Source organism: Protopterus annectens, chromosome 7.part0, assembly GCF_019279795.1.
Source record: "Protopterus annectens isolate FY-2018-M chromosome 7.part0, PAN1.0, whole genome shotgun sequence".
Lineage (NCBI taxonomy): Eukaryota > Metazoa > Chordata > Ceratodontiformes > Protopteridae > Protopterus > Protopterus annectens.
The window spans coordinates 1,457,878,647-1,457,950,735 of record NC_056739.1 but is presented as its reverse complement, the minus strand read 5'-3'; positions in this window follow the sequence as shown (position 1 = coordinate 1,457,950,735).

Below are 72,089 nucleotides of genomic sequence, written 5' to 3'. Positions count from 1 at the left end.
TCCAGGGTAAGAGTGTTTAGGTATGTACTTATGTAGTCTGCTTCCATTAAATATTTTAGAATTGCTGAGTGACATTTTCAGGATATTTCAGAGTGACAAAATAATTCTTCCCTCATGAAAATTTTCTGTAATCTCACCTATACTTAAAAAGGAAAGGATAATAAGTTAGCTTCCACATATACACCTACTTCATAATTAAATGTAGACCATAAAATATTTACTTCAATTTTTGCTACAATATTAAGAGATATAGTAGATAAATGAATTAATAAAGATCAAACAGGATTTATAGTCAATAGATTAACATATGATTATATAAAAAGGGTAGTAACTATGATAATATCAAAAGGGTAGTAACTATCTTAGCTTTACCAAAGGAATAACAACAAAGTGGTCCTAATTAGCTTAGATATCGAGAGAGATTTGATTCTGAAGATTGGAGCTACTTGTTTAAAACTTTAAAAGCTTTTGAATTTCCAGAACAACTTATTGGAATATTAAAAAAGCAGTGATTCTCCAAAGCATATGTTAAAATTGAATCATATATTTCTCAAGGATTCACTTTAAACAAAGGCACAAAGCAAGGGTGTCCCTTTTCCAGTCTACTATTTTTATTAGTTATTGAACCCATAGATAACATTATAAGAAACAATGGAAAAAATTATGGATTCTCAATTAACAAGGATTATCAATCTAAAATACAACTTTTTGCAGATAATATTTTACTAACTATAGGAGATTTAAGTTATTCATTTTAAGAAATAGATATGGAAATTGAAAATGTTCAAGAATTATCGCTGCTGACATTTAATAATAATAATAATAAAACTGATACTTTAGTATGAATCAGTTACTAGCTAGTAAGTTTATAGGTAAATATAAATATAATTGGGAATGAAAAGAACTAAAACAGGAATAAAAATCTATCAAGATGTGAGTAACTTTATTAATAATTTTAAAAACATAATTCTTATTTAAAAAATGGAATGATTTTTTATTTTATTTTTAAGAACAGTTTAGCGCTTAATAAAATAATTATATTACCCAAACAATGAATAATTAAAATGTTGAATGCTCTAAAGAGCGAAAATGCCAGACCTCAAAGTGTTTTTTGCAAGATCACAGTACAGTGAAGATCAGAATATTTGCTCTTTCCTCACTGTAGTGCGATCTCGGAGTTGGTATATATATATATATATATATATATATATATATATATATATATATATATATATATATATATATTTAGCAGGGGGTGAGGGGGCACAGCCCCCCACAATAAGTAGTTTGAGGTCTGGCATTTTTGCTCTTTAGAGTGTTTGACATTTTAATTATTCATTGTTCTAATATAGACCCAATTATATACATATTGCAATCAATAGCTTTCATATGTGAGAAAAAGCTTTAAAAGAAAATGGAAAAATGTTATCTTCATTCCTATGGAAGCCTAAAAAGCCAAGAATTTGCTTATAGAAATAATATAAGATTATGGCAGTATGGTCGTATTAGCTTCTCAGAGGTAGAATATTATTCTATTGCTGCAAATCTTAACTGTGCTATTCTCTGGATAGACTCAACTTACACTAGTCAATGGAAAATCATTCAGGAGCAGATTATAGTAAGTTATTATAAGTTTATCAAATATGATAAATTAAAAACATGTCACAATTCTCTTACCTGGTTAATAAACTTTACCTTAGAAGGAAATTTGTTTCAATCTTTAGACTCTGCATATATGAAATAAATTCTTAAAACAGTTAAGAAATATGTTTTAAAAACTCCATTAATATCCAAATAGATTTTTTTCTGCTTTCCCATTGCACATACTTCTGGATTTAGGGAAACTCAAAACAATGTTCAAATGAATTTACTAAAAAGGAATGGATTGTTATTATAGCCTGATTGCTTTGAAATAGGAAAAGTTAAGTCACCATAATATTTAATGAAAGGTTATAAGTTGGATTAATCTGTTAACCAGTTAACATTATCCAACAGTAAGAAATTAAATTCATTTGTACATAACCTGAGTGAAGATAAAGAGAACACTATTCTCCCATTATATAAATATATGAATGGTATAATCAAAGGTAAATTGACCTACAAAGGAAGCTTGTCCAAGTTATATAGGTTAATTATAAATAATAATCAAATTTTGATGTAAAATCTAAAACTTTTTAGATATTAGGTGGATTGAGTGACTCGACAGATGGTAAGAATAATACATTTTTACTTAAATCAGTTAGTCAAACTTCTTCAAGTTTATACTGGCAAGTTTTTATGTAGAAATATATACGTAGAATGTTTTTTACTCCCTATAAAATCTCTAAGTTAGGTAAAATGATTTCTTCCATATGTTTGATATGTAGTAAAGATGTAAAAGCGGATTGATACACACATTTATAGACTGTAAAAAATTAAATGTATATTGGAAAGAGATAAGTATGTGTTTTAAGGAGTTGTGGTCTGCAAATTGTGTTTTAACTAGATTAATAATGCTAATGAATTTTCCACTTCTTTTAACTGTAAAAGCCAAACAACAAAAGTGTTTTGGAGTCTCCTGACAGTAGCTAGAAAAGTCATTACAAAAAAAATTGGAAATTGAGTTCACTTTCTACATTCAAATAAATTTAAAATTTAGCAATACTATATAAAACTGAAAAAGAAGTGATCAGAATAAGATTATAAATCATACTAAGACCTTCAATGGATGGGATAGCTTTGAAATGTTACTATTGAAATACCAGGATTCTTAAAGTTTTAATTGTATAACATTACCTTGATGACTCAATGTATTTCTAACACATAATATGTGATGTTGAATTTCTTCCTTTCTGTCTATATCTAATCAATATGTTAAATTAATAAAAAAATTCTTAAAAAAGAAAATACATGATATTGTACAGAATAAATGCACTGCAGTAGAACTGTCACTGCAGTTGTAAGATACATCTGTATGTCGGTATGTCAAGGCCTTATATAATGTTATTTAACCAAGGGATATGTGTGCCTGTAATTGCTGTACTATGGTGACAACATACAGAATGTCATCTCATTCCCTTGAGTCAGAGGATAGTGCTCACTAAATATGTTATGTAAGGAAAATGTAATCACATGCCTACATTACTCTGAATAAAAGCATTGATATGTGAGAAATTACCATATCTTTTTATAAGAGGAATTAACATCTATACATGTATACAACAGATGTGTTTTACAACAGTATAAGGGATATGTACAGTCACAGTAAGCCTGACACAATGTAGTCTGAACAATAATATCTGTATTTGAGCTAACAGCCTAAGATCACAAGCTACAGACTAGTGCCTGAATAGAAAGTGCCACATGATATGATGTGGTAAAACTGGGACAGTGTATAGTTGAATGGATGAAATCACCACTATTTATTAGCTGGATGCTTCTGCTAAAAAGTGGTCAATGCGCACAATAACACTGTACAGTTACACATCATATTTGTATTTGAAGAGTAGTCTACTCAGTATGAGGGTGAAATACACACTCACAGCTGGCCTCAAACATCATACATATGTAGTTACACAATATACAAAGCACAGTATCAAAATCACACACCACAAGAGAATTTGCAGTACAACTGTTAGATAATGCAGTTAAGGTCGCATTATTTCATCATTGTGTGGCAAAAACATTATTTTCCCTGGGGATGCTAGGATTTGCTCGTGTAACAGTGTGGTACTGTAAATCCATCTCATAAGTGGAAGTGCACATAAAGGTGGTTTTGAGGTGGCCAGCAGTGTGTGACTGTAATCACAGTCACACAATTTTAGCAAGAATGGATTCAAACTACCTTCTTATCTAGTTACAGAATCTATACAGCATATTCTCAGCAGCCAGCACCACAGGAGATTTTGAGTTCAAGTGAGGCATATAGTGTCTATAAAGGGATGATATCAGCAGTGTATTTCCAAGGATATTCCTGTGACAAAATGATGTGTACAGCAATCTGTGGTTGTAGAACTTGTCACTGCAAATGTATGTAAACCAATCATGAACTCAACAGACACACACACACACACACACACACACACACACACACACACACACACACACACTTACTTGTAGAAGTTAATCACTACTGTAATCAAACCTCTGACTTATCTGTTTATACTTTCCAGAGGATAGTGTAAGAATCACAAATGCCACAGGAGAAGTCTGACATTTAAAGTGAGAAAGTGCACTTCAGAAAGAATAAACTCATCAGAGTGTTACACCAGGGGTGTAGCCAGAGAATTTAATTTTGTGCTAGTATGCACTTATTGCTGTCCCTCAACTCACCTGGCAAATAAAAACTTGACCCATTACCCCAGGCACTTAACAACTCTTATTGGAGGCATTAATTTAGACAGCTGTGTACATAGTGTGGCTAAAAAAAGCCATGGTTCCTCTAAGTAATGTTTAGAAAATTGTACTCAGTAGAGTACAAAGAGTATGCCTAGCTAGACAGCTGTGTTGCACAAAATATGTGGTTGCGAAAGGTGGGAATAAGGGGATTGTGGAGTCATCTACCTGTTTAAAATATTTCCCTAGAGTAGAATTTGATAAAGCACAGCTGTGTTGAAGGCATGCTCACCTGACTCTATACCCCCTCCCTTCCTCTCTCTCACACACACACACACACACACACACACACACACACACACACACACACACACACACAAAATTACCCCATATTAAACATTGAACATCCTACCTATCTATTTATGCAGTCTAGAAAGAACTGTATTAATTGCAAGAGCCACATGAGAATCCTGATGCTTAAGAGAAAAGAGTGCAATTTTGTCAAGGATGACCTCATCAGTGTGTTGCACAGAGGATGTTTTTGTAAAAAGTGGAATAAGGGAGGTGTGTGAAAAGTTAAATGAATTCTCCTCACAGGAAGTAAATATAGCATCAAGTGTTATTGTCACAAGTTTCCCATGTTGAGCACTGAAACTCCTATTTATCTAGGTTACACAATTTAAAGAGTACAGTATTAGTCACAAGTACCACGGGGAAAGTCTGATTCTTAAATGAAGAGTGTGCACTTTTGACAGGATGACCTCATCAATGTGTTGCAGAGAGGATGTTTCTGTTAAAAGTGGAATAAGGGAGTGATGTGCAAAGTTAAATGTATTCGTCTCAGTGCAAGTGAATAAAACAAGAAGTGTAACACATGTACACGTTTCCCATGTTGAGCACTGAACATTCTACCTATCTAGTTATACAATCTAAAAAGCACAGTATTAGTTACAGGTGCCACAGGAGAAGTATGACTTTTAAGGGGAGAGAGAGTAATTTTGTCCAGATGACCTCATGAATGTGTTGCAGAGGAGATGTTTCTGTAAAAAATGGGATAAGGCAGCTGTGTGCAAAATTAAATACATTCACCTCAGAGGAAGTGGATACAGCATCAAGCTTTACATACACACACACACACACACACACACACACACACACACACACACACACACACACACACACACACACACACACACATATTTCCCATATTGAGCATTGAACATCTTACCTATCTAGTTACACAGTCTAGAGAGCACACTATTATTCACAAGTACCATAGAGGAAGTCTGACTTTAAGTATGTGAAAATCACATTTGTACATATTGAAAATCTACTGTTTGGAACAGATGGTACTGTGTATCACACTTTGTGGAAAAAATGCAAATGTGTGCAGAGGACAATGTAACATCACTGTGATTCTACCATGTAATTACATACTTCTCTACTAACATTTAGATAATGTCCTTCATGTACATTACTGCAAGAGGCATTTACCTGTTTCACAGTATGGAATGCCAAAGAAACTTGCAGTTGTAAACCAGTGGATTATCAATCAAACTTTCTTGCATCTTCATGCTGCAGGATGATTGCACACATAAAAAGTCCAAGGTACCCAAAGAAGGGAAATCCAGCCACAAAACAAATAAAAACAGCTTTATTCCAATGAACTGTCTGTTGGAATAAAACTGTTTTTATTCATTTTGTGGCTGGATTTCCCATCTTTGGGTACCTTGGACTTTTTACTGGTGATTTTGTGGTACCTTGGTGTGCTTTTTTACAATGATTGCACACTTATCTTGTCTCAAACTTGCACAATCTGCATTGAAAAGAAAAACATGCAAGTCATACATAGGACAATGCACTGCAGAATAATAGTGATAGAGTATATGTGAATAGGTTAACCAAAAGTGTAACACAGTTGCAAGTGTAACCACAGGAGAACAGACGTACATTTACCAACCAAATTAACTGAGTCAATATCATTCTGAAATCAAGATAACCTATTGATAAAAAGAATGCAGACATACAAATGCTGTGTAACCAAAAACAATGATTATTTGATTTTTTTTGTTTGTTTTATTTTAATCTTTGAGTGCAGCTCTGCCAAGCTAAATTGTGCTACTAATGGAATGGTAGTAGCACATGCATAATCATATCTAGAAGTGTTGAACTTAGAATAGGAATTAACAGTACTCTATGTTGCTCTGTGCCAACTTTCATGCTAAGATCTGTAAAAGACAGTCTTCACAGTAGGGGCAGGCACATTACTATAGCAGCAGGATAATGATATTTTAAGGAAAGGTATAGCCAACATTTGCAGCCACAGGAGTCAAGCAAAATATTCTGAAACATTTTTTCATCCATCTGGATTGGAACCTTTGGAACATTTGGGAAAAAAACATTTACACCTGAGTACTAATTAAGTGCTCCACATAGGAAGTCAGCAAATGCAAGTGTATGCATTTGTTCTCATTACCCTATTGACCACTGTAATTTGTACAGTCAACACTTCAGCTTTCTGAAAAGTATATGAAACTGAATAAACATAGCTAAGCACAGCAACACAAAGCACACCAGAGCAATGTGGGCGAAGGCAATAAAATCACAATATATTGCCATAAGTTGCCTACTTCCATTTAGCCTTATTTGTATTTGTTGCCCAGCACCAGGCATTGTACAAATGCAGAGGTGAAAGAATAATGATACAGAAGGGAGAATATACATCAACGGGGTGGGATGGAGGCAGGGACAAAGTAGCTTATGACAGAAGAAGGATAACCGTGGCTCATAACAATATGCAACCAACAGGAACATATAAAATAGTATACCAAGAGCCCTTGAAAGTAGTCAAAAAATCTATCTATACATGTGAGCATTATCTCATCACACCACAAAGGAATTGTTACTTCACAACATTTAAAAAACACAGCTGAAACACAGTGACAACTTACTGAAGCCGAAGGGAAGAACAGAGAGAGATAGAGACAGCTGCAGACAGGAATATCAAAAGTGTGTTTTGTGGGACATGTAGGAACATCTATAGGGTGTGTCAGTCTTAATTATTAAATCATCAGTCATCTGACATGCTTTACAAAATAAACTGCTTGGGGTAGGAGAGTACTACAAACATGAAGACATAAGCAGGATAATGTTGGCTTAATAACTTTCCCTGTTGGTGCTGCAATGCTTTTGCAAATGTTTTCTTGCCTCACTATTCAAGTGGTATGTTAATGAAATATTGTCTATGGAGAAAAATACAGATATTGGCAATTAAATACATGAAAGCAATATGACTGTCATAACATATTAAATTTACCTAGAGCTATAATTGAAACTCATGACACTCTGCAAATAAATAAATAAATAAAACAATCTACAAACAGGATAATTATCTCAGCATACTACATGGTAACTTCGAATGTACTGGATCCAGTAGCCTAAGAACTGTTATATTAATTGTTTGATAGTACTGTGTTTAATCTGCCTTTACTGTGTATTTCCAAAGCAAAGCAGATTTAAGCAAATTTGTGCAAATGTAACTGGAACACTGCATATTAAACTGAAATCATCAGCTTTTGCAATAAGAAGTTAATAAGCATTCACCATCACTCAGCACTGTAGCTCATTACCAACCTCTGCAGAACTGCTGAGGACATACGTGAAGGCTTTTCCATGGACTATTTCTAGCCATGTGTGTTGTGTGTAAATCTAGTTTTTGACAAGATTAAACATGTGAAAAAGGGGTTAGCAAGCAGAGGATAGGACACGGGGGTAAAAGTAAAGGAATTTGAAGGAGGGAGGTGGGAGACCACCATAGCTATCCACTTCTTCACAACATAAATGTACAATTGTACACACACTTTTATGACTTAGGAGTGCCACCAAAACAGTGATGGGAGACAACAGAATAATGTTGAATGTCCGATTGGAGAAATCAAGTGAAGAGCTATGTATGGGGAGTACTTTTGGGGGGGTGACAAGTTCCCAGTTTTTTTTTTATTTATGGGAGAGAGAGAAATGTTGTGGAAGGTGCTTAGGAAGGATAAGTTCAGGAAGGTGGATAGGTCAGAAAACATGCACAGACATACAGGATATACAAGACATATGGGGATGGTGATGAGACAAAAGGTTGGGGAACAGCATGACTGGGGATAGGTAAGGGACATTGGAGGTGTGCACATGTTTGGCTTGCAAACAGTGAGAATATATTCCTCACCTTGGCTTGCCCTGCTTTCTGTGTGGGAAAATGTAGCAGAACATTGAAAGAGAGAATTACTGAGTATCTTTCTGACATAAGAAGGGGAATTCAAACCAATTCTCTCACTAAGCATTTTTTACAGAATGTAAATGTAACTTCAACTTTAGGGTGATTTAGAAGCTTTTACCTAGGACTAGAAGAGGAGATAATAAACTTGCAATTGCTGAATACAATTGGATTATAAGGTTCAATGCAGATAGAGCACTTGGTCTAAATGCTGCTGTAAGCATTAAACCAATTTTGAAAAAGTAAACAGATGAGACTTTAATAATATTTTGTTCTGGTCCCCTTCAATAAAACACATCACACCAGATGACGTTTGATGACCTTTATTAAACTTCCATAAACATAACTTTATTAACCAATATTATTAATTACAACTAAAACATAGTATAGCTGATTTTAATCACAGCATAAACATCTATGTAATGTTAATTAGGACAGTGTTACCTCACTCATCCTGACCCAGTAAGCAGCACCCATACCTCCACTCGCTTACTTTACTTATAAAGCAGCGTCCCACCACTCACTTCATTTACCATTTATTGAATTGCACATCCAACCAAATAAGCAGTGTCCTTACCTCTGCTTGCTTATTTAACTTATGAAGCAGCATCCCATCACTTACTTCATTTACCACTTATTGAATTAAACATCCAACCAATAAGCAGCGTCCTTCCCCCCGATAGCTTATTTTATTTATCAGGCAGCCTCTAACTGCTGACTTTCCTTTACCAACTCATTGAAATGAACATCCAACACCAGAGGGGGAACAGAAGAGGGCAAGCCTGTCCCTCTTCTCTGCCCCACACAAGCTGATAAAATAACCACAATCCCCACTATTCCACCAAAAAGAGGGAGGGTGGGCAGGTAGCAAGTTCACGCCAAAATGTGATTCCCTACCAGTTACACTTAAATAAACCCCTTAAGCCCCTCACTATCCTTACCTCATTTCCTCCCAATCATCCATCATTTCCATTTGACCATTTCATCACCCCTACCCTCTTAACTTCCACTAATTTATTTATCTAACCCTGTCTGAAGATGTTCCTGGACAAATTGGTTTGTTACCAAACCTCATTTAATAATGAATTTATAACCTGTACATATTATAGCAAAATATTTCTTTTAATGAATAATATTACCACTCTTAGAAGTACGTTTTAATAAATATAATTATTTTAGTTGTATTTTGTTGTATAGTATGTGTTATTTTAAGGGTGTTCTTAAATATAATTAGCAATGAAGTCTTTTTAATTCATTGAGCTATTTTTGAGAAGATGATTGGTTTACTCTGTCATGTGTTCTGTACAAAATTAATTAATTCAACTGTTTTTTTTTACTTTACACTGAAAAGGGATTCTCCCAAAAGCTTTGTGGATTTTAATTGTTTGAATTAAATTTTATACTTCTCTGGCATCATTAGTCTGGCATTTTTTTCAGTAAGTACTTGGTGTTGTGGTTTGCCATTGACTATGTTAGTGCAGCCTCTGGTCCAGTTTTTAAATATAGTCCTCCCCCTTAGAACTGTCATCATTGTCTCCTGTATCAGCTGCCTGGGCCAGTGCTGGTTGTGATATCATTTTAGCAATCCAACACAGAGCCTTGTCAACCCTGCCAATATGTGCACTGAGGCCCCTCTCCATGCTATCCTCCATAAGCCCTGTCAGCTCCTGCCAGGTGACAAAGTCACTACCTCAATTGGTACTTCTCTTAAAGAGTACCACTGCATTAGCAGTAGAGGCAGTGCTACCTGACACAGGTGCAGAAGGTAGGGCAGGGATTGTAGAGTTAACACTGACAGATTGTGAACCTGAAGTGCTAGGTACCTCTGCTGCCATCTGTTGAGGTATGATGTTCCAAGTTGCAGTGGTTGGTCTATCTCTCCCTGCTGTTGGTCATTTTGTTTTCTGCAGCAAGGTGTACAAACAGAAGAAAATTAATGTATTATAACCCCCCCAAAATAGAGAAATGGGGTGGGGGATATTTAAATCTATAGCATATCTCATTAATTTATTTATTCAATAAAATTGTGGGGCAATTCATTAATAATTATGATAATTTAGTATTGCACACCTTTGCCACTTCCATGTATGGTGTTAAAGTATGAATTTGTCATAAAATAGAGAAATCTCACCACTAGGATATAAAAAAGAACAGCCTTTATTTCCATTTGTTTGACTGGATATATGCACTCAAATTTAATAATTGCAATTACCATACTGGAATTGTTCCTGACATAAAACTGCTGTTAATAATTTAGAAATACTTTTCTGTAATAAAAACTAATTGCTGCTTCTAGGTATTGTACTCACACACAGCTAAGCCTAATGCAAGCAGCAAGAGTTATTGGGGAAGGAATGGATGTTTGATATCAAGGTTGAGTTATACCTGCTCAAGATGATAGTGACTGAAGGACTGAATATAATTTTCTGACTTGAATTTGGACCTGAGTCATATTTACCTCATGCCTCTCTGAGATGAGTTAATTTCACCTGATGCATCTCATGGTTTGCAGCTATTTCCTCTGCAACTATGCAGTAGAAAAAGAATATATCGATATATAAAGCATAATGAGTAACTGAATTGTCTAACTATATAATTAATGCCATATCATAAACAGATTATGGGTTGGTATACTTACACAACTTAGGTGTTTTCATAGTCCTGTACTCAGCCTTCCTTCCACATAGGAGGTCCTGCTTGCACTTCTTAAGGTCACTATAGTAGTGACAGTATTGTTTCCAGTACATGGAATACCATTTGCACTGGAGACAGCCTTGGCTAAGCTATTCCAAGCCTCGGCCATACACTGAGACCTGGTATAATCATCCTGCAACAGCCTGCTGCTATACCACTTCAAGAAGAGTACCAAACATATCCTGGACTTCTCCACACCCACCTATGTGCTCTAAATATTGCATCATTCTCTCCATCCCAAGCCATATCTGCAAAAGCCTAGCCAACAAGATATGCCTGAAATGGTGCCTGATTCAGATCTTATATGTAACTGGTTGTGAGCCAGACACACAGTCTTGCCAACTGCATTTGTGAAATTGAAAGCAGATGAATTCCTTGGCAGACACATTGGCCTCACTTACATCATATAGCAATAAATGTGTGAAACATGCCATTGAGTTTTCCATGTGTGATGCTCAACCTACTGACACAGATTCCAATGATCAACAATGGCATGCTTAATGGTATATATTTTAATCCTTGCAGTTTGGAAGGAGAAAGAGGATGAAGTGTGACATACTGTGATTTTGTAGCTTACACAATGTTAAAATATTGTTGTACCAGCTGGGATCAAACCCATGGGATAAAACATGCAAAAATTGAAATGTAGCTTATTAATTGACATTTCCATAGAAGAGCTACATTTTAAGCATGGACGTTAGACCTATGCCAACTTCAAAATGAATGGAGACACTTCAGAGAGGTCTGCATGTAAAAGTCGGAATTTATGTTTGCAAATATATTTTAGGTGTATGTAATTGAATGAGTCAAGTAATACAGGTTTGGATTTGTTACATATATACTTAACAAGACATAACTATCCAAAACACAGTTAGCATATATGACTCATGATGATTATAACAAAAAGTATTGTGCCCATCATACATATGCAAGTGAAATTTATATGAAATATAATCATTGTCATGTTTAAGAAATTGTACGCACATTTGCTTGATGTTACATGTGAAGCATTAATGGTATATGCTAAATAGAAAACTTTAATTATATATAAACATTACTGATACATTGGATGCAATAAACATGTTTAATATTATCATTTTATTTTATTTTTACAGTTCTAATCAAAATGTAGTAAGAAATGAGATACTGACATCCTTTGTAAAAGTATCTTTTAGCTGGATTTGAAACTTCAATAACCTATGTTTTTATCTAAGCTATCCATGCTTGCACTTTGTGACACAGAGATAGGTACATGACAGGTGGAATTTTTCCACTCAGTACTATGAAGAGTGCTGAGTAAAGTGCACCAGTGCCATGTGTGTTTGCATTGTATAATGCATCCTAAACTAAATTTTCACTTTTTCCTTAGGTAGTGAACGATGTTGGCATGCTGCTAAGCCAAGAGCAAATTCAGATTAAAAAAATATATGGTGTGAATAATTGAAATGTGATCTCTAAACAGGATTCAAACAAAGCATCATATGTTTAATTTATCTCAATTTACTTCATTTTCACTTTGTGCAACAGATTTGGACATCTATCAAGTTTCTCTGCAGGCATTGCTATCTATGGTGCTGAGGGCTATGCACCAATGCCAGGCATATTTGCACTCCATAAGGCACTGTAAACTATATTTTTTCATTTTTTCCCCTTAGGCAGTTAACTGTCTTTGCATGCTGATGACCAGAGTGCAAATGGAAAAGGCATTAGACAAAATATATATGATAGAGAAAAAGCTGACAATAAGTTATATGTAATCAATGGGCATATGTTACAATTACCAGAGCAAGAAGTGCATTCAAATGGCACACTCACCCTTCTCACACCTCATTGCAACACCAGAAATGTATGCTGTGGAACACATTAGCAGACTTCTAGTTAATGGCAGATACTGTGAAAGTAGACAGACAACAGCTCACATGTTATCAATACTAACACTATTTGATTTTTAAACAGCACAATGGCATCACAAGCTGTGATCAAAGATGTATTCAGACCACCCTCTGTAAAATTATCATGTAAGTGGATTCAAACAATGTATCAGCTGACCTTTTTCTTTAAGATCAGTGCTCTTAAACCTTGTTCCAAAGAGAAAGTTACCTGACACATGGATTTTCTTCACTGAGTACAATCCAGAGTGCTGACAGCCATGCAAAGCCTTGGGACTAGTTTGAACAGCATAAGGCAGCCAAAACTAAAATGCTCATTTTTCCCCTTAAGCCATGAAAATTCATTTTGTGCTGTCAAGTGGCATGCAAATGCAGAAGGCAAAATTTATCAAAAGCACTTACAAGAATTGATTTGGATAACAATTTGAAAGAACATGGAATGAATCATAGTATATATCTAGCAATGAGCAGGCTTACTACTGCATTACACTGATACATTCAGCCTTCTCACATCTCCTTATGACATCACTACTATCATGTATGTCTCACAACAACAGTATTTCAGGTAGTGTCATGGTAATGGAAAATGGGACAGTTAACAAAATAAATGATTTTAATTTTCACACAACACCTACAATTAATATTGACAATTTAAAATGACATATATGTCTTTCACTTTTAGTCAGTACTGACCTTACATGCGTTTCCCACCTTAACATATTCATATAATAAAATGTGTGTCAAGTTTTATTATGACCTTCCTCAATAAAATTATCTCTGAAAGTTTTCGAGCACTGCACCTGTACTGTTTCTCTAAGCTCAATATATTACACATTATGCCACAGAGATAGGTGTGTGAAAACTTGAATTTCTTCAATCAGTAATATCCAGTGTGATGAGGAAGGCACACCAATGCCAATTTTAATTGCACTCTTGGAGGCAATCCAAATTAAATTTGTCAGTTTTTACCTTAGACAGTGAACTGCCATTCAGTGCTACTGATCTCTGCCAGTCAACAGATGCAATGCCAAAAAGCATGCAAATGATCAAGGAAAAAACACAGTGTGAAACAAGCACTGGAATTGTTCATTTTTTAATTTTAATCAACTTTGTCATCTGGAAACAGGAACATGTATGGATTTGTACAAGGGTTTTAAGAGTAATAATTTAAGATTATGTCCCTATTTGACACAGACAAAAGACATACATATTAGCAAGGAGAAAAAAGTGTTTAGATGCACTCAAAATGTCATGTCAGATTGAAAGTGCTACATAACCAAGCTATACAAGTTGTCCTTTCTCATTTGCCAGCAAATAACTAGATGATTGGGATATTGAAACAGTTAGGCTACCCATGTACTCATACAATCTTAAACAAAGACAGTGCAACTACAGCAGGTGTGCTCCTCTGTTTCTTTATGGTGCCTTATTCCCTTTTCTATGCTTTCCTTGCAGCAATGCTATCTCATTTTTATTGCATATTTTATCACTATCAATGCTTAATGTACTCCTTTGAATATGCACAAACATTCTTAGTAAGAGGCAGTAACTGTGGTTAATAAGACAGTATTTGCATGTTAGGAATGTTGCTTTCCTAACTCAGTCAATGTACTTTCAGACTTTTTTGTTAAGTTTCTTCTCCCTAGCACACAAAGAACAGAAACTGTGAAACACTGACTGTTACTGCAGTCAGACTAACCATAGACACCTGCAAGCCATTAGCAGGCAACACTTCTCAATGCTTGGCCTTGTATTGCTAGGGCATGTGTATGAAATTATGTAACTCCTTACATCATGTTTACCTTCCCTGAATTTAGTGCAGATTGTGGTATTCAGTTTTGCTAATTATTTAACACATCATTTGCATACTTACAGTGCTCACAGGGTTGAGTCTGCACTACATAAAGGTAATTGTGCAGATAATGCACTTGCATCATAGAGGAGAAACTGTTTGGATCCAGAGAGCTTGATACTGCAAAATAAACATTTTTTGTCAAATTACATATTTTTTCACTGCTTTTTTGTCACAGTATGTTGCTATTTCTAACATAATGGGCCGGATTCACGTAGCCTCCGTGTAAGAGTTACAAGTCTTACACGGAGGCCGCAGTTAAATGGTGTGACGTCAGCATGCCATGCATATTCATGAGGGCATGCTGACTCACACCCAAGGCTAACACGGTCCGTGTAAGAAAGTAGGGGGAGTGTCCACAGGGCGAGTCCTGCAAACGGACATGCCCCCGGAAGAGTAACAGTCCCGAAAGTAAACCCCCACGAGAGAGTCTGCATAAATGTCAACAAACACAACACAACACATACCCCCACAAACTATAAACATAAAATGTAAAAATGAACAAGTTATATATATTTTTATAAGTTTTAAAGATGTTTGCCCGTAATTGCGCTCATTTGCTTGGGCGTGCCCGTCGCTTAGCCACAGTTAGCAGTCAGTGGAAAAGCATATAAGATCTAAAAATGCAAAGTAAGCCAAGAAGCAGTAGCGTAGCGGTAGAGACGTCGGTTGAAGAGGAGGCAGTCATGGTTTGAGCCCCAACAACATCAATTTTTATCTGTAGTGAAAAAAGCACAAAACAATTCCCTGACATATATGTACATATATATATATAATTATATTTTATGTAAAATGTAATGAAATGGGCCATGTATTTTGAAGAAATGTGAGATAATAAAAAAAAAAATGTCAGAAGTGCCTATAGCCGAGCTACGCTCTAACAAGCTGAGTATATCTGCCCGTAGGTGAGCAGTGGTTTAACAGGTGTAAAATGAGTGCCCGGGGTTGAGCAGCATTGTAACACGCTGAAACTGTGTGCCCGAAGCTGAACTGAGCGTAATATGCACGCTGACAGCCAAATGACGTGTAAACCAGCGTAACCCATTTGCGTGGAGCTGCGCATCGCGCCAACAAGCTAACCAGTGGGCAACGTTGAGCAAGCTGTATCAAAACTGCCTTTACACAGACACACCTCCTAGCTTGTGTAGATAGTCATAAAATAAAAAAAAGCAATGGCCAGGCTCGAACTCAGGATACCATGCACCATAGTCAAAGTACTAAACCACTAAGCCATGACAGTTGCTCTTAGAAATGCAGTATTAGCATATATATAGGAATGAATGGAAAGAGAAGCATGACAAAGCAGGTTTTGTGAAGCTGATACATTTCCAAAATGGCCAATCACAGATAAGTGCGGGAAAAATGGCATATATAAGCCCCATAGGCGGGAATACACAGCATAACTGATTGTGGAACGATTTGCAGTCAGGATGGCAGGTGTAGGAGAGGGTAGTTGCTTCCGAGCACAGAGGTGGGGCATTGAGGAGTCCAAATATATGGTTTGGCTCCTCGTCCATGATCATGAGGCCCAACTCATGGAGGGCCAGGTCCTGTGGGGAGCATACAAGGCTGAGGCGTGGGACCGGTTGGCACATGATCTCACCAGTGCCACAGGAATACCAAGGACTGGTGAACAGGTCCGTCACCACCATGCGGACCTGAAGAGACAGAAGCAGGACCAACTGAACCGTTGGATCCAGGAGGCTTGGCAAATGCCCAACGACCCACTACTGAGTAAGTTACATGTAATTATTTATGTAAGAAATTAACCTAGCTGATATTATGGAGGTGTGTATTCCAATATTACTTCATTAATATTACAGCTGCAGGTGTCCGTTCTGAGAATCATCGAGCCTATGCCAATAGGCTTGTGCGGTTGCGCCACCAGGCAGGTTAGTAATTCTCTCCCTGTAACTGTTAAAAAATATAAGTATGACAGCTTGCAAAAGAGTGCAGTGTAGTCACTTATTAATAAAAAGTTCATGTAACAGTGTAAGAGAGATTCTGCTAGTACTGTGTGATTACATAAGTGTGATGCAGCCTGTAATCCAAAAATAAAAATGAAACAAGTCTGAAATAAAGATGTTCTACCTGTAATGTAATAGTACATAACCTGCAGCAGGCTGTAAATTACAGCTACACAAGCTGAGTACAACACATGTGTGAAATATATCCCCGTTTAAAATCTGAAACATGACACAAGTGAGACTGTTGGAAAGGATTGTTGTAACCAAGTAAAACATGTCAATAAAGCCTAGAATTAAGTACCATCCTGAATTGTAAAAATAAAACAAGTGAGAGTGTGAGAAAGAGGTATGAATCCACCAAGAAAGTTGCAATAACTCCTGAATAAAGTATACTGCAGTCAGTACAGAATGAAATGAATGTGACAGGCACAACCAAAGAGTGAAATGTGTGCAATAAACTACTGAAGCTGGAATGTATGTCCCACAATTTGGATATGTTGCTGTACCTTTGCAATATGCAGATAGTATGGTTGTATGAAATACAAAACATCCACAGTTGTCTAGAGCCATATAAATCAAATGTAGCAGGATGCTGTAGCTGAACAGAGCCAGATATGAACGTGTATGAATAAAAATGCAATGTATATTAATGTAGCAGTAACATTCCCATCACCAACATGCCTAAGTTTACACATAGGAAACTGTAGTCAGACCTGTAGGGTGTATATATCTGCAGCTAGTAGAAATGTACAGCATATGTATAGGTATTTGAAGTTGTTAATGAAATATTTCTTCACCCTACCCTATAACCACAAATAATCCATTCCACATGAAATGGGTATGTGTATTCACAATTAATTCCCCTGGACATTTGTCCTGTTGTTTCATACATATTTGCATGTACGTTGATGCATGTGCCCTGTTCATACATCCAAACCTGATGGCCTGTTGCCATCAATCAACCCTGTATGCTGTTGGATTGTGTACTGTTGTTCAAATTATGCATGTGTTATGCTTGCTGTTCAATGTCTTGAATTTATGGGTGTTTGGTTAATGGGAATACTAATGCATGCTGTTACAACTAATTGTGAATGGTATTGTTTGTTACTAACCCACACTGTCATAAAATATTGCAAAACATAGGACGACAGGGAAGGCGGGTTCCAGCGGACCCACCTCTCCCACCTCAGCTGGCGAGTGCACCTGGCACTAGTGCCCAGGCCAGACCCTCCTCCGGTGGCCCTGTGCCACCTTTGGGTGGAAGCGCTGCAGGGGATGGGGCTCATCCCCCCTCTGCAAGCATGGCCGGAGGAGACCATCCACTCACCCTCCGTAGTGTCCGGACTGTGGTGCATAAGGAGATCAGGCATTCTGTGCTTGAGCCCCTTCGCCAGCTTGAGGCACGAGTGGCGCAACTCACGGGAATGCCTGCTGCCCATCCTATAGAGCCCCCAGCACAGCCCCGTCCTGGGCAGTGAAGGCACAGTGGCAACTGTCCATGGGTGGGGATCTCAGTTCCACTGTTGCCATCTGTGGGCTCATGGGATCGAGATATCCAAACATCCATCCCCGTCAATTGTGTTTCCCCCCCACATGTGTCATACACCACCCCTGTATGCATCTTGTTTGTCTTGTCTGTTAACCTCCCCTACCTACCTCCCCAACTATACCTACTTCCCGTACCTGACATTCCACTCTCACCTGAAAAAAAAAAAGGGCACTCTGTTCCCGCAAAAAAATTATGCCCCATACATAGCTGCCCATTTCGCAGACATGTCTGCTGGACATGTGAACTGGCAATTACAATTGGCTGTACAACAAATATTGTTGTCCTCACCCCTCTCTCAGGGGTGGAAGGTTTCAAATTTCACACCAAATTACACATGTATGCACAGCTGTTGCTGATAAAGAAATGTGCAGCTATGGGCCTTTCCTACACCCTTACTGCAAATCCTGAGCTTGTTTCCCTACTGTCCTACCCTCTTTGTGACCCCTTTTTCACCACTTTCCTGTCTCCCTATTTTCATTTCTTTCAAAGAAATTAGCGCGGGTGTGCGCAACAATAAGCACTTTTAAGCAGTTGTAAGTGGGTATGCGCTTGTGTGCGTGTAGCTACTCGTGTGTGCGTGAAGCTAAACGCCAGTGCGCATGCGTGAGCTCCACGCAAACCAGCGCTACCCCGCTTACAATTGCTTAAAAGTGCCTTAGTCACTCTGAATGACAAGGCCTGTAGTCTGCTCAGAAGCAAAATAAAATCCCACTGTCAGTTCCAAACCCAGGACCTTGCAAACAATAGTCTGCATGACTTACCACTAACCCATGACTGCTATACAAGAGCATTGTGCTGAAAGAAATATATCATGAAATAGTAGGAATGAATGTAAAGGGAATATAGGAAGTCTAGTACACAAAGCATGTCATGTATATTTACTGTCAAATCTAGTGGATTTGTAAAATATTAGTGTGTGAAGAGAAACAGCCATGCTAGTTGGTAGCTAGTAGGTAATAATGTCACAGTAGCACCTTGCAAGCCACACACATACTCAGAGCAGGATAAACACTGTCATATTTGAATAGTTAAGAGTCCAGACATAGCAACTGTGACTGAGTTACAGGGATGTCCTTGATTTGAAAACAAATGTTAACTGTGCCCCACTGACTCCCGGTGAAATGTACTAACAGTAGGCAGAAAGGTGTTACAACACATGCAATGGTAACTATGAATTACTGAAAGTATGCACCACTTGCACGTCACAAATGGTGTAGTAATACATATGCTCAAAATAACCCACAGTCACAACTGCAGAATATCAGAATATTTCATGGGTGTATCCCACTGATATGTACCATTCCATGAGGCTGATAAAAGATGCACCTGAGAGTATCTGAGGCCTGCTCAGCAGCATAATCAAATACCCTTCTAGGTGTCAAGGCCCACACCATGGCCAGACCACACTGCATGCAGTACCACCCTACCACAACAAACACATAGGGAATTGCTGCTCAAACAGATATAGCAAGCATTACAAGGTGTGAATGTAAATGGAAAATAGGAAAGCCATAGCAACACATTACAGTAAAGACACCTAGCAGGCATACAAGGAGTGAATGTAAAGGGCAAATATTGAAGCCATAGCAACAAATTGCAAGAGCCACTGCTATATACTAGTTACACCACAAGTCCCACAGGAAAGCACACACACCCATATACACAGTATTGCTAGTCTTAGGTGTCAGTTTACATACACACTGAGAAGAGGAAACTGGAGGAAGGAATACTCAGGTTACAGTACAACATGCATTGCAGTGTCTACAACACAGCCTGAAATATGAGAGACATACCAACCGTTACACTCACAGAACAGTGTCCACAGCATACCAGCATGGTCCCCACCCTGATAATCTGAAAGGGCTATGCCTACCTAACATACCTTTTTATAGCACTGTCCTGAAATCACAGTGAGAACTGCAATCACTACACAACAGGCTACATGCAATTAGTAAATGCTGGCTAACAATTGGTGCAGAGGCCATCACATGGACATGTGCAGATACCTACAAAAGCATCCTGTACTCCCAGTCCACACAAGCAATACTTTCATTGCACCCTCTGGAGGTAGAGAGAGAGAGAGAGAGAGAGAGAGAGAGAGAGAGAAGAAAGAAAATTTAAAACAACAAAACAAACAAGTTGTCATGACAACCTGACACTGCCAAGCCAAACTGAAGCTGGCAAGAGAAGCAGCAGCAGGCCAACCATCACAAAGCCAACGCAAACAGCTATAACAAACACAGGTAATGTAAAGTAATAATATAATAGTCTACATACTGTGAACCCTCCATATGTGTTATTGGTCTGTATCTATGTATATGAAGATGTGCATAGGGCAGGGGACATACTGCAACTGTTACTGAAGGCTGTACATGCATATGTATGTGAAGGTAACTATGTGCACATATCAATGTAGGTTGTAGTGCAATGTACAATGTAGGTTGTACAGTAATGGATGTTTTTCAGTACGTTAGTGTGTGTATACATATGTGTAAATAAAAAAGGTTTATATATATATCTATCATATGTATATGTATGTATATTGATATATGTATGTATATATATATATATATATATATATATATATATATATATATATATATATATGCATATATGTATACATAGATAGAGAGGGATGTAGAAATACATAGACATATATAGATAGATAGAATATGTACATACATATATATGTAATACACACATACATATATAGATATATGTAGATACATATACATATACAGACAGATCTGACTGTCTACAGATATGTCTGTATATGACTATCTCTCTCTCTCTCTGTCCCACCCCCTCTCTCTCTCTCTCTCTCTCTCCCTCTGTCTCTCTCTCTCCCTCTCTCTCCATATCTATATCTATATATCTATATCTATATATATATAGATATACATATATATATATATATATATATATATATATATATATATATATACATATGTAGATATATATATATATATATATATATATATATATATATCTATATATATATATATATATATATATATATATATACATATATATATATATATATATATATATATATATATATATATATATATATACTGAGTGAGGCACATGTGTGCAGATGTATTGCAACAGGTGCCTGGTGACAAAGGCATGGAGTGAACACCAGTGTGGATACTGTAGTACCATACTCCATTCCAAAACACTTACACCAGTAACCACCACATATGTGCTTGCCTGCCCACCACTGCATGTGTCGGGGGGAACAGGGGCAACAAGTGTACAATAGGCTCCCCATTGATATTCACAGTGGCACACTAGTCCTGTAATACCTGTACATGGTATGTGTCAGCAGACATGGTGTGTCAGCTATGGACAAGTAGGTCACTGTACCCCTCTACACCCCACAATGTCCTACACGGTATGTACCTCCCATGACAGCTACAGATATGGAGAAGGACACAGTCATATGTAAGAAACTGTGACAATGCACTCAAACACATTACCTATGCAGAGTGACTGACAAGACCACAGGCACCCATACTACCTACATAGAGGTTACCACTGCTGGATATACATAGTTAAGTCACACCCATGACAGTTGTCCAACAACCATGGTAACACCTCACAACATCCACAACATAAATGACCTATGTCTGTCGTCCTTGTCACCGCAGTAAAGAGCACATGGTGGAGGTACAGGTTCCTACCCACAGATAAGACATACCCTGGAGTAAACCACACAGCATTAAGAAGCAAGGCTCCCCATGAGTAGATGTCAGACATACCCCAGCTGAATGTTATGCAGATAGGTAATATGCTATATGAGTCACCCTGTGTAACTGTTTGACAGGAGCAGGTGCGATCACATCACATGTGTCACAAGGGGCAGGGTAGCATAACAGTATGCTGCTGTAGGCCCAGGGCCAATAGCATACTACCTACCTAAGACACAATGCATACCCACGAACCCATTGCAAACCAACTATGTGAGGTGGAATGAGTGTGCCAGTGACTGGGTGCATGTTATGTAATGGTGTGATTGCTCACCAAGACTGTCTGTCTGTCATGGTAGTGTGTGTCCTTGGTGTGAGGCCAGAGACAGATGTGTGAGGTATTGCGATCCAAACATACTGCATTGCCATATGTTGTGCTGTGTTACCCTGTATGTGACTGCGGTGTAGGTAGGGTTATGGCAAGTAAGAGTAGTGTGCATTACCAGTGAAATATGTAACATGCATTGCATGCAGTGCATGGGTTGATAATGTTCCCCATACAGTACCTTGATACAAACCTCCAGTGTGAGGTTGTGCATTGGACCTGAATCAGTGTGCTGACTGCTGGAGTATATTAGTCTGTCGTATGGAGTGTGCCAGGTACTGTTGCACAGTTGTCGGCTGAGCACTGATATCTGGTCATTTACATGTGTATCCCCCAATAGACAGACAGATGCTATATATGGGAGTTAAGTTATATCACTACAGTCGAGTATTATGTGTATTATGTGTGCCATATTTTGCTGACATATATTGCTGACATATTTTTCTTTTCCTTTTCAGGGCTATGGTTCGCCAGCGAAACCCTACCGACTCCGCTGCGGAGGATGAGGAGATACACCAGAGCCTGGTGCGGGATTTCGCAATGCTCTTTTCCCGCACCAGCCAGAACCAGCAGGAGAGGGCTGCACTGTGGCAAGACCTGGTCCATCGGGTAAATGACATAGGCACGCATAACCGGACATATGAGCAGGTACGCCATCACTACAGTGATTTAATTAGAAATGTCTATCAGTGTGCGTCGGATATCCACAGGCAACAGCTTGCCACAGGTGGTGGGGCAGCTATACATCCCCCCCTCACCAGACTGGAGGGACTACTCCTATGTGTTGTGGCTCCAGCCCAACAGCAACAACAGCAGCAGCATACATGCATAATGATGGAGGCTGAAGCCACCCAGCAGCAGGACTCGGAGTGTGCAGGTAACATGCCATATGTATAGTTGACTGTTCTGTACACTGGTAGTTTATGCATGTGTGAGGCGTGTCCTCGGTTTGTAGCTGTTATCTTGGTAATTATTGTGCAAGAGTGATATTCTCAATATCAGCAGTAGACCTATGAAAGCCAACTGTTGTACTACTGAACTGTATCATACTCACAGTACCAATGGCACAGTTGTGCCCACTGACAATAAATATCTCATTTCTGCAGGTCCCTCTGGTGTAACAACAAGGCAGTCTATCCATGCTGGTGAGTGTGTAATAACAATACCTTCAATACTCTTGATACTAATAGTAATAATAGGCTCAAACAGTAGTGTTATGTGTTTGATTGCAGGTGTGTTTGTGTCTGTGTGTTGATATCTCATATACTGAGGAGTGTGCATGTGTGCATGTCTGCATGTGTGCATGTGCATGTGTGCATGTGTGCATGTGCACCTGTGTGCATGTGTGCATGTGCATGTGTGCATGTGTGCATGTGTGCATGTGTGCATGTGCGCATGTGTGCATGTGTGCATGTGTGCCTGTGTGTATCAGTGGTAACATTGTGTACACATTATAAATTATTTCCTGTCTTACTCCCACAGGTTCTGGTGCTGCTCTGGTGTTGTGCAGCAGGGAACCTGATTCAGCTGCTGTGGATAGTGATAATGATGATACCTGTGTAATGGCACAGGGAGGTGTGCCAGGGTCCGTCGTTGGTCATCCAATTGTCAGTACATAGCTGTCGACCCCATCAATGCGCACAGTCATCCTGCCAATACATCCTTTGTCACCAATGTCCCTAGGTGATGGACAGGATACAGTGGGCATTGACCAGGGTAATGTGGTATCAGTGGCACATGCATCCCCACACAGCAGCCATGGCCAGGGCCCTGACATGGTACCACACAGGCAGATGTCCAGGGGTTCTCATGGGAGCATACGTGGGTGTACTGCCCCTGAAACACGTGCCCACAGAGGTCTTTCAACCTCAGCTATGTTTCGGGCTGTAATGCAGGCACAGTCACGTATGGAACACTACACCAGATAGGGTCTGAGGGAGCTGAGAGCATGTCGCACAGCTATGAATGACAGTATGCGTGATGTTGCGGCTGCCATCCGTAATTTCACCGAGGTCATTGACAGACATTGGGGGGACACATTAGATCTGTTCCACAACTACATGTCCATGAGCCAGGGCAATGGTGGACGGTTGAGGTGTTGACGTGGGTGTATGCCAGCAACAGCAGCAGCTGGCAGTTGCCGCAGATGACAACAGGCCCGCGGCCACTCCCATAGTGCCAGCAGCAGCCCCAGCAATGCTGGGTCTGTGCTGACATCAGACCTCCCCAGGAGACCACGTGCACATGGCTCTGGACAGTCCCAACAGGGACCTGTCTCCATTCACCAACCACCTGCTTCTGATGACAGTACCCAGTCTGGCTTAGTACCTGATATGGTCCGTAGCACCCCTGCCAGGCACAGGTACCGTGTCCATGGCCAGAGACAGTGATCTGTATGACCTGGCAGGTACAGTCTGTGGCTGTCCACAAACACCTGTATATGGCAGCCATGAGGTGGAACTGTGTGCATGCATACACACATGCGAATTGATAACACCTAGGGCTACCGCATACACGCACACACTGCATCAACATTGCCCCATCTTGTACTGCTGTCCCTCACCAACACACACACACATACATGTCAATTGGTTGTATCAGTGGCAGACTCAGGCATACCAAGTACACACCCTGTGCATATGATGAAACTGTGCCACCTCCTGCAATCTGTAACATCGGTGCAGGAACAGGTTAACATGGTGCTGATGCACAGGTTGACTACATAGAAGTGTAGTAATAGCAGCATGTTGTCAACAGTACAGTGTAATGATATCATTGTGGGTATATCCCAGCATGCCTGATGCAGTAACAGTATGATTGTCATTGTATTGTTTTGTACACCCATAGTAATTACCATAGTGTAATGTCTGCACATCTTTGCATACTGGTGGTAAGGCTGTCAACAGAAGGCCACCTACATAGGTAGCACAGGGGATAAGAAAATGTAAGTATTGATACTCAATGATGGACATGTAAACTGCAAGTTGCATGCTGTCCACACTCGACTCTGCAATGAGGATGTTTGAGGATGTTGATATCTGTGCAGTAATACACAACAGGTTCAAGACTCACAAGAGCACCCTAGCACTACAAGGTCACACCTCATACCATGCTTGACAGCCCCAAAACACAGAACTAACTATGACAGGAGGGAGAGTCTCCATAAATGTCAAGGATACTGTGGTGCCAGCACAGGTAGCATACATCCTACTAAGTTTGGAACTGCTGAGTGAGGGCTCAGTGTCTGTTATTCGAAATGTGTATTAGTTCAGGTATGAGCACTTGGCTTTCAGGCCGGTTATTCTACATTACGAAGGTACATGGTCTGTACACTTGTGGGAGGTGAGGCTGGACCCTGCCCGTCTGACCTGTGAATTTCTGGGTACAGGCTTTTAGTGCCTGCATATTTGCACTGTTACCTACTGGAAGTGGTACACCTTGTTTGTTGCAGCATAGACTAGATCCAGGCCTGCTGACTGTAGCTTTGTTTGTATGCATGTTTGCTTGTTATTTCCCCGAAACACTGATTCCACCTGCAATGCAGATTTACAGCGCCTCTGTGGATCCCTAGTGACATCTATATTGCTTACTGTACTGATGTCCATGTCTCACTTGACAGAACGTCACTGTTTGTCCTGTTTGCATGTAAGTTGCCTGTAACACATTGCATATGACTTACCTGGCATTTGCTCACAAAAGCATTTATATATGCCAGCACTAACAAATCAGAAGCACTACACCCTCACATACTCACCTTGAGTACCTTGTTCCCCATTGGCCCTATGTGTTGTCAATTATTATGGAATTCACAATACTATGGTAGCATGTGCAAAGGTCACTTGTCAATCTCCTCTCTGGTCCAGTTGGTGAATCTGTGAGTCATGTGGCAATGTTACAGCTGCCTCATGTACACAGACAACCCTCTCCCCTTCCCATAAACTTACAACACATGTGAGAGATGCAACCACATAGCCAAACTGGGGGCTAAGCTCTCTTAACTCAGTACTGGCATAACCTGTCAGGTGGAGTGGGATACTACAGTGAAAACAATACCAATCTCACATAGACCTACCATGACAGCAATCCAAACACATAAACACACAGGAACATTCTTGGAGTCTCAGAATAGCATCCTGCCTGAGCAGCAGACACCTCCAAAGCAGACACACAAGCAAGAGCATGTGCAACACATAGCTTACAAAGCCTGTGTGCTGAACAGTCACAGCCCGTAAGGCTAAACAACACACCTGCTACAGTTGTAATAGGTATCTCTATCGTCAGGTACACTGAGGTCCCGCTCACCAGGCTGAACAAGGAGAAGGTCACGGTGAGATGCCCGTCGGGCACTATGATCCACCACATAACACAAGCATACAGGTCACTCCAAGGCATGTACAAATATGACTCAGTCATTGTCCATGCCAGTGTGAATGACCTGTGATGTACCTCCCTGGACTACATGATAGGGGACATAGAGGGGCTCTCTGAGGATGTGGCACAGGCTGGTATGATCCTGACCTTGAGTAGCATCTTACCCTCACCAAGAATGCTGCCACAATATGTAGACAGAATGATCAATTTCTACAATTAGCTTATGTTTCGGTGTCATTCAAAGGGGATCCAATGCCTGTCAACGTGGGATTACATGCTACATAAGCCACGATGCTTTGCTAGGGACAGCTTGCACCTGTCACCCATGGGCCATTGTATATTGGCAAAGGCTCTTGCTACACACATAGTGCCTTTTTATGCAATGCACCTCCACAGGTATCACACGGGATAGGACACTAATAGTAATACTACTCAACGCCAGCAGTGTAAACCTCAAGATGCATGCACTGGAAACTGTCCTTAGCATGAAGAACAGCAATATCTGTGCAGTAACAGAATCCTGGTTCAAGGCTCCCAGGTGCACCCCATCACTGCCAGGTTATACCTCATACCATGCTTGTCGTCCCCTAAACATGCACCAAACCAGAACAGGGGGGAAGTATCCAAAGGCACCACAGATACACACACCTCCAGGTTGGTGGCACAGCACAAAGCATCAGAGCCCATCCATGTGCAACTAACAGTGGGTTAGACTGCCTTCAGGTTCATAGCCTGGCACACACCACCCTCCCATACCCAGGAAACCCACTTGGCCTTCCTGACAACACTGGAAATATGACGGTCTCTACAGACACCATTATATGGGTGGACTGCAACTACCCAAACATAGAGTGTGAGCATTACTCTAGCTCCAATACCCTAGCTGAAAGGTTCCTAGCATTTATTCACTGAATTGCTATGGAACAACTTGTTACCACTCCCACAAAAGGTGAAAACATGCTGCACCTGTTTTTCAACAACATGTGGATTATATGCTCCAGACCAGACGTGTATCCCTCTCTGGTAGGATGACACCATATACAACTCACACTGTATATTCACATACCACATGCAGCCCCTGCACAGAAAACCACAGTCATAAAGTTGTCTAATGCAAATTCCATGTATTCACATGAGACAGGCTTCAGACATGGGAACTATTGAAGGTCACAGGTACATATGTGTATGTGGCACACACATACATCATGTGTGCATTGACATTACTGATATAATCTATGTCATGCAATATTGGGAACAACACCCCACACACATGGACAAACTGTGTGACAAAAACACACATGGTGTTTGCAGGATTCAAACCCCTACCTAACTATGTTATAACACTTGCGAGAGACGCAGTAGCAGAGCACGCTATTTGCATTATGGGGAGGCTTGGGTTCTCCTGCTGCACTTATAGGGTGCTGACATCATCAGTGTTTAGACAGTGGAATATGCAGCATGTGGTGTGTTGTACTAGTTGCCAAAAGGGACATTTTTCTTACACATAGAATTGCACACACCCTACTCCCCCGCCCCCCCCACATTCACTGAGCATTTGCAGGATTCAAATCCCTACCTAATTATGTTATGACACTTGTGAGAGACAGAGTAGCAGAGTGTGCTTTTTGCATTACTGAGAAGCTTGCTTTCTCCTGCTGTACTTATAGGGTGCTGACATCATCAGTGTTTAGACAGTGGAATATGCAGCATGTGGTGTGTTGTACTAGTTGCCAAAAGGGACATTTTTCTTACACATAGAATTGCACACACACTACTTATAGGGTGCTGACATCATCAGTGTTTAGACAGTGGAATATGCAGCATGTGGTGTGTTGTACTAGTTGCCAAAAGGGACATTTCTCTTACACATAGAATTGCACACACCCTACTCTCCCCCCCACATTCACACACACACTGAGCATTTGCTGGATTCAAACCCCTACCTAACTATATTATGACACTTGTGAGAGACGCAGTAGCAGAGCACGCTATTTGCATCACTGGGAAGCTTGTTTTCTCCTGCTGTACTTATAGGGTGCTGACATCATCAGTGTTTAGACAGTGGAATATGCAGCATGTGGTGTGTTGTACTAGTTGCCAAAAGGGACATTTCTCTTATACATAGAATTGCACACACCCTACTTCCCCCCCACATTCACACATACACTGAGCATTTGCAGGATTCAAACCCCGACCTAACTATGTTATGACATTTGTGGGAGACACAGTAGCTGAGCACGCTATTCAAATTACTGGGTATCATTTGTGCTCCTGACATATGTATAGTGTGCTGACATCATTATTTATGAAGAGGTATGTACATCTGTTACTATCCATCAGTAAGGGGGAGAGCATATATATATGCATTAACTTTGCAGAGGCACAGTGGCCTACTATACTGCGGAGGCAGATGCCAAATACACTGTGGATAGCCTTCTGTATTCCCTAGGGACAACAGCCTAGTATTGAACTCTACGGCCATATGTTTACCTGTCAGATGCAAGTATCTGTTGCTCATAAACTGTTTGTGGGTCTTTATTGCTATAGCTTTCCCTATCTCTATGAACAACTTGTGTACTGTGGCAGATGTTTGCATATGAGTGGGATCCACTACTTTACTTATATCTCTGTTGTAATTTCACTGTGTGCACTGGGCAGATTTCTGTATTGTGGGAGGTTCCTGTATTAACACATACAAATGCCAGATATGTGTGTGCAACTGCTGAACTGTGACACGGCCTAAGTGTGTGAGCATGCCCAGTTCACAGTTTATATGGCTTCTTGACTGACACGTCTCATTTATCTAAGTGTGCGAGCATGCCCAGTGTGAACTTTCCATATGTTGAGATCTGTGGTCCACCACATTTGTGTTTGTGTGTGGACTTAATCTATATTTCACATGTACAGTTGAGTGTTGGATGTCAGGTTGTGTTCTTACTGCCCAACTGCTTTGTGTCTGAACCTAACAGGCATTATGCTGTGCCTGCAGGGTTGCCATGGGATAGTTTGCATACAGTTGTCAACATCCTTTCATACTGACCAAACAGTGTATTGTCGTATAGTGTACTGGTCTTTCACTGTGGTGGACAGTATCATCGGTTTCAGTCCTATCACTGCTTGTAATATTTATAGTGAGCACACCAGACTGGTTGAGGGCCAGTTGTGCAGATATAACCATGTTGCTTTTTGTTCAGATATGGACAACATAGAACAAGATTGTCCGACATTGTTAATGTATTCCACAACTTGTGTGGACAGTGACAAACAATGGCCATGTGCCCTAGGCCATTTGTAATGCTAGTCAGAGAGTGTTTGTCCTTCAACACACATATTTACTGGTGTTTGCCATGACATATTTCAAGGTTAGTGTGCTGTGCCTCTGTCTACCCATGACATACAGGTGATATCCAGGGTAAACGTACCATCTCCCATCCAGTCATCATGATTCCTCTGGATGACAGTCAATGAGGGACTCCCTGGATAACCTGTACTGGGAGTTTAGTCATGAGTGGAGTGAGATTCTGGGTTATGGACCAATCAGTACAGCATGTCCTGTTTATGTCAGTGCTGGGGTTCAGGCCTGTCATGTGCATAGGTCACCAGCATTCAGATTTTACATGGTGCCAAATGTCCATTGATTCCAGCTTGGTCATGGCTTTATATATCAGGCACAGATCACCTCTAGCCAGGCGATATGGCACTGTGTGGAGCTGCAGTTTGTTTAATCAGGCAACACATGGCATCTGTTACAGCTTTGAGATCCTCCTGGTGGGGTATTTGTGGGGTCTTTCCAGTTGATGCAGGTGTCTGCTAAGGTACATCCCACAAGGGACATTGTACGCAATTGTGAGGCTGCTGATGGATGACTGGAGAGGCACAATGACCACCCCTGACCTAGCTGTGCTTACCTTCATGATTAGGTGGGTATATGGCATGTTTCTGTAACCATTACAGACACATGGTTGTCACATGCAGGATATCTATCACCTTGTGTCCCCAGGTCTCTTATTGCTCCTGATGTACTTAATGGGTTAACACCTATGTGGTAATTTGTGGCCACGTACTGTGTTTCCACAGGGGGTGACTATACACTATTCTGCATTTTGCTTGTTGACATGGCTGTGGCACCACTTGTCTGTTTCTATGTGTGCCTTTTGTAGGATGCTTGTGTCAGCTGGAGGGTCCGATATGGTGGGCAGTTTGTAGTCATCTGCGAACCTGTTCAGACACAGTCCTTCCATGTTGGCCTGTACCTATGTGACATATATACCATACAAGAGAGGTCTCAGGACCGTGCCTTGTGGGATGCCAGTTGTACCTGGTTTGTAGTCTGACATGGCTGCAGCATTTCTGACCAGGTCAGTTCTGTCCTTGAGCTGGTTTGCAACCCATCTACTTGGATAGGGGTTTATAGTTAGGCTGGTGAGCTTATCTGTACTGAACAACTGGGGTATTGTATGGAAGAGTTTAGCAAGGTCCAGATAGGCTGTGTGAACCACATTCCCCTCATCAATGGCCTTGGTGCATGTTTCACATGAATCAGACATGTTTAAGGGGCAGGACCTGCCCTATGAAAGCCACACTGGGTAGGGTCCAATGTCTGTAGGTACCCAATTTCATTATTCCTGGGGTCCATGATCATCCTCTCCATTACTTTGCCGACCAACATAGTCAGGGTTGAGGGGTGATAGTTTGCAGTATCCATTCAGGCATCACCTTTGTGGTGAGGGACCACTGTTGCTGTACACTGCTCTTTGGGTACATATCCTGTGGTAAGACTGAGAGTGAGCAGTAGTGCTATTTGGTGTTCCATTCTTCTTACAGTTCTTGTTGGACACAACCCAGGACACCATCTGGTACCATTGATGCTGTGTGGTTTGCTTTGTAGATGCTGGCTGTTACCTCAGCATCTGCAATGTCAGGGGGCCAGCACTCTGCTGGGATAGATATTTGGCAGTTTGGTGCTGGTGGGGAGTTTGCAAAGAATCTGTTAGGTTGGATGTTGGCAATGTGTGTGGGTTTGGTGTATTGTTTGTGATATTTGAGTAATGCAGAGCATATCTGTGGATTATCATCATGGTTCCTACCATTGGTTAGGACAGCTGTGTGATTATCCTTTGTGTCCTGCACAATTTGTATCGTCATAGGTTCATAGGTTCATACTAGGCTATCTGCCCTGGCCATGTTTGAGCCTAGACAGACTGTGTGTGGCTTTCGACACCCCTTGCAATGTGCATATTATGCCCATTTAGGGTTTACTTTACTAGATGTGACACAGAGATGGCCCCCAGTGTACACCTACTATCTCCCATGCACTTGACCGGATTTCTCTTGTAGAGTATGAGTGTGGAACTCAGCCTATCATGGACTGAGATTCTGTTCCAGAGTGTAAGGAGCCTCTGGGTTATGAATCTGTCCCTCCAGCACATCCTATTTATCTATGTGTTGAGGTTCAGATATCTCACTGTGGTGTCTCTGCTGGATTTGGAGTTTCTGCAGTGGAGCATGTCCATTCATTCTGGATTGGACATGGCCTTGTACATCAGGCATACATCGCCTCTGACTGAGCAGTATGCATGTGAATTGGGCTGGGGTTTCTTCAGCCAGGCAGCAGATGACAAATGTTTGGACCCTTTATCCTCTTGGTGAGGTATGTTTGGGGTCTTTCTAACTGCTGCAGGTGTCAGGTAAGGTACATCCAAAATGGGGCATTGTTCTCAAGTATGGGCCTGATAAGAGAAGAGTATGGGGGCACAGTGACCTCTCTTGATCTACATGTGCATCCTTTCATGTTAAGGTGGGCAATATAACAGGTCTTTCTGGCCACCTTGGCAATGTGAGTGTCACATGATGGGTTACTGTCCACTTGTGTCCCTAGATCCCTGATTACTTCTTCCGTACATAATGGATTACCACCTATGTCATAATTTGTGTGTGCCTTGTTTGGTATTTGGTGAGACATTCATACTCTGCAGTGTCTTCAGGAAAGCTGACTGGGGTTCCTGGGTTTGGGAGGGTGGTCTGTAGCAGGCTGCAAACTGGGATGCAGTTTGAGCCACTGTTACTTGCCCGTGGATAGTCCATGCTGCTTCTTGCTGTGGTACCAACCTGGGGGTGTGGTTATCCTTGACAATTATTGATAGCCACACTCCTATTGTAGGTTGTTCCATGTTTTGGGGCTGTAAAGCATGGTATAAGGCATAACCTGGTAGTATTAGGGTGCTCTTCTGAGCCTTGACCCAGGTTTCTGTTACAGAACAGATATTACCATTCTCCATGCTGAGGTGGGTTTGGTCTGCATGCATCTTGCAGTTCAGACTTCTGGCATTGGGTAGCATTACGTCCAGGATGTTATCCCTTGTGCTACCTATGGTGGTGGGTTTGTGTTTCCAGCCTTACCTATTCAAGGCACAGTGGGGGTGACAACAGCCTTTGCCAGTATCCACACAGCCAGGTGTGCTGGGTGCGTGCCATCCCTAGCAGGTGGAGCATCATGTCTTGCTTGGCATGTCATCCCAGGCTGTCAGCCATTTGTTCCCCTTTGACTAACAGCAATACTTCAGCCAATTATTGTACTTGATCTTGTTGTCTTTATAGTGTGGCATCATGCTTGGTGAGGGTGAGATGTTAGGCAGGGTCAACATGTTTGCATATACTAGATGGTGTTACATTGCTTAACACATGGCAATCATGCCTCAGGTGGTGGTGCAGGGCTGCCTATGTCGGATGCAAATACTACACTCCCTGTACATGTTTGAAAGCAGGTTGTGTCATGTTAGGCGTCCCTTTTACTATATGAGTGAGTCAGAGAGGGATATCATTCCCAGGGTTCCTACTGAGCCAGTGTATGTGCTATGTGTTGCCTCTTTGCCAATGCCAGGGCATACTGGGCACGCCTCCTTCTGCCTACTGGGGCAGGCTCAGGTTGTTCCTCCTCTGAGTCACGCTCTGCCTGTGATGGCCTTGGCAATGGTGGGAGGCTGTTTGTCCCGGCCCTATGCTGGTCCTGTTGCAGCTGTTTTCTCAGAATCGTATTATGTAGCATAGCACATACCATGACAATTTGGGTACATGTAGTTGGTGAGTACTGCAAGGCTCCACCAGATGTGTCCAGGCATCGGAACCGTGACTTGAGCAGCCCAAACACGCGCCCTATTACATTTTGTGTTTGTGCATGTGCCTCATTATGGCGTTCTTGTTCAGGTGTGTGTGCGTTTCTGATGGGTGTCATCAGCCACAGCTCTAATGCATATCCAGCATCCCCCACTAAGTGACCATGTGGGATGTCCCCATTGGCAAATGTCTGGTACAGCTACATCAGATGCCAGATATGGGAATCATGGTAGCTTCCAGGGCAGCCAGCACACACATTCGTTATTATGCCCTGGGCATCACACACAACCTGGCAGTTGATGGAGGGGAAGCCCTTGTGGTTAATGTAGGCCCTACCCCTCTCACCAGCTGGTGCCTTGATGCATATATGCGTGCAGTCTATTGCACCCACTACCTCAGGGTATTCCACTATTTGCTGGAAGAGTCGCATATTGCTGGCCAATGCCTCATGGGAATTGGGGAAATATACATGATCTTCAACATGTGCCGACATGGCATCCAGGAACTGGTGCAGTACCCTGGATGCTGATGCCTGTGAGATCCCCATCATATCACCAGTTGGTCTCTGGAAGGTACCTGTTGCTAGTATTCTTAGGCCAACACATACCTTGGTTTCCACTGGGATGGGTTCCCCTCTGTTGGTTCTGTGTGTGAGGCGTGGCCTGCACAGCTCAACAATTTGCTGCAGGAGATCTATGTCCACTCTATAGTGCTCCACTATCTCCAGCTCATGTAACCCCTGGTAGGTGACCCTGGGCCTGTACACTCTTCTCCGTCTCCTCACTGTGGTTCATAGGTTCATAGGTTCATAGGTTCATACTAGGCTATCTGCCCAAGGGCATTTATAAGCCTAGCCCATAGTTATGTGGCTTTCGCCACCCCTTTAATTTGAATAAAAACTATGCCTATCATTTTTCTGTGCCTCTGTCAAGCAGTGACACTGAAGTAATCCCTGGGGTATATCTGCGATCTCCCATCCATTGGTCAAGATTCCTCTTGAACAAGGCCAGCGAGGTGCTCTGCCTCACATGTACCGGGATTTTGTTCCACAGCATAGGGAGTCTCTGGGTGATGAATCTGTCCCTCCAGCACGTTCTATTTATAACCGTGTCAAGGTTTAAGTCTCCCGCCCTTGTGGTTCTGAGGGATCTAGATTTTTTGAGGTGAAGCATATTCATCAAATCTGGGTTTGACATGGCCTTATATGTCAGGCACAGGTCACCTCTGAGCAAGCGGTATGAGACTGAATAGAGCTGGAGTTCTTTCAGTCGGGCAGCATAAGACATATTTTTGAGACCCTTTATCCTTTTGGTGAGGAACTTTTGGGGCCTTTCAAGCTGCAGCAGGTGTCTGGTCAGATACATTCCAAACGGGGCATTGTACTCAATCATAGGTCTAATGAGTGATGAGTACAGGGGGACGATGACCTCCCTTGATCTAGATGTGAATCCCTTCATGATCAGGTGGGCGATATAGAAGGTTTTCCTAACTACTTTAGCAACATGAGTGTCAAACGAAAGGCTACTGTCAACTTGGGTCGTCAGATCCCTGATGAATTTTTCTGTGCTCAGTGGATTGCCACCTATATGGTAGCTAGGGGTAACCTTGTTTTTCCCGAAGGGTATGACTATGCAGGCGTTTAACTTCAGGCCATGGCTCTGGCACCAGTTATCCATTTCTGTGAGGCCCATCTGGAGGATATCTGTGTCAGATGTGTTTTCGACTATAGCGCCCAGTTTGCAGTCATCTGCAAACTTTGTCAGCCATAACCCTCCTGTGTTTGCTTGTACTTCAGAAAAGTAGATGCCGAACAAGAGTGGACCCAGGACTGAGCCCTGTGGGACACCACTTGTGACAGGCTTTGAGTCTGACATGGCTCCAGCAACTCTGACCCTGTGGGTTCTGTCACTTAGCCAGTTTGCAACCCATCTTGTGATGTATGGGTTTACATTCAAGCTGATGAGTTTTCGATGATACCTGAGTGGGGTATTGTGTCGAAGGCCTTTGCCAGGTCGAGGTAGGCTGTATGGACTGCCTTTCCCTCATCAATGGCCTTGGTGACTGTCTCGAAGAAGTCAACCAAGTTTAAGAGGCAGGATCTGCCTTTGACAAAGCCAAACTGGGTTGGATCCAAAGTCTGCAAGTTCCCTATGTCTTTATTTATGAGTTCCATTATGATCCTCTCCATGGCTTTGCAGATAAGGCTTGTCAAGCTAATGGGGTAATTTACAGGGTCTGTGGAGGCACCGCCCTTATGAAGTGGGACCACAGTCGCGGCGCCACTCCTTGGGTACATATCCTGAGGTGAGGCTAAGATTAAACAGCTGTCCTAACTGTGGGTTTAATTCCTCATTGAGTTCATGAAGCACACAGCCGGGGACACCATCCGGTCCCATGGATGCTGTGTTTTTTGCCTTAGTGAGGGTAGTTCTCACCTGGGCATTGGAGATGTTTGGGGGGCTACAATCCTCTGGAATAGATATCTCTCCTTTTGGGGGGGAGGGGGGGAGAAGTTTGCACTGAACCTGTCAGCCAGTATGTTAGCAATGTGTGTAGGTTCAGTAATTTTCACATCATTTTGAACTAATTCTGAGCATATCTGGGAGTTTCCTCCTAGGTTTCTAACATAGCTAAAGAAGGCCTTATGATTGTCTTTAGAGTCCTTGGTGATTTTTCTCTCAAAATTTGCCTTGGATGATGTGGGTTGTCTGGTAGCATTTGCATTGTCACCACCCTCAGCAAGCCTCCTATGTCTCCTTATAACAGCTATGGCAGCCCCTAGCATGTTTGGTCTGAGTGCAGCTTTTTCAGTTTTCACTTCTAATAGCTTACTTCTGTCTTGTAGTGTCTCTTGAGAGAAACATACTACAAAGCTGTTTGCAGTGTTTTAAGTGCTGGGCTGGGCTAGTATTCTGCCTGTGTAATTGCCTGCTTCTAATTGTTTTCACCTGCTAGCTCTACAAGTATCCCCTGCTAGCTTCCTATTATTTCCTCTGCTTCCTTTTTCCTCTCTGTTTCCTCAGGGGGGAGCAGAGCGCATACCAGAGAAAACATGCTCACAGTGGCTACCACGAGTGCACACATGCTTACACGGACTAGAATCTGCTTATTTGGGTTAAAATGCGCGCACACCAGCACAAACAGGTTTACAGATCTTTAAACAGGCTCCTACATGCTTACTCTGCCTTACACGCATGCACTCACACTTACACGCGCGCACTCTGTCTTACTCGCGCCTCCCAGTGCACACACGCGCGCATGCACGCACAGCAAGAAACTTTGGTGTTAGCCACAGTGTACACCTTCCATTTCTTGACTTTCCCATGCTTATCTGTTGACACTCCTCTTTCTATGCTGTGTGACTGACATCTTTCACATACCACTTTGCTCCAATGAGCTTGATTTCTTTCTGACATTCCCCCCTGTGATGTCACCTATCTCCTACTCTGTTACTCCTCCTTATCTAACTCTTACACTACACGGAATGTGCTCATTTGCTATGTGACAGTGTGATTCACTATCCTGCCACTCATTTACATAGGATTGCCTACTAATGCTTAGTTACGTGTCTTACACTCAGCTTCCCCCCTTAGCAACCACTAAACGGTGGCCATGTTGTTTTCGGTCTGCTAGTCCCTGCATTGTAAATCCATGCATTGCATAAAACCCACATTTGTGGGTTTAAAACCTTTATTTTTATGTTTTATATAGCGCAGCCCGTTTGCGCGGGGCTGCGCTGCATTTAAACATCGCCGATCGCCGAAAAAAATTTTTTTTTTCATGTTTGCATCGGGTTACCATGCCAATGGCCACATATTTGGCCATTGGCATGCTGCCTGACACATATGCACACTTTATTTGGAGCTGACATGGCTCCATTGTGTTATTTGCAGAAACGTACTCAGTTGTCAACTGAGTACATTTCTGCAGCTAAAACGGCTCTTACACGGGCTGGTTTGGGCTTCGTGGATTGCTAATTTACCTCATTTGCATGCCTTTTGGCTGCAAGTGAGGTGATTAGCATATCCACGCCCTGCCCGTGTAAGAGACGTTTTAGCTGGTCTCTTACACGGTATTTCGGGCTGTTCCTGGATCGCTATGGCTGCATGGAGTCTTACACGACTCTTAGACTCCGTGCAAGCCATCATGAATCCTGCCCAATGTTTTTAGTGCAACATTAAGGATGAATTAGAATGCCCTGTACAAACTGTTTATTTACCTTTCTGCTTTTTCTTTATCCTTTTCTGTTGGCATAGCCCATGTATATCAGTTATCTCGGCATTACAAAAGTTTGCTACAAAATGCTACCTAACATATTTTGTAGGTTTTATTTTGTTGGAATTTGAAACGTTATTGCAGATAAGTATAGTATAAGCTCTGAGCAAGGTCAGGTGTTCTTTCATGTGTTAGCATAAAGAAATATGTTAAGTTGGTGATATCTACCTGGCTGTCCTCTACATCAGTGGAGATGGCACTATAATAGTTTTGCACACTTCTAGTTGTACATTGTGAATTATTATTCTTAGTTCTGCAAGGTATTACACAGTTATAGCAATCTGTTCTCTGAATTATAGAACTGTTATATATTATTGTTTTTATTTCATTAAGATTAGTTTTGCTGGGGAGAGAGTGACTGTCATATCTTGTGTGTAGTCATATGGAGCATTACCTTTTAAATTGTTGTGTGCATGATGGATGCATGCATTCATACATAATTGAGTTCACAACCATCCTGTCTGTGCATTATACATTTAATTTATTGTATTTTATTTCATCTCATACAGGAATATGGCACCCAGCAAGAAATCTGTACCTCACAAGCCACCACTCAATGGTGTAGAAAATGAGGTCATTATCCAGGCCTTACATCACTGTGGAACTTTTACCTTAGAGAGAGAGGTAGAAGTGCAAATCTGCCTGAGAGAGTATATGGCAGTATGTGCTTAATGACATCAATGCTGTTGGAGGGCATGGGAGAAGTTACTCCCAGATATGACACAGGACAAGTGATATGACAATCTCTGCCCACCACAGGGCTGCTGCAATTGCCCAGGAACATGTGGCTATGGGAGGTGGTCCTGCTACCAAAATACCACTAAATGAAACAGAGGAGTTCCTGTCTACTGTCAGAGATGCAGATTACTTGGCAGAAGGTTCCCACAGAATCCTTGATGTTGATGCTGATGTGGATGAAAGCAGAACTTTCAGGTATGCAAACTACAAGTGTCCTAGTTGTATCTTTACATGCATATATTTTATATATCTGATATATGTAGAACCAGTAATAAGTTTTAGTTAGATGACATAGTAATAGACAGCTAGAGGAAGCTGTTGGGGGAAATTTGACTTGTCATTAGATTTTTGTATGACAACATTTTTAACCCATACATGTAAAAAGGTTGTTCTCTGTTTTTTTCTTCATTTACATGATACTTATCAGCCTTCTTTCCTTTCCCTTCCTTACATACATGGGCATCTGGATTTCAGGCTGCAAGACCACCTGCACGTGGTAAGCACACATTTATTGTTATTGCTGTGTATAAGGTAGATTTAGGACTAATTGAGAGAAATGTTTGTATTGTATTAGTATACATTTTAGTTTAACATACCTTTTGGAGAAGAAAAGGTTTTGATAAATGTTATTCTCTCTATCTCTATGTTTATTGCTTGTTAACAGAGATGACCCTGAAACAACTGGCTCTGGGAAACTCTTATCACCTGATGTCAGAGTATCAGTAGCCTCTGATGATGATGGTGGTGATGACGAGGCACAGTCTTGGGCTTCAGAGGGAAAGACAGTCTGCTATTGAGTTTGTGGCTCACATATCCACTGCCTATATTTCAGACATAACCAGTATGCCTAAGCATACCTATGACACAGAGACCTCTGACATAGGACAGGTTGTGCATGACACAGTGGAATAGGGTAGTGTGGTTATTCCAGCTGCAGAGCTGTTTGCTTCTGCCCATAGCCATTGTGAAGGTAAGGTGCCACACAGAAGGGTTGTTAGAGGTGCTCATAGGAGGCCTGCTGTCCACCCTCCTCCTGATACTGTTGTGTCATAAGATGCCATCAGACATATGTCTAGGGTTGTAGTGGGTGTACAGGGATGTTCCACCAGTGCCTTGGAAGAGGTAGCGAGAGTACTAAACATTGTTCATTCTGATATGTGTGATTTCCAGAACCATGTGGGTGACTCCTTGGACAGGTTGAATGACAACCTGGATTAAGCAGTATCTGTGATTGAAAGTCTGCTGGGGAAAAGTAGTCATTCAGATGACTGGAGAGTTGCCACATCTTCTGGTGTTAGCAGATCAGGCTGTGCAACATCCCGCTCCTGTAGTGACATTACTTCTACAACTCTGTCAGTAATTACAGTGTCCACACCAAATCATTGTAGGGTATGGGATCATGGTCCTGGACATAGTCATGAGGAGAATTTATCCAGCAGAGATCACTTATGTTCAGGTAGTACATAAGATTACAGTCAGGGCCATGGAAGTAGCAGTGCAACTCTTAGCAGGGTGGTTCTCATGGTTGAGGACAATTACACTGAATTGACGACTCTACCATACCTAACACACCTGTCAGAGATGCCAAAATGTAGTGCTAGCATAGTGCTTGATTGTGTTCATGCAGATACACATGCACTGAAAAAAAAAACACTTGCCCATACCACCTCACACATATGCAAGCAATCTAAACAGTACTGTTGAGTGCTATGCATCTTTTGTTACTGGCTCTGACCACTGTATACTCTGCTAGATACATATTTTTCTTACTTGCACACACTCCCCCACCTTGTGACAATGATGATGACTGTGCTCTGCCCCTTGCACAAGTCTTTTTGACTTAAGTTTGCATATATGTCTGATGGACACAGTGGATAGCTAATGCCTGCTTACTCACAAGCTTGCATATATCAATATGTATTGCAGAAGGAAATTTATTGATTTCTTGTTCCTACTCATTAATGAATGATTGCTTATATAATTGTTGAACCTAATTGTATTCAAGTTAGTATTGTTAATAAAGCAATTGAAGCAGTAGGTACTTCAGTCTTGCGTCTTGGTACAGTTGTGGAAATAAGGGTATAATTGACCTGTATCATGTCTTATAGACAGTAGTCAACTGAAATTCTTGATGCACAGTATTGGCTAGAAAATGTTACTGTATATTGCAAAAATCAAACATAGGAGATATTGCTGACATAAATGTATCAGACAAATGCTCTGCTGAGGGGCATATACATATTTCCATATGACAGCACTCTGATATGCAAACTTTTTTTTGTTACAGGTTCCACACTTACCTTGTCATTACTGCAAGTAACAAATGTGTCCTTAGTGTTTATCCCTGTCTGATGCTATCAGAACACAGTTGTTACATGGTATAGAAAGGCTGTGAAGTTTGACAGGCAACAGCTTTCCCATACACACACACACATATATATATATATATATATATATATATATATATATATATATATATATATATGTGTGTATGTGTGTGTGTGTGTGTGTGTGTGTGTGTGTGTGCGCGCGCGCGTGCATAGGATCCTATTCCTTCACCTAGGCAGTGATTGTGTGTGCTATCCTCTGCCTCTTAACCAGATCCAGGGCATACTGTGCATGCCTGCATCTGCCAGCATCATCTGTAGCTGATGGTTCTCCCTCAGTGTCCTCATCTGTATCTGCTGTTGCTGCTGGCTCTACCTGGGGTCCTTGAAACTGTGGTCCTGCTCCTTGCTGTCCGTGTTGAAGCTGTTCCTGAGAATTATGTTGTGTAACATGGCATCGACTGTAATTGTTTTGGTAGAGGTACCTGTGTTCTACTACAGAGCACCTCCTGATGTGTATAGACACCCAAACCTTGATTTAAGCAATCCAACACACATTCTATGATATTCTTAGTTTGAACATGAACCTCATTGTATCCTTGTTCAGTGAGGTTGTGTGGGTTTCTCATGGATGTTATGATCCATGGCTCCAGTTCATTACCTGCAACTCCCACTAGATGCCCTTGATGAATGTCATTCCTAGAAAACCTGATGTATACCTCGCATGTGTGCCATATGTGTGAGTCATTTAAACAGTGTGGGTTACCTGCACAGACATTGTTGATGATCCCTTGGGTATTACAGAAAACCTGACAGTTTGTAGAGTGGAAACATTTTCTGTTGATGTATCTCCTTCCCTGTTCACTGGGTGGGAATTTTATTTCTACGCATGTGCAATCTATGGTCCCCAACACTTTAGTGAAGTATGCTATTGCATAAAATTTCTGCATGGTTCTTGTTCTCTTCTGTGGAGTGCATGGGAAACAGATGTGATCTTTTGCATGTAGCTGCATTGCATTTAAAACTGATGTAAAATTCTAGAGGCTGATGCTTATGACACCCCTAATATATCTCTGTGGGTCTCTGGCAAGTGCCAACAGCTAGTATACATAATGTTATACATAGCATTGTTTTCACAGGGATAGGTTCTCCACAATTTCCATGGGGCCTGACATGAAGGTGGCAGGAGTTGTATATTTCCTCCGGTGCTTCCCTGTCCATCTTGTATCATTAAGCAATTTCTGTGTCATGCAGTCCACGATAAGTCAAACAGGTTTTAAACACCTTTCTTGCTCAAGGTCTGGCAGCAGCAGCAGCACCCTGATTGGGAACCTGTTGCTCACACATCATAATAATAGCAGCAGTAACCCGTAACATGTTTTTTTATTACTAAGTGTAATCATGCCTGTATTTCAAAGAGTTTTGGTGCTCAAGGCAAATGGCTACACTGAGTGTACATGATTGCTTTATAGCTCTGCCATGTTGGATTTGTAAATTAGCATGTACTTCGGCCATTTATGCTGACATTAGCCTATTCTACCATTTTCCTTTGTTTTGCAGCTCTATGTATCGGGAAGAGCCATTTAATGAATATCAAATAGCTTACTATGGTGTAGCCATTAGTGAATCAAGCCTACATCTGTGATAAAATAATGCATGTCCTCCCAACTCATAAACACATAAACATGGCATTTTAAATTATTAACACCTTCATCAAAAGATAGCAAAGAGCATTAGCTTTACCATACATTCTATAATGTCAGATAATCTTTACTATATTTGCGGTATTATTTCACATTATACCATCAGTTAGGACTGCCAGCTAAAAAAATGTGAGTTCTTGTTCAACAGCTATCTAATAATATTTTATTAATTGATTTGGAATTGTTATAATGTATTTGTTTTATTTGTTGCCATTAAAGCACATGCACAATTGTACACAGTTTTTCTTTGCAATTTTTTTCTGTCTGATTTCTGACTGGAAATAGCTCAATAATGTTCATTAAACTACTAAGTCAGCTTATGTATACATAAATAAATAAATATCTTCCAGTGTCGTATTTTTTAAAAATATAAAAAATCAAGTGCCCAACTTTATTTTATTCTGGTTTACTTTTATGAAAAATATGTAGTTTGCTATTTTTGCCTTCTTCTAAGAAGTGCTTTTGATTTTCATATTATTTGAGTGTGTGTGTGTGTGTGTGTGTGTGTGTGTGTGTGTGTGTGTGTATAACTGTTTGAAATTCCATGACTTGTTAGTGGGAGCCCCAGAACTCCATAGCCAAATGACTGAAAATGCAGACTTAAATATACTAATTCTTTGGGTGGTGTTCCTGGAGATATTTCATTTTTTCAGAGGTGTGGTGTTTTTGGAGTTGTTATATATAAGTTTGGCTGGTGCAGGGGGGATGTTCAACATTCACTGTTATCTTGTTTTTTTGTATTTTTTTGCATCATTCTGTGGCTTGGTATTATGCGTCCTAGCATTTCAACAGAGAGGTGTGTGTGTGTGTGTGTGTGTGTGTGTGTGTGTGTGTGTGTGTGTGTGTATGTGCATGTGTGTGTCTGTCCATGTTTGTGTGAGCATGTATGCATGCATGAGTCTGTGTGTGTTTGTGTGTGTGTGTGTGTGTATGTGTGTGTGTGTGTGTGTGTGTGTGTGTGTGTGTGTCCATATATGCATGTGTGTGTGTGTGTGTGTGTGTGTGTGTGTGTGTGTGTGTGTGTGTGTGTGTGTGTGTGTGCGTGTGTGTGTGTGTGATGATTAGGGTCTACTGCAAGTGCTTGCATGTGACACTTTTGCTTGGTGCCATGTGCTTAAAAAGGCAAGTGCTTTAACTACCATTAGCTCAGTCTTACTTAACTACCTAGACCTCTGAAGATCCAAACCTATTAAGCTGTATAGCCCTCCCAGAGCCCTAACTTTAACCTTAAATCTTCTAACCAGTTCCTAACCCAAGCCTTCACTCCCTAATGAAAAACCTCCACCACACTTGAACCTTATAATTCCCATTGCCCCTAACTTTTAATTCTAAACCCTCTTCCTAAACATAAACTTCCTTCCCACTCCAAAGCCAAAAACTTCCTTGCTACTTCCTTCCTGCTCCCTAACTTTAAAATTCCCTTCCTGGTCCCTAATCCTAAACTGCCTTCCTGCTTCCTAAGTTTAAAACTCCACTGCTGCTTCCTAATCCTAACTCTAAGACTCCTTTCCCATTTCCTAACCCTGAACTCCATTCCTGCTCCCTAAAACTAAAACTCCCCTTCTACTCCCTAACACCATAACTCCCTTCTTGCTCCCAAACCAAAAAAAATCATCTTTGCACTCTCTAATTCTAAAATCGCTCTCCGGCTCCCTAACCCTAAATCCCCTTCTTGATTGCTGCACTAGTCTACAATCCCACCTTTCCCATTCCCTCCCTACAGCTGTCACACTTACCTTGCTCAAAGTTGGAGAATAATATGTCCAGATATGTTTGACTGAGCAGCAGCCTGTACTACCTACAAGATGCTCATGTCTCTGGCTTCAAGATAGTGGTCTTGTGACTTGAGAGCTTGTAGATGAACCTGTGTGAATGCATGTGTGTGCACGCACATTTGTATGTTTGCTGAAAGACAGAAGTCATACCTTATATTGTACTTTACACCTGAACTGATTACAGATGTGCTCACTCAGCAACAAGAGTGGGATGGAGAGATGGACATGCTAATACCTTTGTTATAGTCTGTGTTCCTTTTGTTTAGCACACTTATTTCTAAAGGATGGAAGAGTTCTCCTGAACCATCCTGCCTTCCTTCCTTCCTTCCTTTTTCCTATCCATAAACCATCTGATGCCCATTTTTTTTCTGTAGAACCAGAGTATCAGATATTTTATACTTGACATTAAACATTTTATTAAAATTAAAAAAAATTCACAGGATTCATGAAGCTTGCACCAGGTGCAGGCGTAGCATCGGCATTCCAACACCAAATATGGCCGGCGAGCGATCCAGGTATGAGCTGTTCCCACATGTACTACCTGCGCATGCTACGCCTTCACAGCCCCCGGGCCTTATATGTTAATTACCCCATGTGCAGCAGTGTAGCATGCAGATGAAGGCATGTAGCGATTCAGGAACTGGTGCAGACATAGTGTAAGCATGCAGAAATGTAAACCGTAAAAAAACGGTTTACATTTTTGCAAACATATAATCGGAGCCATGACAGCCGACCAAACACATGTATTATAATATTATAAATATATAGCCAGTGGCATAAAAAACATATACAAAATATAAAAATAACATTTAATATTTTTATTCGCACTATAGCGAAGTGGAAGCACAGGGCAGCAGTGTGCAAACAGGATCGCAAGGAAAATAGAAAAATATAGAATAAAACTGCAATGTAACACATATCATGATTTCCCCATAATAGTCAATGGCAGGCATGCTACACCACACCATGGCACAGGGGTTGCTAAAGGGCTGTGACAGTGTTATGCGTGGTAGCTAGGAATTAGTAGGCAATGCCATGCAAATGAGAGGAGTAATAGTGAATCACAGATTCCCCACTGGTGTAACAATGCACCTCACAGCATAGCGTGAGGTGTGCCCCTGAGATAAAGATGACATCAAGAGAGGCGTGTGTCACCTTTGCTGTAAGCACATTGGAGCATTGCTAATCCGGTTTGCCCATAGCTAAGCAAAGCTGCAGGATAGGGGTGCGTTGAACTGGCTATAGCTTTGCTCAGCTGAGAGTACACAAGGTAAATGAGTATGCATGTGAACGGAGATGAAAATGAGCTTAAACTCGGTAAATGGGTTTGCACGGCGCACACTGAAGCTGAAACAGGGAGGATATAGGAAAGAAATAAGGAAATGCTGCAGCAGGGAAATTAGAGTACAAATGACTAAATAACACCTAGGAACCTACAGTGGGCCATTGACAACAGCTAACAAGCTGTAAGCAGCTACCTGCAGAACAGGAAAGTGGAGGGGCTGTACTACAAAGAAAACAGTAAAGTGTCACAGCAGAACAAAGCAGATTTGCATTATATTAGCTACAAGACACATTTTGCAACACATGACTGGGTAGGGAAAGTACAAAACAAGAAAGACAGCAGATGGATGCATGCCTGATAATGGGAGGGGATCCAGGTTTAAAAGTGAATTAAAGGGCAACAGATTTATCAAGGCAGGCAAGCATAACTCCACACTAAAGGTCCCACACTTGCAGTACTCACTGTAAAACCCATAATTAAGATACCCTGCAGTTGGAATTGCTCATACACACCCAATGACATCAGCAGCATCCATAGCATAATAGTATAAAGTGTGAAAGCACCTCACACACACTTGTGTATTCCCATACACTCTGCACCATTGGTGTACACGGACGCGGAACTTTTAATATGTACATGTTAGGGGCTGCCATAGCTTTGATCCACCAGCATGTGTTGGAGACTGAATGTGGTGTGGAAGATGATGCACACAACCACATCAGGCACCAGAGGAGGAGAAGAGTGCTCAGACCCAGAGTAACCTACCAGGGCCTACATGATATGGAGATAGTAGAGCATTACAGGGTAGACAGGGACATCCTACAGCAACTTGTGGAGCTGTGCCAGCCACGCCTCAGAGCCAGAACAAACAGAGGGGAACCCATCCCAGTGGATATGAAGGTATGTGTAAGCCTGAGAATACTAGCTACAGGTACCTTTCAAAGGCCAACTGAGGATATCATGGGGATCTCACAGGCATCAGCAGCCAGGGTACTTCACCTGTTCCTGGATGCCATGTTACCACATGCCAATGAGCACATATACTTCCCCTGAATGCAGAAGGAGTTGGCCAGCAATATGTGTCTCTTCCACCATGTGGCAGAATACCCAGAGGAACTGAATCAATAGACTGCATGCACATACACATCAAGTCACGACCCAGTGAGCAGAGTAGGCGCTACATAAACCGCAAGTGATACCCCTCCATCAGCTGCCAGGTCATGTGCAATGCCCAGGGCATTATCATGGAAGTGTGTGCTGGCAGCCCTGGAAGCTATCACAACTCCCACATCTGGCATGACTCACAGCTGTATCAGATATTTGCCAGGGGGAACATCCCATATGGCCACCTGGTGGGGGATGTTGGCTATGCACTGGAACCGTGGATGATGACTCCCATCAGAAATGCACACACACCCATGCAAGAATGCCATAATGAGGCACATGTACAAACCAGAATCATCGTAGAGCATGTGTTTGGGATGCTTAAATCACGGTTCCATTGCTTGGACATATCTGGTGGATCCTTGCAGTACTCTACAGGCACATGTGCCCACATCTTCATTGTATGTGCCATGCTACACAATATGATCCTGTGGAAACAGCTGCAGCAGGGACAGAATGGTGAAGGCCATCATAGCCCACCACCATTGCCAAGGGCTCCACAGGCACAAAGGTACTCAGACCACGAACACCCTGAGCCAGCCCCAGTAGGCAGATGGAGGCATGTCCAGTATGCCCATGCCTTGGCAAGGAGGGAACGTATAGCACACACACTGACAGTGTAGGTACCTAGGGACTGATGCCTTTCTCTACTGGCAAACGCAGTAAAAATGGATGGCACACACACAAGACTACCTGTAAATTGTCATGCATAGGCAGTCGACTGTGTGCATCCAACATAGGCAGCCCTCAACTATTGTACACACAACTGTTATTGGCACAAGATAAGTCAACACCTGAACAGTAAATTAAGCTATCAGCATGTGCTGATACTGTATGCATAGGTTCATAGGTTCATAGGTAGGTACTTGGCTAACTGCCAGAGGGCATTCATAAGCCTAGCCAAAATGTGTCAGCTTTTGCCACCCCATTGATTCATTAACTGTCCCTCTGTGGAGCAGAGTCATTGGCAAGATCCCTGGGGTGTATCTACTGTTCCCCATCCACTCTTCAAGGTTTCTCTTGAAGAGTGTTAGTGAGGGGCTCTGTATAATGTAATTAGGGATATTGTTCCAAAGCATGGGGGGGGTTTGTGACAGGAATCTGTCCCTCCAGCATCTTCCAGTTATTGTTGTGGCAAGGTTCAGCTCACTATGACATGGATTCCCATAGGTGGAGCATATCCATTAAGCCTGAGTTTGACATTGCTTTGTTGGCCAGCAGAGATCATCTCTGAGTAAATGAAATGCCACTGAGTAAAGCAGGAGTTTATTCAGTCTGGCTGCATAGGACATATGTTTGAGGCCAGTAATCCTCTTGGAGAGGTACATTTGTGGACCTTCCAGCTGTTGGAAGTGTCTTCTGAAGTGCATCCCAAATGGGTTATTATACTCTATGATGGGACTGATGAATGATGAGTAAAGGGGCACTATAACCTCAGTATGTCTAGATGCGAACCCTTTAGTAATCAGATGGCCTACATAGAAGGATGTCCTAACTACTGTGGAGATATGATTGTCAAAGGAGAGATCACTATCTCCCTTAGTCCCCCGATACCCTATTACCTTTTCTGTATTAAAGTGGCTTATGTGTTAATATGTGGGTGTTTAATTTTTCCAAAATGGAATGACCATGCAGTTTGTGGCACTTAGCTGGAGGCCATGACTTTGACACCTTGTGTCGGTCTCTGTAAGGCACCTTGAAGTATGTCTGTGTCAGCTTGACTGTTAATTATGGCTCCCTGTTTGCAGTCATTGCCAAACATGGTCTACCATAGTCCACCTGTGTTTGCCTGTACCTCTTAGAAGTATATGCCAAACAGTAGGGGTCCCAGGACTGAGTCCTGTGGCACACCAGTTGTGATTGGTTAAGAGTTGGACCTGGATGCTGCTAGTCGTACCATGTGGGTTCTGTGTGTAAGCCCATTGGCAACCCATCCTGTGATATATGGGTTTATGTACAGACTGGTGAGTTTATCAATAATACCTGAGTGGGGAATGGTGTCAAAAACTTTGGCGAGGTTCAGGTAGTATGTGTGAACCACCTCTCCCATCATCTAATGTCTTGGTGACTGTCTGTAAGATGTCAAACAGGTTCAGTATGAATGATCTGCACTTAACCAAGCTGACCTGGGTTGGGTCAAGTGTTTGGAGGTTTCCAATGTCTTTGTTAATGAGTGCCATGAGGATGCACTCCATAGCTTTGCAGACCAGGCTAGTCAAGCTTATGGGATGGTAGTTACCATGGTCAGTTGTGTTTCCACCTTGGTGGAGTGGAATAACCATTGCTATGCACCATTGTATGGGTATGTAGCCTGTGGAGAGGCTGAGGGTGAAAAGTTTAATTAGGTAGGGGGCCAGTTTGTCTTGTAGTGTTTGCAAGATGCAGTCTGGGACACCATCTGCCTCCATTGATGCTGTGTTTTGCTGTTAGAGAGGGCCATTTCCACCTGTGTGTGTCTCTGATGTCTGGGATACTGTACGTTTCAGGTATTGTTGTGGGCTCTTTGTGGGCTCTTTAGGGGGTGTAGTTTGCACTGAATGTATCTGCAAGGATGTTGGTGATATCAGTAGGGTCAGTATATTTTGTGCTATATTGCACTGGCACAGTGCAAATCTGTGTGTTACCACTTAGATCTTTGACATAGCCAAAGAAGACTTTGTGGTTATCTTTCAAATCCTTGCCTATTTTCCTGTTGATGTTAACCTTGGATGATTTCATGAGGGACCTAAGTTTCTTACTAATATTGGTCATGGATGTCTGCCCTTCTTGGGATTTGCTGTTTTTCTGGACTACTGTCCTACTTTTGTTGTATAGCCTGTTTATTGCAGGGGTCCACCAGACCGGTGTCCTTATCTAGGAGGAGTCTTGGTTTACCAGTGATGGCATGATCCATACATTCTTGTAGGTGCTTATAGAGTGCATTTGTAAATCTTTCAGTATCTTGAGCAGTGTTTTCCCTTAGCGTGGGGGCTGTGAAACCCCCCACCTCTGCCATTAGTAGTGTGAATTTAGCTGTAGGAAAGGTATTCACTGTGGTTTATGTGGGTGCAGGAGATGGTTGGGTGTGTAAATCAGTGAATAGTTCATGGTCAGATCTAACCAGTGACCGGTTTACCTCTGCTGTGGTGCACCTGTCACCCATGTTGGTGATTACCACTTCTAGTATGTTTCCACCCCTCGTTAGGGAGTTTACCATCTGATACAGGGCATATGAGGTGATAAATTCCAGGAAGCGCTGGGCCTGGAAGTGAGTACTCAAGTAAGTTTCCCAGTAAAGGGTAGGGTAGTTGACATCAACCAATACCAAGGTGTGCAGTAGGACTGTCATGTTTTCCACTGTCTCTGGGTAGGTGGAGTTGTGGTACTAGGTCATGGAGGATAATCTGTAGCAGACCACAGTTTGCATTGCAGTTGTGGCTGATGTTAGCTGCACATGGATTATCTCAGAGGTGTCATGCTGCCTCACTAACCTGGAGGTGTAGGTATCCCTGATGACTATGGATACACCCCCTCCATGTCTGTGGCAGTCCATGTTCTGTGGCCGAAATGTGTGGTATGGGTTGTAGTTCGGTAGTGCTGCTGTGCTCTCAGGAGGCTTAAAACAGGTCTCAGTTACTGCACAGATGTTGACGTTATCCATACTGAGGAGTGCTGTGAGTGTATGCATGTTGTGATCACAACCTTTGGCATTGAGTAACATAACCCTCATTGATTTTACTATTGTGTTGTTTACGGAGGTGGGATTCACCTTTGAGACTTGCCTAAAAAAGGCACCATGGGGGCGCCAATAGCCTTGGCCAGTATTCCAAAGCCTAAGGCTGACACATAAGCCGGCATGGTATTGTTGCATGCATGTTTCCCATCTGTGCTTGTTTCTCATCTTTCCTGTAGGCAACCTACTGGTAAGCAATAGAAAGCCTTAAACTTATACAAGTCTTCTAGCTTCCAAGATAGGCTTTTGGAGTGATTAAGTATCAGTGTTCTGTATGTTCTTGAGGTACTTAACTGTTTTCTGACTACGTGGTGATTTGTCACTGTATATTGTGATCTGAAAGCTCTGTTTATTCACATATTATATCTGTGATGGCCTGCACTTTAGAGGTTTACAGATAGGTAGTAGGCTATCTGCCCAAGGGCAATTAGAAGCATAGCTACAGTGTGTTGGCTTTCTCTGCACCATTGATGAAGTAACTGAGCCTCTGTCAAGCATAGCCAATGAAGTGATTCCAGGCAGAGTTGCCAGAAGCTGGCGAAGACTGGGGTGGTGGAGGGTGATAAGGGCACTTAGTGATCTAAACAGGGCATGTTATCGTGAAAAATCAACACCATTCAATTTCCCCAACAGGTCTTGCAGCTATAAAATTGGAGGGACTCCCCCACCCCCTGGCTGTATGGTTCTGGGACACATGATCCCAGGGGTGTAAAATCTGTTACCCATTCACACATCAAGGTTTCTCTTAAAGTGTGTCAGTGAGGGGCTATGCCTAATGTAGTTAGGAATGTAATTTATAGTCGCTCATTTTATTTGTTATATTTTTATATCAAGAGTAAGTGAAGCTCAGTGGGTTTGGACGCCTCCGCCCTTTGCTTAGCCGAGCTTACACATAGAAATCATCTAAATAGGAAATAGGCAGAAGCAACATTAATGTCAATATTGTAATGGTTACAACATTTGCATAGAATCTGTGCATTCGAGGTTCAAATCTCAATAAAGTCAGGGATGTTTATCATGTTAAAAAGTATACCTTAACCACAGCTTGCATATTTAGGTAGTATTCTTCAGTATAATGAACATTTGAAACACTCATATAAACCCATGTGTGTTGGAGAGTAAAGTCAACAGAGAATGTAATGTTATGTAAGCACATAGTGAGATGTTACTTCACTGAAATCTATATATCCTGAGTAGTTAGCAGATGTGGCCATGTTTGCGCGCACAGGTTATAAGTTTTAAAGTTTCTTTAACTGTGTTTAACTGCTGCTTTAATGTCACACAAACACTTTTAAACTTGCATACAACTGTTTAAATGAGCCTTATTTTGGAGTAAAAAAACATTTTTAAAGCATCGCAGGTGTTGAACCCTGGACCATACACACCATAGTTATGGGACTTACCACCAAGCCATCTGAGCTGTATACATGTTTCATGGTCTTTAGACTACACCCTATACTATAGGCATTCCACAGTACTGACCACAAATGGGACAGTCACTTTGTGTACATATGTACAGTACATTGTAATGTACTGTAGTTTGTGAATCAACATATACAAGTCTACATATGTATAGCTGTTACAAATTAATACTGTATATACATACACATATATATATATATATATATATATATATATATATATATATATATATATATATACAGGTACATCTAAAGCCATATATATAAACATCTATGAACACACTTTGTGACACAGAAGCAATCCAAAGGAATTAAAGTGTACACAAAACACATGCAGCTCTGGTATTATAACTATTAATATTAACTTAATTCACCATAGAAGGGATGGTTGTTGTGTATGTGGAGATTGGGGTGGGGGAGGAATGATGGGTAATGAAATTATGGATTAAGGAGAGCCTCGGTTGGATGTTCAATAAGTGAACTGAGGGGTATACATGGAGTATGGGGACAATAAAAAGGACACAAAACAAGAATCATTTTCATCCATAATACACCCTGTCAGGTCACATTGCAACACCTAATTCCACAAACATATGAACATTAACATGTACACCAACTGACTGCCACATTTGTTTTCAGTAGTGAGGAATGCCCATGGTAAAATGTATATCCTAAACACCATAACATTTGTACATATCTCAGATGCCTTAGTGGTAAAATCAGTGACTGTGGTGTTCATGGTCCCGGGTTCAAGGGCTGTTAATTTATTTTGAGGGCCAGAATAAGGCTTGTTGGATGCAGGTGGATTAAAGCACTTTTAAGCAGTTGTAAATGGGTTTGCGTGATGGTAAGTGGTGCTTAAACACAGTTAAATGGATAAGCGTTTCACATGTTTAACCTTTGCTTAACGTTGTGCAGACCATGGGAAAACCTGCTTACAACCACTTAAATGTGTGTTATTCACAATTTCCCTACCAGTGCCTGCTCTGAGAGGTAAAACAATAACCACTTCCAGGATTAAAACCCACAACCATGTACACCATCCTCAGAGTAACCTACCACTAAACTACCTGAGATGTACCTATGCCAGTTGTGTATTCAGACAGGTTAAAACACAAAAGGGACAATTGTGTGGAAATAGGACAAACCGCCATGTACCCAATGAAAGGTGTATGCTGTGTATATATATATATATATATATATATATATATATATATATATATATATATATATATGTATATATATATATAGAGAGAGAGATACATAGATACATGGTATATAGAGATATACACACACATATATATATATATATATATATATATATATATATATATATATATAGATAGATATATAGATATGTAGATAGGTTAAAAACATCTACACATCTATAGTGGTACATATAAACGTATGCAATACTATATATTGTATATCTAAATCTATATCTATATACATACATACATATATATATATATATATATATATATATATATATATATATATATATATATATACATGTGCATGCATACATATGTGTATAGAGCATCTGAAGTGTTCAAATCTGAGTATAACATGGACCATAGCAATCACAAATTCTGCCACCCCCAAACTATATGAACATAACATATGAAGAGTATATGCCAATGCAGTATTACAAATATGTTCTATGGACATGAGCCAAATAGGGTTAGTCACCAACACAACTACAATGACTGCAAATATCCATAACAGAAATACACAGACATATTTCAATTAACAAAACTTTATTACATTCCGATGTATTGCCAAAAGGATTCAAGGACTAATAGTATCTGCATGTTATACAGGAAGCATTTAACAGTGTCTCAATGAATCAGCTTGCATTTACCATAGTATTAATCCACTAAGGGATAGGTGTTCACATAGAGAAAGAACCCCCACATACATATAGAATATGTATAAAAGTAGTTCCTGCACACCAGCATCTGCTATGTACACCCACCAACATCTCCCCCACACCCAAACTAATTACAACAATATCATACCATAACCAATTATTCACCCACTGTACGACATCTGCTGAAACCTTAACATACCTGGACACAGACACACTAACATGGCCCTATGTGAAATAGTTGCTGTTATACAATGGAACAGCTGCTGATGTTACAGGGTTTGTTTGAACTTATCCCGTTTCAGAGGGTTGAAAAGTAATTACACCAGGAAGTGTTACCAATTACTGATTATCAGCACAGTATGATACACATTTACACCAAACTAAAAATGTCTGGTGCACACACTGTAAACCCCCTAACATTATATGCATAGCCATGCACCCTTGAGCTGGTCAAACATCCTGGCCATACTGAAACATATGCAGAAGTATTAGGTACAGACAAACCCTGCACAAGTAGCAATGTTCAGAAATATAACAGCAGTACTCACATTTAGACCAAATCTTCTAGGCATTACACACAATATATTTGTGTTTGTCTCCATACAGTTGTTGCAATTTATTTCAAACAACACTTCCAGGCTGTCTTCCTCACAAGTAAGGCAAAGGGACAATGCCCAAGTGGAGTACTCAATTAAACTCCAGTGTTGCCATGGTATTGGCTAAGGCAGTAGCTGCACAGCAGATGTGCATGTAATTAACTACTTTGGAACACCAATTAGTGATCAGGATAGCATATGTTACTGATCTCTAACTATAAAAGGCTGCTTTGTCACACAAACCATCTGTATCTACCTGCAGAACAGTACAAAATACCCAACAGCAGATTGAAACACAAACCGAAAAAAATTAAAATACCAGTCAATAACACCTCCAATTACTATGAAGGTATGTATAGCATTTAGTATGTCTGTGTATGTAGTACCTGTTCTGTAATAATTTCAGTGCAATCAATGCATATAGTGGAAATAGCTATCTTGTAGCAATGTATTGTTGATCAGTAGTAATGCTTGTAGTATTCTATGTGTGTACTGCCGTAGGTCACAAGGCAAACTCCTCATACACCACAAGGGATGATATATATGGACTTGGAACTCACCAATTCTTTTCCAGCCACTGTAAGTGTCAGGGTTGGTCCAACAAGTATGTGCTATAACAGGGGATAGTATATGTCGATATATTGTAACAGTAGACATATGTATGGGTGTATTAGTGAGATGAACATGTCAAAGGTGGGCTTACTGTACAAATATGATTTGCATTGTGGGATATTGTGCCAGTAACTGTGCAATGTACATTATTTTAGGCAGATCTGTATTCCATTTTACATAGCATTTATGTTATGTTATGCAAACATTAGTTATGTCTATTAGTGATTACAATACTCAATAACAGGATACATATGACTTGTATTCATCTGACAGTTTAGCAGCATGATAGCAAAGAAAATTGGAAGAGCTAGGTAACTGTCCATGCACATAAGACATGTGATATCCACCTCTCTAGTGTCGTTTGCAAGCAATAACAGCTGTGCATGTGTACATGTTATGCAAATGTGTAGTGACCCTTGTTACAGGGCTGGGCCAAATGGCTATGTGCACACCTACATAGAGTGGATATTGAGAGTAGAGACACACTGGTTGAACTTTCAGGTTTGTGTAGCCTAACCTCTCATTTCCAACCTAACAGCCGCTTGCAAATACTGTATGTAAGGTTGTGTACTGGTAATGAAACAGGTTGCATATCATCTTTAACTCCAGTGTAACATCTGCAGTAGGAGTGTAAGATGTAGGAGACTGCTGCCCATGTGTAATAGCTGCTTCATAGGTGATGGCTTACACTATCTGATTATATCCTGATCATGTTGATAGTGGCAGCAGAGTCTATTGATACTTGACTCTTTTTGGGGAGTGGGTGTCTGTGCCCAACAGAGCTCATGGTTCTGGTGGATATGTGAGTATATACCCAGAAAGGGATACAGAACTGTTGACACTTGCATCATCTGTAATTAACTATCAGGATGTGATGTGTTCCTCAGAGGAGGATTGCTGCTAAAGGTAGCTACTATATTTCTGTAATAGCCAGTGTTGTCACGTCCATAACACAAATATTTACTTGTGAGCATCATTGTCTAAAACATCTTCATAAGCAATAAGTAAACTAAATACAGTACTTGGTACTTGTAGTACTGAATGCTCATACAGGCATGTCCACTAGTCAGCTACTGGTGTTTACTAATGTCAGCTTTCTGTATGTGGCCATCCTGGGGGAATGTAATCTCTATGCCATGTACACTGCCAAAAACACCTAATACCACACCCCACACATTGTCTGGGGTGTAGCTACAGGGGTAAGCTGGAAGGCAGTCCAGTCTACAGCCATGACTGGACTGGACAGTCATGAGGTGTAGGTTAACACATGCATCTCATCACCACAACCAACACATACCCTTATCAGAACACAGTAAGGACACCCACACATACTACCAGAAATCACACATATTCACAGAGGCTTCTAAGTATCTGGCCAAACAAGTGACCTCCCAAGCTGGAATAAACAGACAACAAAATGCACAAACTGTATGACATAATTTCCATAATTGTGCCTCACCTCAGAACAGTTGGCCGGAAACATGCTCAACTGTACTCATTTGTGAATGCAAACTCTAGCACTATGTTAAACACCAAGCTATACGAGGGCAAACATACTGTCAGCTGCCTGTCTGCCATGATTAACCACATACCCATACACTCAGACCACCTGTTGAACTATACACATGGCTCTGGCATATTCCATGTTGTTGTGCAGGACCTGTGATGCAGTAGCCTGGACTGCATGGAAACACACATGTAGGAACTACCAGGTCTTGTAGCCCATGCAGGTATGCCCAAGACCTGGATAGCATTCTGCCATTGGCCAGAATGATACTGCAGTACAGAGACAAAAGGATTGTATTCCACAATTGTCTAATGTACTGGTGTAATTCAAAGGGTATCCAGTATATCTCTGCCTGGGATAACATGGTTGACAGACCATGATGCTTTGCCAGACAGGGCCTGCACATGTTACCCCTGGGAATTTGGATACTGGCTAGGGCTTCCCCTATAGTGCCTTCATCAGGCAAAGTTCAAGTGAAAGTCCACTGCTGTAACAGGGACAGCCAAGCAATAAACTGCGGGTCTCGCTTCTCAATGATACATTTCAGAAACTCAATAGGGACTCACGTCAATCCTTAACATGGAGAACATATCTCTGCAGTGACTGAGATATGGTTCAATGCTCCAGAGAGCACCCCTGCATGACCATAGTATAACACATACCTCACCTCTTGCCCATTATCCTTTATTGGAACACACAGAACACATGGGCCACAGGTGTGTCCATATTCCTGAAAGATATGTACACCCCCACGCTAGTTGCTCTTGCATAACTTCAGATGCATTATGCTGAGAAACTACCTTTGTGCCAAACTGGAATCCAAATTGCACCTTGCGACAGATCACCCACCATGCCTCAGAATTCCCAACTGTCATATTGTGCTGTAATGGGGAATATTAGGTTTGAGACAGAAAACCATAATAATGGCTACTCTCAACTATCCCATTATGAACTGGGAAGACTCCTCATGTACCAACATCTGTGCTTAATGCATGTTGGATTTCATCATCCCCAATGACCTGGCTCACCATAGTCACACAAACAGGGCTAACAGTATGCTACACATAGTCAGTGTCCAAAGCCAATGTTATGCTTCTTAAGAGCGATGTGGTGACTGTCATGGCACCCACACAGATGGACAATGCATGTGCAAATGCTGAATCCTATATAAAAGCACTTTAAGCACTCACATAAGTGCAGTGATTGTGCCATTGAAACAGAACCAAGATTCAACCAAACACAAACAAGAAGCAAACTGGTGGTACCCTGCCTTAAACTGTACCGCAGAAGGTAATAACTGTTGCAAGAGTGAACACACATCAGTGGAGGTGATCCCTGGTCAGCCTCAGTAAGATGCAGATACACCATATAAATCCACACAAAGCTACTGTGAAACTAATCAGCCACATATTATGAAGCCAACCACAGACCATTCTATAGCTGTGTCATGAATCGTAATGGCAACAACAAGACCTGCCATGCTTCACAGCACTATGGCATGAGAAGTAGTGCACCTACAGAAATAGCATCTGCTCATCCAGATAGGGTCTTGGAGTACCTAAACCCACTCCCACCTCCCCCCAACAGGTACACATATTAATATATCCAGATACACCATATAAATCCACACAAAGCTACTGTGAAACTAATCAGCCACGTATTATGAGGCCAACCACAGATCATTCTATAGCTGTATCATGAATCGTAATGGCAACAACAAGACCTGCCGTGCTTCACAGCACTATGGCATGAGAAGTACTGCACCTACAGAAATAGCACCTGTTCATCCAGATAGGGTCTTGGAGAACCTAAACTGACTCCCACCTCCCCCCGCAACAGGTACACATATTTATATATCCATACATCACTACAGAGCCCCTGTAATAACAATTATGCAGGTAAAAGCTGCACTCTCTAAAGCCATACATACAGCTTTCATGGGACCTGTCAACATCCCAGGGTGTATCCTACACAAATGTCAGAACAATTTGCTCTCCACATACACATCATGTTCAATCATAGCTTTATGCCAGGCTGTGTACACACTGAATGGTGCACAACAACAGTTATCACATCCCACAAAGGGGGAGACACCACTGATAATGGGAAATAGTGCACTACTACACTGCTGAGTCTGGTCTGTAAGGCCATGAACCTTGATCACCTTATTTGATGTAGTCATTACAGATGTAGATGACAGTAAGGTTGATTCACACAGCATATCATGACCTTTCCAGATCTTAGGACACCATCACCCATACTGTGTTCCAGATACACTCAGTAAACTAGGTGTATATTCCTTTGTCACAGGAGTGGTTGGCAACTGGACTACTGGCAGAACCAACACTACAGAAGGTGTCTGACTAATACATGCATATCAAACCAGTGCCAGCTACAGTAATACAGGGTTAATTCCTGGTACTCCCCCTCTTTGTTATCTATACCACACAGACTAACACAGAAGCCATCTGCTTATTGAAGTTTGCAAATGACTATGAACTAGGAGCAATAGTTGACTCAATGAGTGCTGCAGTCAACATACAGAAGGGCCATTGTGAGTCAGATGTGTGTTGTGTGACGTATGGCCACAGTCAGACAGCTAAGTATTGCATTGTCATCCCCTATGTTAAAAACCCTGTACCCATGAACTACCACCTAGGCAGCAGTCAACATAATGGAAAATGTGTGTGTATGGGATGCAGCTGGACAGTAGTCTTTCCTTTGATAGTTACTTCACCACACCAGTCAGGTAGTCATAAGTCGCAATCCCTAATCATGACAGGGTGCCATCCATGAATATAGCGATCATTGTTCAGCCATACTTAACACTCAAGTGACCCATAATAGATCACATATTTCCTTTAAGGGTTATTGGCCATGTTCAGATGGCCTACACCGGCCTTCCCAATCCCTAGCTCCACTATGTAGCATGATGCCTACCCTGAATAAAGCCATGTCCAACCCAGAGATGTTGGACATGCTACACTTACACATCCTGATTTCAAATAAGCATATACTTCATGGACATCCACCTTTCTAGTACAATGATCACAACATGCCTGACAGATCCCTGTATCATACACTTTAAATACTCCTGCCATACTATGCATCCCTGTCCAGCAAAGTTGCACATTGCCCCTCTTTGAGACATGGTGTGATGACCGCATGGGAAATATAGCAGTAACCCTGTGGATCAGTTCTGTGGCACTGCTTGAACTGGCCACTGAAACTTACCTGTCTGTTGGCTACAGCTATGTAACCTTTCAGCCTAGGCTCATAAATGGCCCAGGACATATAGCCTACTAGTTCACTATGACCATACATGCTATAGTTGATATCCAACCCTGCAGATACCATCAAGCTAGCCATTGTCCCATGTGTTTCACATGTGCAGCACAAGTAATACATGGCAGGATGCTAAACAGCTGTACAGTGCCATGTAGATGTATATGGCAAAACACATGCATGTAAAACTTTCTGTGAGTAAGTCTGCAGGGTCACAGGTCATGTCCCTTAAGGCTGTGTATGACTATATATGTGACATATACACAGCATTAAGGTCTATTGCATTAATGTGAACACATCCAGGCATGTGCTGATAGGTAAAGACACCAGTACAGGCAAACAGACATGCCCACATTAAGACAACATCCAAATGGAGTATGAGCAATGTCATCACTTGACACACACATATATGGTGATAACATCAAATCACCAGTAAGTGTCAAATGTGGGTGAGTTAAACATGTCAGTGGTGTTAGTGACATGTAGATTTGCAAAGACATATCTGTAATCTTAATAAATGTGATACACATGAATGTTCAGCTGTACTTCTGTACTTCTCTGTGAGTTACTGTGACCTGTCTCCATCATTATGTCTTCCAGGTATGCCACGTGCCAGGCTGCCACCATACACCCGCTTGGAGGATGAGGTCCTCATTCCATACCTTCTCGACAACCATGAAACACTCTTCAGCTATGTGCCACAGGATGCACAGTAGCTGGATGCCCAGTGGGAGGAACTCCGCAGGAGGGTAAATGATGTTGGCGGCCACAATCACACCTATCAGCATGTGCACCAACACTGCACCGACCTCATAAGATGGGCGAAACAGTGTGCTAATGCAATCGCCAGGGAATAAGGTGCAACAGGTGGGTGGGGGTGGGGGCACTCACCCAGCCCCCACTCAGACGTACCGAGGAGCTACTGGCCAATGTGAGGACATCTGCAGACCTCCATCTACAAGCTTTAGCTGGTATTGTGGAGGTAAGTGTTTCACAACTACTGAGCCTGGAGTTGCCTGGTAAGTCACTACTGCACATATAACACAACTATATTTCATATAGTTACATGTATTACTGTGCAATATGTAATGTAACATCATATGCAACGCATGTATGCACACATGCCACATACTATAGTTTGCTACTCTATGTATGCACAGATGTGCATACTCCATAGTATAGTCTATTGTACTGGCTTATGTGTTAACATGCACATTGCACCCTGTAGCTATCACACAAGTGTGGATAATGATCTTACTGATGTGACACTCCTATTTAGGTACCTCTGGCATTTCACAGTGACAGCAGCCTGTTGCAGGTGAGATTGTTATTATTTATCAGGCTTGATAATGCACAGATCATATTAATTGCATGCTATCTGCCTTGTGGCCATTTAACACACGTACACATAATGTATGGTGGCCCTGTTCATATATACAGGTCAGACCTGCAATGCATCACAGTGGTTACCCATGTGGAATAATTGAAGACTATATAAAACACCTACACTAAACCTTAAAAACTGTCATTGCCAGATGTGTGGACAGCTGTGAATACAATGGTGGAGGTGTGGTTCACTGTAGGGACATGTACTACAGATCAGCATTACACATGTGGGGAATACAAACAGTACTATACAGAGAGCATATGTGTGTACACACTCTAAATGTTTTGGAGCTGGAGTATGCCCAGCCCGCAGGATTCACCCTTCTGGATTATACCCTTGCTAAGAATGTCACACAATGTCATGTGCTATCTGACATGTCTATGATATTTAGTGTGCTGACTGCAACACTGCTTAACTATCCTGCAAAACATGATATCTCACATCCCAAACATACCACCCTTTGTCTACATAACCCTGTCCTCAGTGGAGCATATGACATCTATGGGTGTATGTCATATGGGACAACACTGACATGTGAAATAGATGTCCATCACAACCATTGGACAAAACATGTTTACACATGGTCATGGAGGATGGCCAGAGACATGAAGCAACACACACAGTAGAAGTGATGTACATGTGTGCACACCCTGTTGTACATTGGCTCGACACAATACAAGTATGGCCTTTGTGTAATGGTGATATTGCAGATGTGAAACACTAAGCATCATACAGGCCTGTGCACAGCTTGTGTAGGCATGACATCAAACCACCACATAACATGTCTTGAACATCTTGAGTGTGTCATTACATGAAAGCATTCATCTATACAGTATCCAAATACATACATGTGTTGCACAACATACACATACAGCCACATCAGGCCACAGATACAGTACATTCACCTTGCTGGTGACAGACATCACTGTCATGCTTGCTCCTCATGTGTGTGAGTTACACAGATGGCATGTGGGACATGGAGTACTGCAAAGTTAGCCATGTCTGGGCATAGTTGCCAGGCATCAGCAATATAGTTGCAGATGTGCAGGGGTGTCATCTGTATACCCTTCAGTGACCTGTGTCACACATTCCACATTAGGGTTTAGTGTGTATACACCTCAGTGACGTGGGTCACGTTCCACATTACATATGTATTGTATCTGAACGGTTCTACCTCACATAAACGAAACACCACAACACCGACAACGCAATCACCGAAACCACATAACCGACAGTACAAAAACACGAAATCCCACATGCCCGACAACGAAATAACCGACGGTACACAAACACGAAACCTCATACACTTCACACACCACAATCAACAACCAAAACACATTCCCCGTCCAAAAACCACATACACAACACAAGCACACCAAAATCCCTACAAACCCACACTAAACTTCACATACACAACTACCTACAACCCTAACCCAAACCCTAACCCTAAGGTCCGTCACTACCAAGACACTTACCTGACCCGCTCCTAACCCTAACTCACTTATCCGCCCCTAACCCAAACACAATCACTACCGCACTTACCTGACCCGCTCCTAACCCTAACTCACTTATCCCGCCCCTAACCCAAACACAATCACTACCGCACACTTACCTGACCTGCTCCCTAACCCTAACTCACTTAACCCACCCCTATCCACACTTACCTTACTCGCACCCTAACGTCCGTCACTACCGCATACTTACACAGCCTTTTCCCATGTCGGCATCCTCGGCGTCGGTGCTTTCATCCGTCGGGTCGGTCTTCTGCTTGTCGATCTTCTAGGTCCCGTCGCGTCGGTCTTCTGCGCTGTCGATCTTCTGGGGCTCGCGATTTTGCTGTCGATGTTCCGGCGTGTCGTTGAAGTGAGGTAGAACCATCTGAACATAGTCATGGCTATGAACTGTGTCTGTAACCCACACTGTATAGCAATAGTGAAGCCACATGATGCACTGCAATGGCTATGCACATCAGCTCAATATGCAGTATGTCACTGTATATTTGTAGGGCGGACTGACAACATTGCGTCAGCTGAAGGTCCATGTTAGTATAACCCGTCCCTGCATTGGGACGCCATTACCTCACTGTATATTTGAAAAGACACCATTGTGTTAAACATGTATGCATGTCATTCAGCACATCAGCAAAAGACAGGTCATACTACATGTAATTGGCAAGGTCATATGCCACACATCAGGCTGGTGTACTGTTAACCTGTGCTGGTCTGTGGCACCATTGCAAAGTAGGGACATCCATATCAAACATGTGTGTACAGCCACATGCACATTGTCTGTAGACTCAGCTCAGGGGTAGGCAGAATAATGTTGAACAGACGTGCACCGCTTTGGGGGAGATATGCAAGCTAGGGCTCAGCAAACATAGTAATCACTCAACATACCCTTCTACTCATGTCCTCCTCACAAATAGGGGCAGTGGCCAACACAAAGCATCAGTGGCAGATGTACAAAAGTCAGCGATGGTCTGATAACATGTGGGTATGTTGCACAAAACATAGCAGTGTGGTGCAATGGTGCATAGTGCATGCATTGTGTTGCAGGTTTGAGGCATAACCTACTAACACAAATGGTGCAACACAGGGATGTATGCTAACTACTACTATAATTGTGTAAGGTGCATGCCTTCCGCTATAACACATGCATGCTGTTGTGTGCAACTCAGGGATGTATGATAACTACCACTGTAATTGTCTAAGCTGAATGCCATCTGCCATATCACATGCATGTTGCATTCTGTATGGTGCCATAACATGTGTGTCTGTGTTTGTGTCTGTCTGTGTGTGCTATTTCTGTGTGCGTCTGTCTGTGTGTCTGTATCTGTCTGTCTGTCTGTCTGCATGTGTCTGTCTGTGTGTGTCTGTGTGTGTCTGTCTGTGTCTATGTGTCTGTGTGTGTGTGTCTGTCTGTCTGTGTGAGTGTCTGTCTCTGTCTGTGTCTGCCTGTGTGTGTCTGTCTGTCTGTGTTTGTGTCTGTCCATCTGTCTGTGTGTGTGTGTGTCTGTCTGTCTGTGTGTGTGTCTGTGTGTGTGTCTGTCTGTGCATCTATCTGTGTGTGCTGTGCTGTATACCTTGTAATGTACAGTTCTTGTCTGCCCCTCACAGGTGTTGATGTAGGTGCATTGCCCTCCTGCGGTCCACCTGATGTTAGTTTCCCCACAGACTCCAGCAGTGATGATGGAAGTATGATTGAGGCACAGGCAGAGTTGTCAGTGGCAGAATCTGTGTCATTGGTTGCCATTCCACCTGTATCTCCCTCATCCCCACACACAGTTCTCTTGCCTACACATACCCCATCACTAGTGGCCATAGAGGAAGGACATTTGGTGAGTGATAGCATGGAACAGGAAAGTGTGGAGGCTATGGAAAGTGCGCCTGCACACCATGATCCTAGCCAACTGACTGGTGATGTCCCACTCAGGCATGTGCCCATTGCTGCTCGTAGGAGGACCTCTAGTCAACATGCCCCTGCAAGACAAAGCACATCAGCTGGTGTCACTAGATGCATGTTTCAGGCTGTAATGGAGGCACAGGCATGTGCTGAACAGTACAACAGAGAAGGTCTGAGGCTTCAGAAGGCTGCTGTCCGTTCTTTAACTAACAACATCCAAGCAATTGCAAATGCTCACCATCATCTTGCAGATGTTTTTGATAGACGATTGGGTGACATGGTGGGAGTCCTTGACCATGGCATGTCAATCCTCGAGCATGGAATGTCTGTGCTGGAACATCTGGTGGAAGTGAGGTATTGGGCACGTGGACATAGGCCAGCTACATCACCTGTTGAAGATCTATGTGAACATGCTACTTCACATGCCCGCTCCCATAGTGGCGGTAGCAGCAGCAGTGCAGCTGGTGCTGTGCTGTCTATGCCAGGACACAGCAGGCCACATGCACATGGTCCTGGATGCTCCCACCAGGGACATGGTTCCAGTGGACATGTGTCATCAGACAGTACCCAATCTGGACCTCTGCCTGGTAGTGCCTGTGCAACCCCTGGCAGGCGCAGGTCACATGGCCGTGGCCGGACACCGTGAACTGTGAAACCTGCCCTGTACAGTCTGTCACTGTCAATAATACCCCGGTTTAGGCCAGCCACATGCCAGACCTGTGTGCATACATACACACACCAGAAACAAATGTAGGGCACCTCAACACACACACGCATAACATCCACACATGCCCAATGAGATCAGAGGTCCTAACTCACACACATGATGTCATCCAATGGTGCAGCCTAGGCCTCTGGCAAACATTATCACCCTGTGCATATGATGATGCCTGTGCCGCATCCCTGTCATCCACACCATCGGTGCAGGGACATGCTTATATGGTCTGATGCACATGGTGAACATACTAGGAAGACAATTGTAGATTACAATTGTTGAGTAGTGTTGACAGGCAGCAGGCATACCATGTATTACAGTTTTAGAATGCATTTTGTACGTTTGATAGTATGTATCATGTGTAACAACAGTAACTGCATGTTGATTTTGATGTTCTGCCTTCCTCTTTCAGGTGTAATTGCATGTGCCGGGGGATGTCAGTGTTTGCAGTTAGTGTCCCATATGTAAATGTAGACTACTCACAGGTCTGTATGACAATACCTGCATGCACTTTGTAGCTTCCACATCACAGTTATAATCTCCAAGTTTCAATTATGTTTACTGATATAATGATCCAAGAGCATGATAGCTGTGTAGTAAGCTACTGTGTTCAGAGCCGTCACATCCATAGTGGGTGACATCACAAGTATAGTTACCTGGAGTGGGGAGGAGGTAAAAGAGTGGTTTAGCAGATGACAAGGGTAAAGACCAGTGGAAAAAGTGGCTTCTCATTGGGAAGCAGTAATACTCACTCTCATGACAGGATGCAAACACATACACACCCACACACTCAGGGATTCACAGACACAGTAACACACCCACACACTCAGGGATTCACAGACACAGTAAGACACATTCTGACACACGCACACAATTGCCAGGGTTGGGATGAAAACTCCTGCCTATGTGCAATTCATCATTATAGTACTACGCAATTACAAGACATGCCACAGAGATTACACATGTACAGGTCGTCAGAATGGCCTACGATCGAGGACATCAACAGGGATACTAGATTATGGTGAGTGTATGTTGGGAGGGGGGGTTCATCAGTAGGCTATATAACAACAAGCCTCACCCCAGGGCGTGCATGTTTACAGGTGGTTAGAATGCCCTTCTAAGATCGATGACATCAACAGGGATACTAGATTGCATTGAGTGGATGGGGGAAGGGGGCCTTATCATTTCACTATGGTAAAATACAGCCCTACTCCAGGGACCAGACAGCCATACACACACACACGCACACACACACACACACACACACACACACACACACACACACACACACACACACACACACACACACAGTGACATTCACAAAGATATACACCTATGTCACACACATACAGACACTTGACATGTGTGAGATTCAACCACCTGTCTATGCCTTGATTTCTACACTTCACTCTGTAATGATGTCTACAATAGTGTTCAGGAGAGTGAAAAAAAAATTGGGATATATTCCCCACCATACGTGGCATATATGGACACACACACACCCACACGTGCCAGTACCGTGAATCAAACACCTGCCTATCTCATGATAGGTATTACAGAGTTACAGCACTATCGTACGAGCTACAAAGCATACTGACTCTTTTCTTTGCCAACTGTGCTGATATATGCACAATATATGCACAGGGGAGGTGTTACTATTCCAGATGTCAAGAGGTTTGCCTTCAGTGTCACCCTTACTGCATACTATGTTGTGTGCCTTCCCCTTCAATTAACAAAATCATAGCTTAGCAGTTACACAGATTATTGTAGGAATGGTTGTAACACATCTGTGAGCTGTCCTTAGTAATCATTCATCTGCAAAGTAGCCCCACCACTTAGTAGTTATGTCCAAACATCTGTCCATACCTAAAGTGCAGCTTACTGTACTTTGAGCATATCACCATATAAAGTTGGTAATGTTGAGGCTGCATTGCAACAGCACAATGTACTAAGACAACAGTCACCTTCAAACATCAGACACTGCACACGCATGGAATCTAAACACACATCAATACATGTACACATATGCAGTCTCCATCAGTAAGTGGACTAGTAGGTCAAGAGGATACATTCCACACCTTCCCCACACCATGTGTGAAACCTAGCCGAGCATTACACCATAATGGATGTTGCATTTATGTACTGGTAGGACACACAACCACCCTCACTGAGTAGCCAAGTGTACATTTATGCCAACAGCACATATCAGCAAGACACACACACACAGACATATTCCATTTCATGATCCCACAAACTGTTAGTTGAGTGTTCCACGGTGAAGCCAGGGCACTGTAATGGTCAACAGTGAGCACATCATATTTGCCACACACACATCATATTTGCCACACACACCTCATGATTACTGGAAGAGTGCCAGCAATGTGCTCTGTTTGAGCTAGGCATTACACTCATTCAAGCATGTGTGAGGTATGTGGCTTGTAAACATCTTACCCCAGCATGTTCTGGCTATTGTGGTAATAAGGTTAATGTCCAGACAGCACACAGCATGCATGGCTTGCAATTGTTGACATGGGTATATGTAGGAGCTGTGGGAACACATGGCTGTACATGTCATGGACATATCACCTGTAACTACTCAGGAACATACAGAGCATAGCTGTATTTCCCTGAGTCTGTCAATACAGGCCATGTGTGTAGGTCATATGATCCTGTTATTTGGGTATGTTTGTAGGCATTGCATTTGGCGGACATACATGCCACATGGGTTGTTGTATGATATGATAGGTGTCATGGGTGACCAGTATAGAGGGAATATTACCTCTGTCAACATAGATATCAAACTCTATGTACTGTTAGCATTCAGCAGCCATGGACCTATCTTCCATGTGCATGTGTGTAATGAATGTAGCCACCTGTATGCAGAAAGGACAACAACAGCTATGGTATTTCATTTATGTTGTATGAATGTGGGATGTACATATCCAGGGTGGGTACATTTAGGTCATATCCTACCATGAGGGTGTTGTTTACTGGTGTACAGCAACAGTCAACTGTGTTAATGTTGACAACATCTGAGGGACCTTGGTATGTGTACAACAGACCTGGTTACAAACAGTGGTATTATTGCATTGCATAACACATTATGCAACTGTGTCAGTACATGGGTACTTTGCACAGTTCATGTAGGGCTAGGTACAGTCCACCAATCGAAGGTTATTTGGTGTTCTACCATACTATGTCATACCACATTTATGGATGTGTATTGGTAGTCTGAGGTCATAGTGGTGTATGTATATGAGGATACAACCTAGAATGCATCTTTTGCTACTGTCACCTGTATCTGACTCATCTGTGATGACTTATGTTAGAATATGGGTCTTTACTTGTGAGTAGCCTTTATGAATATGTGGACACCACCACCTGGAATGGTCCATACCAGTGTTATGGCCCACATGTCTGGATCTGAGTTATATGGTGGTAGTGCTATTGTGCACTACATAGCCTTCAGTCAGGTGTTGCTCACTGCACAGATGTCAGTATTCCCCATTGTAGGTTCTACATTGAGCAAATGGATTACGAAAGCCATACATATAGCATTGGTTAGCATAAGCATCCAATGCAATTGTCTTGTAAGTGTCAGGGCGTTGCTTCTGTGTTTAGGACTTTTGACTTGGAATGCCACTATATGGGTAAATGTGGCCTAGGTGTTATCCACACTCCCTTGAATCATGGATGCATGTGGTCTGTGACAAAGGCTTGTCTTTCAGTCATGACATCTCTGAATGACAGACACTGGACAACCTCATAATTACTGCAGGACATTGGCTCATTGTTTTGGTACAGTTGCCACTTGTACCATGACATCACTGCAAGTGGCAGTATTGTGTTTGGTATCAAATGCTAATCTAAGGTGACGGACAGCAGCAGATGTTGTGTATATGACCAATGTCAGATATACTCAGTGGAGTGGTCCTGCTAATAATGACAGCTACTAACACAGCCGGGAGAGGTAATCTTGACACCTGCACCTCAGTACCATTAGACAATGGGGCTCACGTATTATGCTTGCACATGCCACTGTTCCAAGTATAATGCCACTGTCCACAACCTGATATCAACATATGCCTTTCAGGATAGCAATGTGTGTGACACATGCTGTAGTTAGCATCCACCTGTGTGTCCCAGTTAACCTATTGTCTGTCACTTCCACATATGCGTGATTGTGTATACTTCACATATGTATGGCAGTACTTCATGTACATGTATGCATGTGTATAACACAGCACAGACACAGATATATAATTTATGGGCCACATACAGGTATCTGGTAGTAAACCAGTATGATGTGCATATATACTGACAGTTAAGATGTACATAGCTGTAAACCTGTGTGTTTACAATAGGAGTCCATTACAACATGTTCTGTACATGTAAGTGTATGAGCATGCACACTGTGGTCTTCTGTGGTCAGAATCGGAGTGCATCCCAAACAGCCTTGTGCTACTAAGTGTATGAGTGGACCCACTGCCACCTTGTGTAATTTGAGTCAGTGCATCCAAACAAGCCCTTTGTTTCTAAGTGTATGAGCATGCCCAGTATAACCTTGTGTAGTTGTAGTCATAGTGCATCCCAAATGGCCCTGTGCTACTAAGTGTATGAGCATGCCCACTGTGTAATTGGAGTCAATGCATCCAAACAAGTCCTGTGATTCTATGTGTATGAGCATGACTACTATAACCCTGTATAGTGATAGTAGTTGTCCATTCCACAGATGGGCATACTCCAGTTCAGGGCTTGTTGTGTTACAACTATACCTCTCAAGCCTACCTATGTATTACCTGCAGATGATGTGACTTGTTTGTGCATACAGGTTGTAATGGACTCCTACTTTAAACACACAGGTTTACAGCTATGTACATCTTAACTGTCAGTATCCCTGTTGATGTCCTCAATCTTAGAAGGGCATTCTGACTGCCTTGAAATGTGTAATCTCTGTGGTGCATCTCGTAACTGCGTAGTACTGTAATAGTGATCTATAGATAGGCAGGAGTGCTGATCCCACCACTGGCAACTGTGTGTGTGTCAGCAAATGGCTGAGTGTGGTTGTGTGTGTATATTTGTGTCTGCATCCTGTCATGACAGTGGGCTTTGCTGCTTTCCAAAGAGAAACCACCTTTTGCACTGGCCTTTATCCTTGTTATCTGCTAAACCACCATTTCCCCCCTCCCCGCTGCAAGTAATCAGTCCTGTGATGTCACCCAGCTCAGAAGCAGAATCAGAGTATGTGTAATTGTATGGGTTCTGTGGCACACATCCCAACTGCATACCACTCTACTAGTTATCTTTACATAGGCAAGACATGTATGCAAAACATTGGCAAGTGTGTGTGTGTTCTTGTGTGTGCGACTACCCTGTAGCCAGGCATGTGTGTGTGACTACCCTGTAGCCAGGCATACACATGTGTTATGTCTTTTAACATGCTGCACACCATGATAGTCATCTGTGGTGAGTGGAGTCTAAAAATTATTACATAGGAATAGAAAAGAATAGTCAGTCAAGAACAACTACAGTTGGGTATGTTATTTTCCTGTGCCACTGTTGAGCAGTGACACAGAAGTGGTCCCCGGGGTGTATGCCCATAGCCATCATTCCCCCACCCAAACTCCACAATCCCCGAGGTATATTTCCTTAGCCATCATTCCCCACCCCAAACTCTACATACACAACAACCATCCCTTCTCTGGTGAACTGATTAAGATTTCAATGTTATAAAACAAGAGTTGCCTATGCTTTGTGTACACGTCAATTCCTTTGTAACCCTTCTGTGTCACAAAGGGTGTTCAGACGTGTGTATATATATATATATATATATATATATATATATATATATATATATATATATATATATATATATGGCTATAGCTGTGTATATATATATATATATATATATATATATATATATATATATATATATATATATATATATATGTGTGTGTGTGTGTGTGTGTGTGTGTGTATACATCCCGTAAGTGCATATATGTATTTAGTTATAACAGTTGTACAGATGTAGACCTGTCTATGTTGTTTCACAGAGTACAGTACATTCAAGGGCACTGTACATATGTACACAAAGTGACTATCCCATTTGTTTTCAGTACTGTGGAATACCTGTAGTAAGATGTATATTATAAAAAGCATAAACATGTATACAACCCATATGGCTTAGTAGTAAGTCCAGTGACATTGGTGTGCATGGTCCAG